The sequence below is a fragment of the Microcebus murinus genome, chromosome 4 (genome assembly GCF_040939455.1).
Source record: "Microcebus murinus isolate Inina chromosome 4, M.murinus_Inina_mat1.0, whole genome shotgun sequence".
Lineage (NCBI taxonomy): Eukaryota > Metazoa > Chordata > Mammalia > Primates > Cheirogaleidae > Microcebus > Microcebus murinus.
The window spans coordinates 43,434,522-43,495,469 of record NC_134107.1 but is presented as its reverse complement, the minus strand read 5'-3'; the positions used below and the strand labels follow the sequence as shown (position 1 = coordinate 43,495,469).

General features: G+C 44.2%; 1 protein-coding gene across 2 annotated transcripts; it reads right to left on the bottom strand.

Annotated features, from left to right (window-relative positions):
• Positions 1-5,536: 5,536 nt before the first annotated feature.
• Positions 5,537-21,770, bottom strand: E2F8 (E2F transcription factor 8). 2 transcript variants are annotated; one of them, XM_076002104.1, is made up of 14 exons: positions 21,636-21,720; positions 20,773-20,940; positions 20,320-20,443; positions 18,314-18,592; positions 17,777-17,933; positions 15,490-15,804; positions 15,050-15,211; positions 13,335-13,472; positions 11,879-12,082; positions 11,477-11,564; positions 10,696-11,230; positions 7,193-7,325; positions 6,683-7,077; positions 5,537-6,307 (listed from the first exon to the last, which is right to left on the bottom strand). In XM_076002104.1, exons 3-14 carry the CDS (start codon positions 20,332-20,334, stop codon positions 6,125-6,127), a joined length of 2,604 nt encoding a protein of 867 aa, XP_075858219.1. In that variant the 5' UTR covers positions 20,335-20,443; positions 20,773-20,940; positions 21,636-21,720; the 3' UTR covers positions 5,537-6,124. The 2 variants fall into 2 exon arrangements, with proteins under 2 accessions (XP_075858219.1, XP_012612178.1); XM_012756724.3 differs by lacking the exon at positions 20,773-20,940 and having other exon boundaries at positions 21,636-21,770.
• Between the last annotated feature and the right edge of the window lie 39,178 nt (positions 21,771-60,948).

The window sequence follows — 60,948 nt, the reverse complement described above, 5'->3', positions numbered from 1 at the left end:
CTCCTTGAGCTCACTTCTATAATGATAGAAGGAGGAAACTGGAGGTTAGGGGCCTTCCTTAGGGAGTCTGAGCTGGGCCTAGACGCCAGACTGTGGCTCGTAGGCCATGTGTTCCCTCCCTCACTGAGCTGGGTCAAGAGAGATTTTGGATGCAGAGTCCCCTGGCATGGTGACCACACCGGGTCAGACAGCTGCAATGGGTGGTGGCTGAGCTCCATGCAATGCATTTGTAAAGGGTACTTTGACCTAAGGATGTTTCAGTGCCTGGATTTGTAGCTATGAAAATACTGGCAAGTAAAACTACCCATAGCTTGCAAAGTGCCAACTTGCTGGCACGTCCTCTTCAATGGGCACTGAAAGTAGATGGCCCCTGGCTCTGTCTCTCTGGAACTTTTTTTTGCCCCATTTCCTCTCAAAAGTGCCATGTGGTATTGTACACCCAAGGTTTAATCAGGGAAGCAGAGCCAGTGTGAGTGATGAAGCAAAGGATTTCTTACTGGAATGAGCCCCTGTGCAGTGGTGGGAAGAGCTGGGGGAGCAAAGGCTTGTAAGGGTGAGTTGGAGGACTGAGGAGTCACGAAACCGCCAATGTGAGAAGCCAAGCCTGTCCGGCCACCACGGCGGGACTGTGGAGGAGGGGCTGGCGGTGGGGGAATATCTGGGCAGCTGATGCCTCTGTAGTCCACATCGAGGCTTTTGGAGAGGTGCCCGAAGCCATTGCTCGCCTGCAGGACCCACCGTCATGAAGAGGTGGAGGGCAAGAAATGGAGGACAGCAGGGCAAGCCAGAGCCCGTGGACATGCTTGTGGCCGTCACTGTGTCGCATTGTAATGGCCTTCCAAGGGCAAGGGCGGTTGTTGCATTTCTCCCCCCAACATCCTTTGGACATTCCCTTTTTGGCCAATTCAAAATCACAACCATAACGTGAGGAGGCGTTGGTGAAATGTTGTTCTGGCGTAAGCAACTTGATACAGGATAAATCACCATGAGTATAGAGCCTGAAATAGCAACAGTGGTCAAACTTTGGAAGTAGTGCCACTGAAGTGCTGTTCTCATTTGTCACGAACAATCTGGAACCAGCCTGTTTCACCACGGTCTGAAGGCGTGGGACAACGCCAGGCTGGCGGAGCTCTGGAGTGCGGTGTGGCGGGATCGGCGCGGGCCTGTGGCCAGGCACACCTGCAGCCTGGCTGTGTGATAGAGACCTGCTCCTCAAGCTTTCTGAAAGTAGCTTCCTCAGCATGGGTCCGATACCGTGGTTTCAAAGTAGGTGTGATAGTAGATGCTCAATTAAACGATTCCTTTTTCTTTCCCGAGTCCCACTCTTTCTCCTAAGACATCAAGAACCTGTTTCTGTTTCTCAGAATAGCTCTGTATAGAAATGCCCTTATCATCTAAGTATGGGATTTTGAGAATGAACATAGGTATATAACTTGTATTCAGCATTCCTGGCATTCCGTCATGGTCCTGAATTCCCAGTACCAACAAGTTCTGGTTTGTGTGGATAGTGAGAAAGACCGCTGATCGGAAGGGAAACAAGTATCTGGCATGAGTTTACAATCTTTCCCCGCAGGACAGGGATGGAGCACCCCCTAAGTAGTTAGAAATGGTTTAGAAAAGCAAGTTTGGTGACATGAGTCCCCTGGAACCCTTCAGTTTCTCTGGGTCAAAAGAGAGACGTTATTCATGAGCGTAGGGACAAGGCAAGTAAAGTAAAAGCTGATATCAAAGTTAGAGACAGAGAACCACCAAAAAATAGAACCTGAAAAGCATAATATTCTGGAGCCATTAATTTTAGTAGAATATAGACCTACACATTTAATAGCTCCTGAAGGTCATTACTGGATGACAGGTGGCCTAACTTTTGTGTGAATTTGAATTTAATGAAATAATAATGCTCATAAATTTCTGAAACATGAAGAAAAGATTAAATTACATTCAAAGTACAATACTCTATTTAGGAATTGAGGAGCAAGATTATCATTTTAGGAAGATTTTGATCCATAGTAACTGAAATAAAAATGTTTCATTCAGGATAGACTTATAAAAGATTCACACATACAGGATATTTTATTAAACAAAGTAGGATAATAGGCATTGTTTTGCACAACACAGTGCTGAGTGTATGGTAAAAATTGAATGAATTCTTTTAAAATAGAATTCAATATATACAGGGCCTTTCAAAAATGCAGTTGATTACTTGACTGTTGGAAGATGAGGATAATATATTCTCTACCTATATTTTTCTGCAAAATATTAATAATCCTGACAAGTCCTCATTTAGCTACTGATCCGCTTAAGCAAGTCATTGACTGGAGTTCACTCAAATTGGACATTGAGATGTAAAACCACTTCTTTAAAAATTAAGAGATTGATACTTTTTTTTTCAACATAAAATAATGACACCTTTCCTTTGAGCTTTTCTCTTTAAGCCCTCAAGATCTGAAAACTACCAGCGACAAATACTGTAAAGAATCTGCAGCCAGCTCACATTCTTTTATATAATTAATAGGATTGCTCAGACAGCTTATCTGCTTTAAGTTCTGAAAAATCTCTTTATCCTTTATCTGCAGGAACACTAATCACTTGAAAAGGACAAGGCTGAAGGAACTTGTTTTAAAGCCGATTTAAAAAATTTTTTGGCATCAAATCCTATTGCACTAGTTTCCTGGGTTTCTTCTGTCTCCTATTTCAACTATTTCCCTTTCTGATATTTGAAAATGACACTTAACATTCACTTGTGCAGGTGAGTTTCTTGCATTTTCTGGTGAGATACACGTTTCTGAAGGCCTTTTCTATTTATCCTTTGGCTGGATCTCACCAGACCCAGCGAATAGGGAATTGACCGGTCTGGGAACTGGGAAGCCTTGGCTCTGGGTTTCCCTCTGTGATATGGCAAGAGTCCTTTGGTTACCAGCCACAGAAACAGCTGGCTACTTTAAGCAAAAGAAATGCATTGGAAGGATAGCAAGGGCCTACAGAATCAGCAGATGGCTGAAAATCAGGTTTGAACATGGGCAGGTGCCATGGCCTTTCCAGAGGCTGGAAGCAGGAACCCGAGCAGCAGTCTTGCAGAAGGAACAGCATGGTGAGCACACTACTGCTAAGATGAAGTGGAATGTCAAGTTCCAGGGAGGATGAGAAGTCCACTCTTGCTAGACATGGGTGGGACCCCCAGTTACAGTCTGCTGGGCTCCAGCTGATATGGAAAATATAATTCCTTAAGAGGAAATATGGAGGCCTGCATGGGAAGAGAAATTGCATGCTGGATAGATAACATTGTCTACTACTGTGCTACTACCTGGCATCTCTAAAGTTGCTTCTAGCTTTAAAAATGAATGGACAGTGCTTCTCCCATTAAAGCCTTTGGGATTACCATGTCCCCGGAATGTTTCCTTCTATGCATGCTTATAAAACCAATAAACAATAGGTCAAACTGGAAGAAGACATCTGTGAATACTGGTGGGTTATGTGGCTATACTAGTTACCTACCACTGCTTAACAATATTACCACAAACTTAGTATCTTAAAACAACACACTTATTATCTCACAGTTTCTATGGGTCAGGAGTCCATGCATGGCTTAGTTGGGTCCTCTGCATAGGGTCTTATACGGCTGCAATCAAGGTAGCAGTTGGGGCTGAGGTCTCATCTGAGGCTCAACTGGGGAAAGATCTGCCCCAAGTTAGTCCAGGTTGTTGGCAGAATTAAGTTCCATGCAGCTTAGGTAGGGCTAAGGATTTCAGTTTCTTGCTGGCTGTTGGCTGCTCTGATTTCTCAAAGCCAGCAAGGGAGAAAGACTAGCAAGATAGGCACCATAATCTTGTGTCATGTGATCAAATAATCACACACCCTATCACTTTTACTGTACCCTACTAGTTACAAGCAAGTCGTAGGGGATCACACCAGGGCATGAACATCAGGAAGTGGGGATCAAAGGGCAACCTTGCAGATCCGCCGGAGTGGCAGAACTGGATGGGACAGTCCCCAGAGCTGCCTTAAAACCTAACACACCTATTTCTTCATGTGGAGAATTGATGGAGGCAAAACAAAATATTGGCTTCCAGTCCCTCTAGTTCACCAGAGGAGGGAACTGTAGGGAGCTCCACCTCCTCAGAGCTGCAGCAGCTGTCTGGGTTGGTGTCTCTCCCATAGCTCTGTGTATATAGTTAAATCTAGTAGCCTCTATAGGACTGTATATTTTGCTTATTATCTACCATTTGGCAACTTCTCTTTATGGTGTAGAAATGCTTTTTTAATTTATTCATGTGTACATACTATCTTCCTTAACTATATCATAAGCACCTTAAAGGCAGGGAGCATGCCCTCCAAGTAGGATAAAAACAAAGGCAAATGTACTTTGGAAGAGGAAGAACTATAGTTCATGTTGGTTCTCTAGTGGTGTGGAGGGGGGTCTCTAGGTCAAGGTGAAAATCTGCCCTCTCTTAGCTGTACTTGGCTGTGCAAACAAAACATGTATATTTGAAAGGGGAGTGACCTTACAAATGCTCAGATTACCTTGAAACAATGTGCTTGGTTCCTACTAGAGCAGCCAGGCATGCATCTGGAGGCAGATGGGTAATGGACAGAGGTTTGATAGACATGGGTTGAATCCTTGCATACACTAGCAGTGTGACTGTGGACTTGTTTTAACCTCTGTGAACCTCAGTGACCTCACAGTCCTAGCTAGTAGAGATAATGTATTTCAAATGTTTAAGTGCCTGGCATATAGTAAACATGGAGGAAGTAGATTTTATGATGGTCCTTTAAGACAGTGGTCCCCAACCTTTTTGGCACTGGGGACCAGTTTCATGGAAGACAATTTTTCCATGGATGGGGGGCAGGGCTGGAGTTGGGGGATGGGGAGCTCAAGCAGTGATGCATGGCCTGGTTCCTAATAGGCCATGGACCAGTACTGGGCCATGGCTTGGGGCCTGGGGCTGGCAGCTTTAAGACACTGACTGATTGAGGAAGGCTCTTGTCAGTTCTCAAGGTGCAATTCATCACATAACAAAGGGAGTCAAGGAGATGTACACTTAATACATTGTAGCTCTTTCCTTTTCTTGGAGCTTGAGGGTTTAGTGTGATAGTTCCCTGAGTGTGGAGGCAATTGGAATCCTTACTGCTCTTTTCCCATCCCTGGAGCTGGGCCATCCGGGAAGTATGGTAAGAGGATGGGTTGCAGACCCTCCTCTGAAAGAGAGCCTGGGATAGATGCTGGTCATGCCAGGGCAGAGGAGAGAGGATCCCAGCTCCTGCCTTTCATTCCTAATCTCCCGGAGTGCCATAGGAAGCACATGAGACTTGGCTGGGTGTCCTCGGCCAACCAACAGCCTCTCCAAAGCCATTTTCACTCCTGCAAAAGTGGAGCAATATCCAGGGTCAAAAGTGGGTAAGAATATAGAAACATTCTTTAAATTTCATGTATCTAAGGGAAGCCAGGATGTATTCTTTTTACTAAGAATTTGCCTCTGAGATTAGATAAATATTAATTTTATCCCAACAGTGCCCTTATGGGCCAAATGAAAATGTTAACTACATTTTAGAAAAGTTTTAATTTGAACAACTTATGATTAAAAATACACTTTATAAATAATTTTTCCATAGACTTGATTGAGGATTGTTGCGAACTTTACAAAAAGGCATCTTGCAACAACAGATTAAAGAAATTACAAAAAATATAGCTATAGGCTATTTAAAAATACAACATTATACATCACACAGCGTTTTCTTTGTGCAAAAAGTTTAAGAGAATGCTGTGTTACGTATGTCAAACATATATACTCAAAGGGAAGTAAACTTTAATACAGTTACTTTGCATAATAGTATTAGGCACAGCTGAAATAATGAATCTTCTCCCCCTAGAAGTTAATAAACCTTAGTTCAACATTTTACTTTTATTTTGTAGGATTGAAAGCTAAACTTAGCTTTATACAAATATGTGTGTGTGTGTGTGTGTGTGTGTAAACAAATATATGTACGAAAACAAGTATCCGCTTTGACATTGAGCAAATCCTCAACATATTTACAGTATTTTCAGAGAATGTGTTCTCCAAATCAGTCTGTGTGCATCTTCTCTATTAAACGACTCTTTAGAAAATCAAACCAAGCCACTATCTGGCAATTAGCGGACATCCTCTGTTGAGACTTCCAGTTTTCGCTGTGGAACAAAGAGAGTTCCTAAGGAGGTTTTATTAGCACCGTCGAAATCCATACAGGATGAGCTAGTCGGCTTGGTGGGTCCACCTGGCGTACGGAAGAAACTTTCGGTCACTAATTGTGACCCTTTGGGTGTCACAGGAACAGGCTGATTGGAAAGAGAAGAATGGAAAAAAGAAGTCAAACACACACAGACACATATGTCCTAGCAGATGACTTGGAGGATGGGACTGGATGGATGTTCTATGTTGGGAAACTCACATATCTTGAAACTGGCGAGGGAAGCTTCCATGAATTTTACATTCTCAACTATTTTGTTAAAGGGAGACAAAAATCTCACGACAACCCAATAATATAGACTCCTCTGGCACTCTTCCTGCATTGTGGAAGGAAGGTGAGCCTTCAGTTTCCTTACTCTCCCATCCTTTCGCTCTCCCAAGAAGGAAAGCAAAAGCAAGTCTCCTTAGATACAGATATTTGGGACTTAATAATACAAAGAAAAATTAGATGCGAACACTCTCACCTGTTGTGCCCCCGTCACAGCAACTGATTGTCCGTTTGGTTGGCCCTGGGCTGGGACTGGCGAGTCATAACTGGTGGCTCTTCCTTGCTGAGTGCCTGCATTTTCTGGTAGGACACTAACAGCCTCTATTCTTGGAGACACAGGAATGATTCCGGCTCCAGGGTTGGCAGACACCTGGACACCAGGGGAGATGAGTCCCAGGTGCTGAAGGGTGAAGTTTACAATGGCTGAGCTTGGGTTCTGGATGGGAACGGGGTGGCTCGCAGCGAGAGCCGGGCTGTTCCCGACAGGTACGGCCGCCACGGAAGTTGGTGAGACCATTAGCTTCAAAGGTGTTACATGAAAAGAGGGAAAATTAACAGCAGTGAGTTCAGATGATGTCACTGGAATAACACCTGGAAAGAAAAGGGTGAAGATATCTTAAAAGCACAGGCATTTGTCCGAGAAGTTTACAGGCTTAAGTGAACCTGAGACCGGCCCACGTTTGAATAGTGTTTTACGCCCACTCACCTGCGATCGGGGAGCTGTAGATCCTGTGGTTTGGGGAAAGAGCACCTGAGTTTTCTTTACTAGACAGGATGGACTCCGCCCCCAGGGATGAGCAGTGCGTGAGAGGGATTAGGTATCCTGATGGGAGCGAGGTCTAGAAAACAAGGAGGAAGGGCTTATTGTGCACACAAATACAGAAAAAAAATGGCCACGAGCCTCTTCAGGACGAACATCCCTTGGTTGTTGCTTGTTTTATCAGACCGAAGCCCCCAGCGGTACAGGCTGCAGGCAGGCCAGCCACCCGCCTCCTAGAGGACAACACCTGCCCGCCTTTCCCAGTGCTTGTCCTGAATAATATAGAACATCTGCTTCTTAAATGCCTCCTATGGTCTTGAGAAACATTTGGGAACTGGCAGTGACTCTGCTTAGGGGCACGATTCACCCACACACAACCCTCACACTGACATCCTAATTCCCGCAATCAGACTTCTTGGTATAAGGTGGTGCCAATTGTCAGAAGCAAGATGAACACCGCATATAGCACTAGTAGATTGCTCTCTGATTGTTCTTTAATTATGTAGGATGATATTTCCTAAAGAGTACTGCAAGGGACCCCCTAGGTCTGCAGGATGCAAACAGGCGTTACTTAATTCAGGGTCAAACAAGTTTGGGAAATGCAGAACTCAACAAAGGCAAATGGTGTCTTTATCAGAGAATTTCCAACTGCCTCTAATGATGGCATGCATCATAAATCCCCAAGTGGAGCACACAGCATGCAGCACTTCCAAGACTATTTGGCAACTATGTTTTTGGTAGGTTATTAAGGAGGACTAGCATTCAAAGAAAACATTTTAAGCAATGTTGATTTAGAGAAGGTGTGGGCAAACTATGTCCCATGGGCCAAATCCCACTCCCCGCCTGTTTTTGTAAATAAAATTTTATTTAAACACAGCCATGCCTGTTCACTTATGTATTATCTATAGCTGCTTCCCTGCTACAATGGCAGAGTTGAACAGGTATGGCAGAGTTGAACAGGTATGGCAGAGTTTAACGGGTGCAGCAGAGCCCATATGGTCCACAAAGCCAAAAATACTGACTATCTGGCCCTTAGAAGAAGTTTGTTGACCCTTGATTTAGAACAAAGGAATCATACAAGTATAGATTTTTTCCCTAGTACTCTTTGCTCTAATGATAACAAGCAATCTTAGAATATGCAAACTAAAGCACAATAGAGTTAATAAATTACAAGAGAACTGATTAATTCATATTAGAGACCCGCATGTCACTGAGCAAAAGCTTTCGGTAATAGTTTTGTTCCAAATAGAAAAGGCCCAGGTATGTGCCTCCCTCCATGCTTGTTAGATCACTGTATTTTACCAAACAGAAGAGGTCTACATGGGTGGCTGAACTGCCTGAAAAGTCTGCTTTAGCCTTACTAGGAGTGGGACTGGCAAAGCCAAAAACAGCTCTTAAAAAACTAGGGTAGGGGCCCTTCTTTTATCTTTCTTCAGAGCTTTTTTCTCTCCATTGTCAAAACAACAGTTTGATCTAGCTGTTAATAGGTCTTTTCCTTGGGAACCACAAAGCTAAAAGTGTACCGCAAGGTTTTATTTTGTTTCTTAGGTGCCTGGTACTGCTCAGTATCTTCACTAGTAGGTGCCTTGAAAGCTGCAGAAATAGAGAATTTTTAAGGAGTGGATTTAAGTATTTCACAAAGAGCTGCTCTTTGTCATCTTTAGTCATATTCTCCTGTAGTACAATTACTCTGATAGCTGGTTTAACTCTTTCAAGTCTTTAAGAAAGCCTGTAGTTCTCTAAGCATAATTATTTTTGAACTTTCAACAAACTACATTCATTGCAAATTTTTTTAACCTATAATGCCAATTCATTTTTTTAAAAAAACTAGAACTATTAAATTAGCGGGATGAGTGAATCTGACATATTTGAACTCAAGTGTCATTTGGGTTCTTCTACCTTATAGCAGCCCTACCACCGCCTCCTCCTGTCACATCATCATCCTAAATGTTAAATGTTAATTCCTACATGAACTAATCTCCACCTAGGAGAAAAAATTCTCAGCATTCACTACCTGATGTGTCTGTTTATTTGCAAACTGTCTTCTCTTCTAGAAGTGGAGATTCTCAGTAAATATTTGATGAATGAACTAACACATGGATCTCTCATGTTCTTTGTTTTACTCAGTCCACGCTAAAAAGAAACAGTCAAAATGAAGTTGTAGAGGTGAAAGAAAGAAGCAGGGTACGTGGAAAATCTACCCGCTGAAAACCTTAATCCTGAATAACTAAGTGACCAACAGGAGACCATTATTAAATCATACCCATTGATTGGCCCAAAGAGATTATGGACCCCCCAGAAAATTGAATCAAGCCAAAGCCTTACGATTTGCCCCCTAGCATGTATATTAGACACAGAATGATACTATGTAAGATAATAAATGTTTGAATGGTTACCATGAGCCCATCCTCAGGGAAGATTTGAGAAACTCTAAAGCTTCCTAATAACAGCTGTAACAGATAATACCCTTCAGCTTATACAGTGTCTTAAAGGGATCAAACCCCTCTATGCATAAATTCACTTAACTTCACAAAAATTATAACATGGCCATGGGGCAAGTACTCAAAAGTGACTGACACCAAACGGAGGTGCTAGGTTAGATCTGACCCAGATCACAGTGCTTTATTTACATGTGATCAGGCAAAATTGGTAGAATAAATTCCTCATAGATGAGGAAAAACAAGACATAAGAAAGTACAATAACTTGCGTTAACAGCATGGGCAAAATGGGAGATTAACTTCTGCTGCTGTGTTTAGTGGTATTTACTTGATATAGTAATGTCTTTCATATACAATTGTCCTAAGGGAGAAAAATGAGATAATGTATGCAAAAGTCTATTATGTCTGGTATGTGGGTAGGCATCTGATAAATGTTAATTCCTACATGAACTAATCTCCACCTAGGAGAAAAAATTCTCTAGAAACCAATACATCAAATATACCTACAATTTGTCAAAATCAGTTTGATTTTTCTATTTATGCAAAATGGATATTTTGGTTTAAATTTTAAGTAGAAAGTAAAAACAGGGGGAACAATTTATCTTCTAGGCAACAGATGCCAGTTACATGACAAACATTAGGTAATGACTCAGAAAGAAGTTACAGGAACCCTACGCATCCATCCATTCATTCAGGGTTACGTCTGCTTGTAAATTATTTAAGGCTTTCATGACAGGTGTTTGCATTCCAGCATGTGATGGAGAAATGGACTTAAGGACAACCACCCGTGGTGCTTTAAAAAGAGAGCAAATAATCCCTCCCTCCAAAGGTTAAAAATGTCCCTGCCGTCATCTCAGTCAGGGGATTAGCTGTCTGGGCCCGCATTTGGATTATGGGATGCTAAGAAACAGTTCCTTGTCTTCTGAAAGATTGCTCTTTGCTTTGGTACATTTCCCAAGCCACCAATTCTCCTCTAATTGACCAGGGAATTCCTAAAGCTTTGTACTTACCGCGGAAACATTTTCAAGTCCTTTTAAATCCTCTTTAAATTTCTTTTTGGAAGCACTATCTTCAAGTATGCTTGCCCTCTTGAAGCCTCTTTCTCCAGCTGGCTCCCTGTTTCGGTTCTTCGTACCCTGTCTCTCTGGGGCTGGCAGTAAGTTTCCGGGCCTGGTGGAGGCACTGGACTTGGTGGCATCGCTGGATGCCTTCTCAGTGGTGGTATCTGTGGAGTCTTTTGTTGATCCAGTAACTTTAGAAGAGTGAGTGGGGCAGACTGTTGGGCTCAGGCCTTGGGGCGGCGTCATGGTTTGGGCTTGGGCAGGCTGCAGGTAGATGGCATAGGATGGGCCTGAAGGGGCCGGAGGTAGGATCACGGGCACCGCTGATGACAACTGGCTGGGGATGAGTGGGACCACCCCCAGGGGCTGGATGAGGGATGGTGCTGTCAGCTCCAGCTCAGCATTCACCGGGGTGTCCAGAGGGGCCACTGGTTTGCAGTGCCCTGATCTTGCCAGTTGTACTTTCACTTTCTTTCTGGGTTCACTAAAGGACAAGATTTAAAACATGACACAATGGAAACACATTTTCTACGACTTGAAGCCTCAGACTGAAGCCATGCTGTTTTGAAACTAGCAGATAGTTTCTGTAATGACTGATTATTAGACATTGAGAAGACTCTCTCTCCCATTTCCAAGGCTAGTGCCTGTTCTCACAGGAAATAAGTAATCCCAGTAATGCATTGCAGAAGTAATTCACCCTGTTCGTTGCTAAAGAGCATTGCCAACCTACCTGGATTGCTCTTCTAACTGCATTTTGCAAATAGCCGCGAGCTGAGCCATTTTACTTGGGAAGGGTGCAGGATTCTGAGAACTCTCAGCTGGTGAAACAGAAAGGGAGGGGCATTGGTCAAAGCTAAAGAACACATGTTCACACAGAGGAAGCCTCGTTGGAGTCAAAGGGACAGAAAACATGTAACTCCCTTCAAAACTGCACCACAATTAAACACTAAGCCCCACAAGTGACTTTTTATCCTTTAATTCATACATAATTTTAGCTTCAAGAAGGCTTGGGTATGTGGATATTGAAACAATTCTCTAACAAGTATTGTAGGGATCAAGTAAGCTAAAAAAAAAAAAAAAAAGATAAAAAGAAATTCTTCCTAGCAAAGCCCTGACATTATTGAGAACATACCTTTGTTGGTCTTCACAGGGCTACTTGGAGCAGAATTTATCTTTCTCCGATCACTTTCTATACTCTTCACTAGCTTGATGAGAGATGGGTGTCGAGTGAAGTTTGGTTTCCCACGTGTGGAAAAGAGGTTTTTGGCACAGTTCTCTTTTGAAGACCTCCTCACCTCTAAATCGGAGGTGGCAGAAGGAGTGCCTGGGCTGGAGTCTGAAACAGAAAAGGTGTGTATTAAAATAGGGGTGGTTCAGCTTCCTTCTGGGATATGGATCAAAATGTAGTTCTGAAACGATTTTACAAATCAAAGTGGCAACAATTATAGAGCACCAATTATGTGCCAGATGCTGTTCTAAGGGTTTTACGTACAAAACCTTGTTTCTCTTATTAAATGAATTCTGGGATGCAAGACTTCATACTTTAACATTTCTGAAACTGCCCTATATCTTATAACCAGCGGTGTGCTAGACAGTAGTGACTAGTGATTTTTTTTCTTAGTGATATATAAAAAACTGTGCATCTTATAATCAGTGGTGTCTTCGAGCTGATGAAATATGGTGACCCTCCCAACAACTCCCCGAGGGAGGTCCTCCTCAGGAGACGCACCCCCATGTGAGAGATGAGAGCTCTGACACTCAGAGACATTAACCCACTGATGCGAGGTCTCTCCACTAGAAGCACGTGTGCCTGCGACAGGAACCTGGTCACTATGGCCCCAGAGCCTTCACTCCGAATTCCCGCACCAAAAGACCTCTCTCTGAGATTATACCAAAATCACAATGAAAGGTGCCATCGTTCTTCCCATTTCACAGGTGAGGAAACTGAGCCTCTGAGAAGTCACCTGCCCAAGGCCACCTAGCTAATGAGTGGCAGAGCTGGGACTGGAACCTGAGTCTCCCTCTGCCTCCATGGCCCACGTTCTTGCCATTTTCTAGTGGTTCTGGGAGGGGATCTTTGGTGGGATGTAAAATGTCAGGATCACAGTTGAGATGAGGACTAGAAAGATCTACCTTGATACCAGAATGAACTTATTTCATGTTCTCCATGTGCACAAGTTCTGTCGTGGTCATTGAGCAGCATAACAACCACCACAACAGTATCTTATGCTCTGTGGTGCTTTTGATTTCCCAGGTCTTTTCATATATAGAGTCTATTTCCTGGGCACAGGGTAGGTGGGAGGTTGTTATGAACCTTGGGTTGCAGATGGAGCCGGAAGCCAAACTTTCTATACTGGCACTCATCTTTAACTATCTTTTCAACTATGTATATACCAGGGCTGTCCGGAAAGTATCCAGCCATTGTTAATATAACAAGAACATGTTACATGGCTGGGCACTTTCTGGACAGCCCTCGTATCTCCTCTCTATGTGGGGGGTGGTGGGGTAGGATAGGGAAGGGAGAATATCTCCAAAAGTGCCTTAATCCAAAATAATGAAGCAAAGAATAAAAGAAAAAAAATACATACCACTGGCATTTGGACTGATCTCGGGGCCTGTCCATTTAAAAGCTGGTTTTCGGCCTCTTTCCTCTGTAACATGAACTTTCTTGATAAGCTCCAGGCTACTCAGAACATTAGCTATATCATATAACCTCCTAATTTTTGCTGGCAAAGAGAAAAAAAAAAAAAAGTATATATACCACTTAATGCAATAATGAAAGATCAAAAGATTTTGCTTCATAAGAAAGGACTTTGTATTCTAAGGGCTGTCTTAACCGTCAATGTCAGAGAACATGTGACTCCTTTTAAGTCATTCTAGTGCTACTGCTTTAATTAAGACAAAAAATAGTTTTAAATATTTAAAAGACTCGGTTATTGCTGGTACTGAATCTTGAAATGACAACAGCACATGGTGAAAAGGAAAAATGACTTGATGAGATCACCTTATCTGAAACTATGGGAGAGATTTTTTATAAAAAAGACACCATTCCTGGGAGTCTTCTAATGAGGATTCAGAAGAATTTTATGAGCAGATAGAAATAAAAGTGACAAATGCATTGCTTTTCTGTTTGCAATACCTTATAACAACACTTATTTAATATCATAGCATGGAAAATTCTGCACCCCATCAAAACTTGTAATCTTTTATATTGTCTTTATGTAATATGCAAAGCCTAAATTTATTAATTCTGCAGAGCTGGTATATCATAAAAAGTTTTGTTTAAAAAAGTCTGTTTTTACTTATATCTTGATAGCACAAAATTACAAATCAAGTCCCCTTCATAGCCATGCCAGAAGGTTTCCATGCTGGAACCTTGGGGTTCCAGCAAGTTACACAGCTATAGTTCCTGGAATGGCTTCCAAGGCCGTGACTAATTAGTGAACCAGAGAGCTGAAACCTGGTGACTCAGAGGCAGCAGGAACCCATCAGTATCAGGGTGTGTTTTCTGACGTTGCAGATCTCCCAAACCCATTGCCAGCATTATTGCCTTTATGCTCTGCTTCGTTCTGTCTTTATAGATACACTGTCACCCTGGGGATATGTGAATATACTTCCATGGGACTAACATAGCTTTATAGGATGTGAAGGAGTCTCTGTGCGGTAGTTCCCAAGTATTCCTAACAACCTCTGTGGTCACTTGGGGTGGCCCTTCCTCACCATACAGCTGGGCCCTACAGGTGGCCCATGTTCAGGCTAACCCCCAGCAAAGGCTCCTCCCCATCTGCTGAGCGCTTCGTCCCAACACTCCTGCAAAGTCTGGTATAGCAGTGAGGGCCAGGCTCTGTGTTAGGAACCCAGGCTGTACTCCCTTTCCAGCTGAGAGCAGGTCCTCTGGCTAAATCCATTCAAAATGGCAGAGGGACAACTTTATGGTATTTTATATTCTCATACATCAGTATCAGTGGAAAGAGTAGAGATCTAGGGTCTGGTCCCGCTTTACAATTCACTACTCACTCAGACCTGAGACAGTACAGATTCTACTAATGTAAAATGAGAACAAAAAATATTACAGTATCAAATGAAGCCAAAGTGTCAGACAAATAAGAGTAGTTATACATATCTTCCAATCCTACAAGTTAGCTAATGCAGTATTATAATGGCTTCTAAGGAGAAGTAAAGATACAAAAACGTAATTAGAGAAGATCTGTTTATGTACCCAATATATTTGGAAACCAGTTTATAACTGAGAGTGTATTGTTTAAGAATAGGTCCAACATTCCAAGGCAGTCATGACGCTTACTTTTAAACTTGCTTTTATCCAAGTCTTCCACATGGTCCTCCCCAATTAATATCTTGGCAGCAATTTCCAGGCTTACTATCTGAGGCGTTGACACCAAAAACAGCATCACAAATTTCTGGCTCATTACTCTTAAAGACTTGTCTTTGCGGCTGTTTACAGAAGCTTTGGAGAAGGATGAGGATTAGAGAATTAAAATTCATGAAGGGACAAGTGACTTCTAAAGTAACAAGGCTAAAAATACCACCACCTGATCATACCGCTGACAACTGCAGCATTTTTACATTAAAGGCAGCAGTAGCTCTAGAGCAGTGTTCTTCACGGGACCGGCCCTTTAGACACAGGAGAAGTGCCTTGCAGCCTGGGCTTTTCACATAAGGACCGTGCGCTCAGCGATTGCGCCGCCGGAGCTCCAGCCTGGGCTTTTCCACACTGTCTCTCACCTGCCCGAAATTCCACTCCAGGGAGTTCCACAAAGCACATGTCTGGGTGTCCATTCTGGCCAGCGTTGGATTTGATGATATGATCCTCTATACTGTAACTCTTAATAAAGTCAAACTCTTGTTCATACTCTTTCTTTTTGATCATCATAATCTGCTCGGCGTACTTATTCTCCTGCCCAACGCTCTTCAAAGTACCGAGGGTCTTGTTAAGATTGTGTCGCCCGTGCCAGGTGTACCTGTTTTTGGCGAGGCGGCTCACCATGTGTAAGCTCTCTAGGACGTTCACGATATCGTAAATGCGCCGACGCTCAACATCTGCAAAGAAAGTACAATCGTACGTTACAGGGGGTCAGGTTTTTGTAATGTGTTGAGAATTGAAAAACAACTTCTTCCATGGTTTATTATTCAGTAGGTTCCGGTTAATATAACTTTATTAACTATAAGTGCACATGTTCAACAAACAGTGTGAAAGTAAGACCGACATCTCCCTGTTCTCAAAGGGTATGAATAAGTTAGTATGAATTGGAAAGGAGACATTTATTGAGGCCTAATATGTGCCCCACAGCTTTAGGAAAATTTCACCCTAAACTTGTGAAGTAGGCATTATTATCTGCACTTTAATGATGAGGAAATACAGGCTCAGACCAGCTAAGTAGCACACGCCAGGAACAGAGCCAGTAAGTAGCAAAACCAAGTCTTTCATACTCTAAATCCCACACTTTCCAATCCATTTCTTATATTATCCTTCCAACATACACAAACACAAAACGCCCTGCCTATAGTAGTCATATGATAGGTACAGAGTGCTTAAATTACAGAAGAGTACAAAAACCATGATGTAGTTTTTAAAAACCGACATTAAAAAATAAAATATCCTTTTGGAGTCTAATTTTGCTTACTTTGTAGCTATCTTTAACAATGTGATATTAATGGTTCAATTTCTTTAAGTTGGGTTTTCAATACTCTGCAATGTTAGAATTTTCTTAGTTCAAAAAATTGACTTTCAATGTTGATTTACATTCAGATATTTGGTGAAATCCAGCCTTCCTGGAAAAGTGTTATATAAAACACTCTTGAAGAAGGGTGCACCCTACTGGCCTCTTGCTGTTCCTGGAAACTGTCCCTATGCCCCTGCGTGAAGGCCTTTGTAGTGGGCTGTTCCTTCTGCCTGGAACCTCTTCCCCTTGTCCTCACGGCTCTCTGCCTGGCTTCTTCAAGTCCTTGCTCAGATGTCACCTTCTCAACAAGGCCTGACATGGCCTGAGCACTTAATTTAAAATGGCCAAGCACCTCTCCAGCACGCCAAACTCCTTCATCCTATTCTAGATTTTCTTTTTCCATAATATGCATTACCTTTTAACATACATCATCATTACTTACTTACTTTGTCTTTTGCTCAGTATTGATTGCCCCACTAGAATGCAGGTTCTAGGAGAGAAGTGATTTTGCCCTTTGTGCTCACTGATGTATTTGAAGCTCCTAAAACATTGCCTAGCGCATAGGTGATTAGATATCTGCTGAATTAATAGGCACTACTTCCTACCTAGCTATGATTAAGTGTATGTGAAATGTAGATAAATCTTAATGACATATTCTTAAAATGTGACATAAAGTTAATATTTATGAATGTGTATTAAAAGGGCAAAACTTTTCTTCATGGGGTGATTGCTATATATTAAAATGTATTATCCTGGATAGCACATGTCTTCACAGTTTTAGATTAGGATATTTGCATAACATCCAAGGTACTCAAATTTGCCACAGATCTTTTTTTAGGTCTAAGTAGATTTGAGTCTATGAACAGAGGAGTAAAAGAGGATGGGAAGAACATAGTAACTTTTGTCCAATGCAAAACACTCAGAAAACCCACTCAGAATAGTGCTGAGTGGCTGGGAACACACAAATCCTGTTCCCACTCCCAGAAGCTGAGCCCAATGTCAGCTAGGAAAGTACCATGCAGCAGCCTGGGGATTCAAGGAAGGTGCCAAAAGTTCACAGTTGTAGTTGTTCGTGAAACAAGTCATAAAACAATGTTTCCTTTCTTTAAAGCTTCAGAGACAACCTATAGTCACAAACAACCTCCACTGTAATTTTTTTCCCCTCTAAGATTCAATGAAATTAGAAACTATTTGCCTTTATTCTTAAATTAAGATGGCTTTAGAGATTTACCATGTGGTCTTATCTGTGTCATTGCAAATACTGGATAGATGAGCATGGGTCTGAAGGAGTAAAGTCCATAAAGTCACTTTAGTCCTTAAGTGTTTCAGTGAGATCATGGGATACTTACTAAGTTCCTCTGCTACTTCATCAAGACAGATGTCATTATTCACAGCAGGGTTGGGATACTTAGGATAGCGTGCTAAGAACTTATGGCATAATAGTCCTAAACTTTTCTCTTTTCGACTTGGTTGGGATTTCTCATATTCATCTCCAGAAAAGTGTTCCTACAAAGGAAAAGGTAAACAATGTCTTATTCTGAAATAAAGCTTGACAGATTTATGAGGGGCATCTGTGTTTGATGACTAACAGCACCCATACACATGCTTAGCTTCAACAGCTGCAAAGCTTGGGGGCAAGAACTTGGGAGTCGGGGAGAACCAGTACAAACTGCTTGGCAAATCTGGAAGGGGAAGCCTGAAATAAAAATAACTATAAGGTTCAGAATTCCCAGTGCTAAATTTGATGGGGTCCAAACCTCCCTGGTGCTCTGAAGGAGGTTAATGACAGGCTTCGGATGGTGATGCTTTAAATTGCCCGCACTTCTGCAATAGCTACAACCCTCCAACAAATTCCCTCGTCTCCACCCAGTCCTCTGAAAACCTACATGTAAACAGTCTTTGGCCTCAGGTAATCCACTTCTGTTATCAAACAACCCCCTTTTCTGATCTCTGTTGCGGATCTCAGGGCTCACAGCACTGATGAGCATTTTTAGGTTGGCTGTTGGTGTCCACGGCTCTCCCTGGGAGACTTCCTTGGGCTTGGTGGGCGTGGTTAAAGGGCCAAAGTCAGGCTGGATCTCTGCCAACACTATATTTGCTGTAGTGCACTCTTTCAGAGGTGTTTTCATTAGTCCCCTTTTATGTGGCTCAAAAAAGAGATTTTCCTGGTTTAAAAAAAAGTAAAGAATTAAATCCATGGTAACACAGGTTTTATCAGATAGCTTTTGACTCTAGAAATTGTACAATGAATAGAATATTGCTGAGGAAAAAATTGCCTAATGAGATTGTAGACTTGATGAAGTTAATATCTATATTGCAATGATCACTTGACACTTACTGTCCATTCTAATAAATTTCCCATTTTTAATTTTGCAATGAAGCATGGTCCTACGTTTTCATCTTGTTTCAAGAATCTTTTAAAAAACTTTTAATTGAGACATAATTCTTAACTCTTATTTGAAATAATGTTAGGTACAGAGAAGAGTTGCCAAATAGTAGAGTTCCCATATACGCTTCACTCATCTTCCCGTAATAGGAGTGATAATTTTAAGTGATCTCAAACTCCTAGAAGCAACTTTTACTCAAGACACTGTCATAAGGAAAGAACTCCAGGGGCAGAAACTATCACATTATCCACCTAGCATGGCTGCATGCAATGGGTGCTCAAAAAAACACTATTGAGAGCCAAGCAGAGAAGGTTGAGGGCGAGCATATGGTCAGATTTATCCGGAAAATCCAGAGTACCCAAGAGCAGGACTTCTCACCAGAAAAGTCTGCTCTTTGAATATCCACCCCTCACTTTACAGATGGAGAAAATGGGGCCAAGAGAAGTAACATTAGCTACCCATGATCATAAAGCTAGATTCTGGTAAAAGCGAGACTGCCACTGAGACAAAAGGGTAAATTCATAGCAGTTCATAAATAAGATGAACGGAGACTTTGTTCCTTCCACTTTTGGAGACCTGGGATTCCACACATTACTCCTATCTGTATCTATTTTAAAGAAAATGCTTGGAATGGCATTAAGTAAAAGAATGAAGAGACCCACTAACTTTAGGAACATGGATTAATGAGATTATTTTACATGTCTGTGACATTTTGGTATTTATCAAGTGCTTTTCCATTTGTATTTGCATGGACTCCTATATTCCTATTTTCCAGAAGAGGACATGCAGGCTGAAAGAGGTGACACAGGACTAGAACTCAGATATTCTCCGAGAATGGTGCTCTATATATGGAAGTCAGTGTGATGGACCCAATAAGAGATCCTAGCCAGCGTGTGCACCTAAGAGGTGCTGATCCAAGAATGGGGTTTTTCTAAAGGCTGCTGTCCTTTGCCACAGACTGTTAGGAGCAATAGTAATTCTCTTGTTTGACTAACATCTGTAACTATTAGGAAATTTACATATAAGCTTATTTTTCTAACCTAACAATAGTTGAACACCCCCACTGATAATTCTATTGTATGTTTACATAATATTTACCTCATAAACAGGGTGTGTTGAGGCGCCCATAAGCCTAAAAAATGCTTACAATTTGATAGAAAAATTATCTTAAAACGAAATCCAATCTAGAATCATGTCCTGTGCCTTTCTGAATTCCTATTGTTCAACAATCCTCAGAAGTGTTGCAAAACGACAAACAAATTTCATTATTCTTAAACATACCTTTTCTCTCTGTTTATGTTTTTGAGACTCCACCAAAGCATTAAAAACCAGAAAGATTACTTTAACTCTAGGCAACCCTACCCCTCTTCAAAAATTAAATTTTCCTTCCTTCCAGGTTTTTACAGAGACTAACCAAAAAAGGATGTGACATTAATAAGATATATTGGATAATGAAAAATTATGGGGTTAAAACTGCAGTGATGAATATGGAAGTTAAAAAGTACCTTTTCGTTCTCCATTCTGTAAATTCCTCATACATTTAGAGTTTAAAAACGAAAAATCTGGAGTTCCTCCCCAAATCTCGGTGATTCAAGTAGTCTAATCAACTCTATTAAAAACTTTAATATCCTTAAAGAAAAAAAGGAAATAGGAAAAGTTAGAGAAAAATAAAAACCAAGAGATCCTCTGTTGAAAATTCCTTCACGGACACAGCAGGCCACAGAAACAAAGACTAATAACGAAAAATGACAAACTAGATTTGCATTTTATTCCCGACCTCTAGAGAGAGCCTCGCCGGGCAGAGAACTCCAACAAATGCCAGTAAGTTCTTCAGCAAACGGATCCGCTGTCATGAGACTTCAAGTAACCCACAGCCCTCCAGTGACAGCCCTCTCCCATCTTTAGAAAAGGAGGGCCATTCTCGGGGCCCCGCCAAATAGACGGTAGCAAGCACCCACCTGTCCACACATCAGGGCTCCGGACTGAGCGCACGAGCCCACGTTCCGGCCGAGCACACGCGACCCCCGTATCTGGATACAATTCAGGCATCTGCATCTAGATGCCTGAATTTCTCTCCCTACACACACGTGCACAGGCTCAGCAGTGAAGTCTTGGGAAGTTGCCTGCTATGAAATTTACAAATTCAGTCCCTAAAGCTCTAAGGTTGCTGCTGGGCATTTAAAGAGTGCCTCACGATGAAGACTTTTTTAAAAAAAGGCTTTCTTAAAGATGTAAAGCTCTAGGTGCTCGCTATTCGGGTGGTCGGTTCACCCCGCGATGTTGCGCTCCACCGTGGAAGGCTGCGTTTGTTCAAGGAGGCAACCAGGTACAGTCCCCGCGCCGCCACCCGCCCCGCGCCCTTCCCGCCCCGCCTGGCCAACCGCCCCTCCCCCAGGCCGGGACAGCCCGCCGCCCGCCCTGCAGTTCCTGGACAGCATCCTCGTGGTTTCCAGGACAACGATTCCCGGCCAATCAGAGAGCTGGCCACGGGCCCGCAATTGGTTGACGGAGCCAGGGGCGGGGCCGGACCTTCCGCCTTCGATTTAAAAATTTGGCGCGGAAAGCCGGACCGTGGCCGGCGCCGCCCCTAAGCAGCGCGGGGCTTGAGCGCGGGCAAACCCGCGCCCGGAACCACGGCATCCCCGCCCCTCCCCCTCGCTCGCCCCCGCCCCTCTGCGCGGGAGCTCGGCTCCTCCTCCTACGGCCCCCGGCGGAGCGGGAGGCGGGAAACGGCCGCCGCCGCCGCCGCCGCCACCTCCCGCCCGAACCCGCTCCCGGTGCCGCGCTGGCCCGGCGCCGCGTCCCTCTGCGTCCCGCTGACCTGTCAGTCCACCTCACGGCTGGAGCCGGCGGGGGCCGAGCCGGGCTCCCCGGCAGCCCTTCCCCGCTCAGGCCCGGGAGTCCGCGTGTCGGGCAGTCAGTCTGTCTTTCCGCCGCGCCGAGGTGGGTGCGGGAGGGCAACGCCCGGGCCGGGACTGGCGGGCCGGCGGGCGGGCACAGGGAGCGTGACCGCCCCGGAGCAGTCAAGCCCCCGATTTGAAATTAACCCGCTCCCGGCGCGAGCTGATCCCGCGGGCGGGGAGGGCCGCTCCCCTCCCCCACGCCCGCTCGTCCCGGCCCCGGACCTCGCGCGCCAATGCGAGCCTCCCGGCACCGGCCGCCGGCGAATCAGGGTGCTGGCGCCGCCCCCCGTCCCGCCCCCACAGCAGAGTTGGGGGAAAAGTTCAGCAACTTTTTTTCCTTTTTTTTTTTTTTTGCATACACCCCCTCCCCTTGCTCAAAGTTGAGGAATAAAATTTGGCACGCCCGGGGCTCGCGGGCTGGTGCGCGGGTGCCCTGTGATCCCCCAGCTTGGGGCTATCTCACCCCCTGCCCAGCCCCAGGTCCGCTCACCTGCCCTCGGGACCCCAGCCGGGACCATTCCCCCTCCCATCCTGGCATGCATTATCGTGTTGCCCACCGTCTGCCCCCTCGTTTTCAGAAATTGGTGTGAGCAGAGAGAAGCGTGGCTACCGGTGCCCAACCTCGATAGGCGCGGGGCCTTGGATCAGCGGTGAGAACTCAGGTGTAGGAGGAGGAGTGAAGTTGAAAACCCGCCAACGCTGTCCCAGGCGTCTTTCCTCTTGTGGTCTCCCACCGGCTCCTCCCTGTTGTCTTCCCTCGCTTTTCCCTCTTTTTCCGGTCTCCGATCCTCGGGCAGCTTTAGCCTAGTGTATTGCAGAGTCCCAGAGTAACAGCAGGGTTAGAAGACACTTTAATCCAACGTCCTTATTTGGCAGACAGGGAAACTGAGGCTCCGGGCGGCGGCGCTGCCTTGCCCGTGCCTGGATTGTTTGCACCGCTGTTGGCTTGCTCCGCTCTTCTCGGCTTTAAAACATTTCCCCTTTTCTGCGGACGGGTGCGGGGTTGCTGGACCGCACGTATTGCCCAACTGCGCCAAGATCTGGGCTCGCGGCTACCGACTGTTAAGTTTGGGCTCTTCCTCCTCCGTAATCTCGCGCCTTTAAACTGCAGCAAGGCCCGGGGCTACGCTCCCCCAGCCCCATCGCCTACTGGTGTACCTGTGACTCTCCCATTGCTGACTCGCAAAGCGAGACATTCTTCTTTGCTCCTGGGCCCGGTAAGGGCGGGGATGCTGTAATACTGAGGCCAGGGTCGCGGCGCTGCAGCCACCCGCCATAGGGCCGGGGGTCTCGGTGGCGAGCGATGGCTCATCTCCCGGTGGAACGCGACCCAGGGCGCGCAGAGTGGCCGCCCTGAACGGTTAGCGCCGTCGTGTCCCTGTCCTCCCCTCGTCTCCAGCTGAGCTTTAGGTATTGCTCAAGAACGTGCTTCGACCTGAAAGGTGCTGTGCAGAAGGGGTGGTCGCCTGTAGGTCCCAGATTTGAAATACAGCAGAGATCACGGGACAGTGTTCCACCGTCCATGGCACGGAGCGGCTGGCTCTTACTGAACCCAGATACACCTTTTCTGGAGCAAGGCGGGGCTCCAAGTGCATCAACAAAAGACGGGCAGTTGGTGCTTCTGCTTTAGCCACTAGCTGTTTGCCAGATTGTCGTCTCCCTCAAACTCCCAGCCACCAGTGCTTATAGGAGTGTCCCGGTTCCGCCCTGCCCAACATTCCCTAAGTGTTCACACCCAGGGAGTCCAGCGGGCCTTAAGTCCCCTTTAAAGGGACTCTTCAGAAGCAGTAGGTCTGATGCCCTTGTGTTCAGAGTTAGTGACTAATTCCCTCAAATCTGGGATCCATAGGGCCATTCATGCCGCAGGTGTCTGAGTGTCAAGTACCTGTAAGACAAATAATGCAGGGAGCAGCCACCTCGGGTGACACTTTACAGATGCCATCTCATTGCATAGTCAGCACAGGCAATAAAGCATGGGTTATTACTCAGCAGAGCATTTTAAAGTAACAAATCCAAGGGCTTCCTGTAAGAGGCAGGGCGGGGATTGGAAGCCAAGTCTGTTTAACTCCTCAGAGCTTTCCACTGACAGCCATGTTCACTGTGCTGGATGGGCGTCTTCCATTGCCTCACAGGATAGTTTTGCCCCATTTTCTAGAGAAGAACACTGAGACACAAAAGGTTTAAGTGATGGCCAAGTTAGCTGTAGAGCCAGAATTAGAGTCTAGATCTACCTGCTTTCAGTTCCTATACCCCATTCCACTGCCTCTGAAAGTTCCTACAAAAGCGTGTCAGTGTCACCTTGGGTCAGCCTTTAGCCATTTTAACCCTTCCCCCAACATAAAAAATAGAAAAGGTGAGAATGTAATTCTTGCTTAATAACAGTTGTCGTGTCTTATTGAAGCAAGTGAATTATAATCAAACTCACCGAGTATGTTGAAAAGTGGTTCTATTAAAAGTGAAGTGACACATTATAGTTTTGAAGTCTTGACAACCCTTTTGTGTAAAGGTAATGAGAAAAGAAAGCAAGCTGAAATAATTCTATCCAACACTACATAGAGTGTCAAATTGAAATTCAGCATAACTGTAAAGGAAAGATATAAGGCAATTGAAAACTTTTATAGATTATTGCACAACCAAGAAGGAAGGATCAGGGAACAAGCTTGAAATCTTTTTCATTTTGCCTTCGAAGGTGTTTTCCAGTTATTAGTTACATAATCCAAGGGAATATTTGTGTTTCTTTCTGATCTGTTTTTCACCATGTTGTGTAATCTGTGTCTCACTGAAGTTAGACCAGTTTTTCTACTCCGTGCTGCCACCCTTGTGGATTGCACAACTCAGGGGGCTGATGTGTTGTGTAACACGTTCAGCAAGAAATAAGGCATTATGAAAAAAGATATCAAAAGTAAGGGAGAAAGATAGATGTCATCTGAAGGGCCTAGATTCAAAGGTAACATTTGGGATTTCTGAGGCATGTCCCTTTCATCATTACTACAGTGTCACACACTGGGTGTGAAAAGAGCAGGCAGGACCTTCCTCGCTGACCATGGGAGGGTGAGGGGCTCAGGAAGGAGTTGTTCTAGCTAACGGGTTCCTAGACCTTTTCTGTCTCTCCCTTACCGCCCCCTCCTCCCCTTGTATCACCAGCTTTACTTCCTGACCTGGTGGGGCAATTTGGGTTTGTGCTTTTTGTGCAGCACGTGGTGGCGGTGTGGTACTGCCACCACAAAAACAGCTGTCTAGAGCTTTAAATTGCACAAATCCCCATTTGCTGGGTTGGATCACAGCTGCTCACAACCAGATCTGAGCTCTCCCTGATCCCTTTAACAAGTTGGTTACTCTGCCTGCAAATGAGGCGTGCTGGGTCAATCTGGGTCGGGTTAAAGAGGATGGATACGGACAAGGGCCCCAGGAAGTGGGAGACCCGGGAACTGGCTTGTGCTGACTGCAGAGCTAGACATGGTCAGAGCTTGTCCCGGCAGCAGCAGGGCTGTGTAAAATAACCTCAGTCTCTCCTGTGGGGAACTCCCAGTGAGCCCTATATAGATATTTGCAGCCCTGGACTCAGCTGCAGCAGCAACACTTGCTGCCATTTATTGAGCAATTACTGCTTCTAAATTTTTAAAATACTTTGGGGATAATAGAACACAAAATATTGAGGGCCCTCTTCACTGGAGTCTGAGTTCTGTCCTCATTGTATTATTGCACATATAATTTTAAAATTGGTGTAACATCATGTAATCTAGTACTTATCAGTAAGTTGGAAGAACCCACTTTTCCTGGTTCTAGGGCATTAAAGAAGTATATATAAAGATTTCTGCGAGTAGGGGCAGGAATTTATTTACTTAAAAAATGTAGGAGGCTGGGCACGGTGGCTCATGTCTGTAATCCCAGCACTCTGGGAGGTCAAGGCAGGAGGATTGCTGGAGCTCAGAAGTTTGAGACCAGCCTGAGCAAGGGTGACACTTTGTCTCTACAAAAAAATGGAAAACTTAGCCAGGTATGGTGGTGCTGCCTGTAGTCCCAGCTACTTGGGAGGCTGAGACAGGAGGATTGCTTGAGCCCAGGAGTTGCAGTGACTCTGTTGCCAAAAAAAAAAAAAGAGCAAGAATCCCATAACCTCCTTGATCAGTGATTCCTGCTTTTTGCTTAAAGCTGGTAGAGAAAGGTATCTGTGCTGATCCCCTCCAGGTAAAGTCATCTCATTCTGTTCCTGATCACAACCCTGAATAGTGCCCAGCAACACCACTCTGAGCTTCTCGAGGGTGGAGAGAGGGACTTCCTCATCTTTCAGCCTTCCTAGTGCCCAACCAATGCCTGGCCCAGACCTTGATTCATGTTGGTTAACTGAGTAAAATTCTACTCTAGAAGGTTATTCCACTAAGCCCAGAAGATACCTTGTCTTTTAGTCTCTTTATCTTCAGTACTAAGTCTAATGCTGGACACATACATGGTGCTTTGTAATGTTAGACAAATCAGGTCATTATTACCACCCCCTTTAAAATGTCAGGTTTTTTTGTTTTTGTTTAACTTTATCTAGATGCTTCTGTTTTATTTATTCACTCAATTAAAAATCGTATACTGAATACTTACCATGCTCCCAAACCCTGAATTAGGTGTTGGATGTATCAAGTGAGTGAAAGAGACAAAGTCCTTGCCCTTTTGGAATTTACAGTCAAGCAGTAGGAAACGTCTGGCACAAAGTGTTAGCTGTTGTTACTATTATCTGATTATTTTCCTCTAAGTATGAGACTTCTCAGCCACTCCTCAATCCAACAAACATGCCTTTTTCCTATGTCCTCTATAGCCCTGTAAAAATGTTTCTGTAGATATTTTTCTTCCCTGGGAACCCAACATCTGTTATCTTCTTGCAGCCCATACATATGGGTCACTGCTTGGGCCTAGGCACCAGCTATAGGACACGGGGCTGCCCTTGGGATCCCAACAACAAAGCCAACTTTTCACTTACTCTTTCCTTTCTCTTGCAGAGATGTGGACTGCATTTGGCCAAATTGTCTGCTTTTCTGAGTCTTCAAGACTGCTGCTTTGGAGTCACTGGAGGCAGCTCTGTTTATCCCAGAATGATCACTGAAGTCAGCATAAGTGGGTCCGTTAGGCCTCAGCAGGGTTTCAGCCATCCTGGAGTCAGGCACTGGGAACAGAACAGGCCAGTGATCAGCTGTGTCCATCTTGGGCATCCCCCCCATAAGGTTCTAGGCAGTCGCCAAGTGCTCTAACAACGTACATCTTCCTGAAACCTGAACAGATTTCTTCCAATTCCTTGGCGCTTGTGAATACTCCTTAAAGTGACAGTTTTCTGATCTGATTTGACCTAATGTGCCCTACAATACCTAGATATATTATGCTGGAGGTTTAACTGCTCACTGTACTGCTTTATCATACAATACAGAGACCAACATAAGTTGTTGACAAAAATTTAAGATCTTCCAAAAGAAGTAGATAGCTCTCTTCTCAGCCTTAGTTGAAAATCTTCAATAAAAGCTCACAGCGTTTATCAAGATGGAAATTGGTTGGAATAAATTAATGCACTTGTGATTGTGGATATTAATGAATTGCATTTGAATTTGCCCACAAAACAGATAGTTCTCTATGTGTTTTTAAAATAGTGCTAAACTTTGTTACAAGTTCAGTCTTTGAAAAATCTATAATTGTTTTAAAATTGATTTGAAGAATATAAAATGGCATTATATTTTTATTAATAAAGAGCAAGATGTTTGTTAACTGAAATTTTTGGATGCCAGTTACCTTGACATCTTTGTGATAATAGTGTCATATCTGTGTCATATGGGAGATGGTTGCTTTTAGAGAAACTCAAGGTTCGGAGAATAGAGGGACATCTTCTAGTCAGTCATCCTTCCTTGACATAGGCTAGGATGTGGGTAAAAGTTAGGACTCCGGAGTGAAACAGGCCTTGGTTGGTTCAAAGCCCATCTCATGATTATAGCTGTGTGGCCTTTGGCAAATTACTTAACCTCTCTGAACCTCACTTTGCCCTTTCCTCACTAAAATGGGAAATAACATATGCTTTGAAGGGTTGTCATGAGGATTAGATGAGATAATGGATGAAAAGTGCTTAGCACAATGTTTAGCACATGGCAAGTACTCAATACTAGTTATTATAATAATATATTATATATAATATAATCCAAACCAATCCAGACAAATGTGTATATGTTTTTGCTTTTCTTTTTTTTTTGAGACAGAGTCTCACTCTGTTGCCTTGGCTAGAGTGCCGTGGTATCAGCCTAGCTCACAGCAACCTCAAACTCCTGGGCTCAAGCGATCCTTCTGCCTCAGTCTCCCAAGTAGCTGGGACTACAGGCATGTGCCACCATGCCCAGCTAGTTTTTTCCTCTATATTTAGTTGGCCAATTAATTTATTTCTGTTTTTAGTAGAGACAGGGTCTTGCTCTTGCTCAGGCTGGCTGGCTTCGAACTCCTGACCTTGAACGATCCACCCGCCTCGGCCTCCCAGGGTGCTAGGATTACAGGCGTGAGCCACTGTGCCCGGCCTTATTTTTGCTTGTCTTAATCACTCTGCAGAAATTCCCAGTAGCCAGATTGTGCCTGTAAGAACCCTGGGCCAGGAAATTGTTTCTTCTAATCAGCTGAATCCGTGTCCTCCATTTTGCCCCCGCCCCTCCCCCTGCCCCATTCCCGACTGCAGGTGCAGCTGTGTCCTGCACTCAATTGTGGAGGGAACATCCAATGTCTTTGGAATTCTTAAAACTAGAGGTCTGATTTGTCTTGTTTTTTTAAGGACTTAATTTCTAGAAATACTTGAGAAAGATATTTTGAAGAGGAAAAATACTTCAAGATAGCATGCTCCTATCTTTTATTAGAATTAGTAAATGCATCATCATTTGTCTAATTTATTGAGTTTATTAGTAAATATCACTTCTCCTATGCTTTGCTGTCCTATCTCTTGCTCCCAGCACACAGACATCTCAATTCTCTAATCACCGGCCTGGGCATAGAATTGGATTCGGTTAATACTTGCCAACTGGCTTAGAATCTGAAGACTCCAGCTCTAGCCTCAACTTGGTACCTACTAGCTCTGTGACTTTGGGTAAGCTATTTACCACTCTGAGCCTCAGTTTCCTCCTCTGTGAAATGGGCTGGTAACATCTGTGGCATAAGGACTTCATAGATGGTGTGGGACCAACTGAGGCAGCATATATAAAAACATTGTTTGAAAATGTTAATTGCTATTTGATTATAAGGAAATAGTCTTATTACTATGATCAAATCTCTTGCTAGCTCATTGGTTTCCACAATAGGAGCTGCTACTCACTGTGTGATCTTAGACATTCAACTCCTCTGAGCTGCAGTTGTCTCCCTGTGACATGGGGAGAGGAGCCTTTTTACTTAAATGTCCCAACATCGTACAATTCTGCACTGGTGCTGAGCTTTTCTTGAAAACTGGGAAAAGCACAGGCTTTGAAGTCTGACAGGCTGGGGTCAAACCCCTACTTCTCAGCTTGCTCTCTTTCTGTCTCTCTGGACCCTTAACAGATTGTCTCAGAGGGTTCAGGGTGTTTCTGAAAAATAACAGTAGTTTGGCTGAAGGACAATTTTGTCTACAGTAAGATGTCAGCTATGGCAGAAAATAGATGAGGCTAGGATTCAGGTTTATGATTTCCAAACTCCAGTGGCCCATTTGGTAGAACCAGTTTGCTTTTGTGTGTTGATTTTTTGTTGACTAAATAACAGTGCTGCAAGAGCTGGGATGGTTTATTAGTCCCCTTGGGTGGGCTCTGCTGCTCTCAAGGTGTGAATGAGGCATTTCAGACAGGCCTGGCCCAGTGGTGAGCAGCTGTGTCAATAGGCCTTTGAAGTCCACACAGCAGCTGACTGGTCAGCAGCGCCTGGGAAATTGGGAAAGGCAAGTGGAAGTGAGGATTGCCGGAGAGGCAGGAGAAGAAAAATGATGGGGTCCTGGGTGGAAACGTGAGAGAAATTTAGCCAAATGCACAGGCTGATTCCAGCAGCAGGGTCTGGGGTTGTTGCTCACTGGTCTCCCTCCTTCTGGATTTCTGGCTCCAAATCAACACAGGGAGCTGGTTTAACTTTGTTCTGACCTGAGAATGTGCCATCCAGCACTTCTGTGGGGCTTTCGCATAGTGACAGTATGCTCACAGTTCTGCAAGATCCGTGAAGAGCATCTGAACCAACAAAACATGAATAAACCATGTTCAGGAGAATATGTGTGCAAAGTATTAAATTTTTATTTGTTTATTTTTGAGGAATATTCTACATCTTGGGGCACTGGTTTTCTTTTCTTTTTTTTAGAGGCACAGTCTTGCTCTGTCACCTGGGCTGGAGTGCAGTGGCGTTATCATAGCTCATGGCAGCCTCAAACTCCTGAGCTCCAGTGATCCTCGTGCCTCAGTCTCCTGAGCAACTGGGACTACAAGTGTGTACCACCATGCTAATTTTTTCATGTTTTGTAGAGATGGGGTCTCACTGTGTTGCCCAGGCTGGTCTTGAACGCCGTGCCTCAAGCGATCCTCCTGCCTCAGCCCACCCAAGCGTTGGGATTACAGGTGTGAGCCACTGTGCCTGGCTGCTTTTCTTTGATCTAGGATTTTCTGAGAGTTCCCTATGTGGCGGGCACTGTGCGGGTGCCTTGCCATCACATGATCTCGTTTAATCTTCACAACATCCCTGAGAAGTATGTTGTTTTTATCTCTATTTTTCAAAGGAGTTTTAACCTCTGGGAGATTAAAACTTGCTGAAGGTGACACATCTAGCAGGGGACCCCTAGCTGTCGGACTGTCAAGCCTGTGCTTGAACTCCCACCCTATGCCACCTCCCACCCTGGAGGTCCTGTTTGCATAACATGCTGGGTAACTGGGAATCGGAATGTCTGGTTGACCAGCACACCCCCTTTTCTGTCCTTGCTACCCAAGTTGAAAACCTTACAGTCTCCCTGTTCTTGCTCTGCACATCTCCTCGGTCACTGAGTCTTGTCAATTTGGCCCAGTGTCCCTTGCCTCCCTGCCTTTTTCATTCTTACCCTTGTCACCATACACTGGGGCCATTGCAGCAGTCTCCAGCTTCCTTTGTCACCAGTCTTTTCCTTTTCCACCCTTTCTGCTTACTGCCAGCTCCATCTTCCTTTAGCACTCCTTCATCCTAACACATTTCATTTAAAACATCCCACGGACGCACAGGAGAAAGTCAGACTCGGGGCTTGGCAGCAAACTCCAGCCTTGCCCATCACTCCCTGCAATAACTTGATGTTGCTGTGGGTTTTCTGACTTTGGCATCTTTGCTCACGAGGTATCCTCTGCCTAGAGTGTTAGACACCTTCCCACCTAACCTTTCCTCTGTTAAAAATCTCATCGTGGTCCAGCTGAAGTGGCCTGTCTTCAATGATGCTTTCCCAAGTCACCTTGCAGGAATGATCCCCCCTGAAGCATTTTGAAACACTGAAACAGTACATCTCACATGTTGCTTCATTGTAATTATTTGTGTGCCAGCATTTCCTCCCTATATCCCAATGTGACCATGGAACCTGTGTGTGTGTGTGTCCCTGACTGTGGGTGTTAGCAATAGTGCCTTACATGCAGTGCGCCCTTACTTTGTTGAATGAGTAAACTAATGAACAGGGAAAAACAAATAGTAAGAAATGAGTCATTTATTGGGTGTTTACTATGCGCCAGACCGTGTTCTTAGTGCTATTCTTTGTGCTATTCCTTTAATCTTTGCAACAACCCTGAGAGGTAGGTGCTGTTATGCCTACAACAGAGAGATAAGGACACCAGGACACAGTGAGCTAAACTAACATGTCAAAGAATTAGTGATGGACCCAGGATTCAAATCCCAGCAGTCTGCCACCTGAACCTAGGCTCCCACTGTAGCTACCTTTCCAGGACCCTTTACCTGGACCTGGAAGGTCCTGGCAGGCTAATAGGTGCACTCCCATGAGAGCTACTTCATGGGCTGACGGATTTATCATCTGTACAGGTTTGAGAGGGTCTGAGAATGGTCAGGACCCAGCATTTCTTCTCTAAGCCAGTACATGAAGCCTTGCCCACCTCAGCAATGTGCATCGGGCACACTGGTGAGCCAATATAACCAGTTGCTGGGACTGAGGTTCCCCAGATGACAGGTGCTGTGTAAAAATGAAGCATGTTTTTCATGTCCAATAAAATGTGGTAAGTTTATTATGCAGTAGAGAGACTCTGGGCCCAGGACTCCTATAATACTCCACCTTTGGCATGAGATGATTACTTGGTTAATAATCCTAATCAGCCTGGTGCACATACCCTATGTTTATCACTCCTGTCTTATAATTAACTTTTATATTTTCCTCAACTTTACAACTCAATCTGTGCACCAGAGTGACTGCAAACCTATATTTATCTAATTTAGCAAACATTTGCATGCACTGCAATTAGACTCACATGTTGTGTGATCAACGTCCTTTGCTAATTGCATAATTCCTTTTGAGTTTAATCATGAGATGGCATCCTTCATTTTTTTTTTTTTTTTTTTTTTGTCTACGTGTTTTGCTGTTGGTTGTGAGCTGCATGTGGAATTTCAGGCTGAGGCACCTGCAATCATAGAAATAAAGACATTCTAGAGACCACATCACGGGAGGAACTGTCTTCCTCCTTGACACGGGCAGAAACAGAGACCCAAGGAAGTTAAGGGACTCGCCTATCCAAATAGCTCATTATTAAGAGTTCCTGAAGATGTGAAGGGATGAATACATCTGCTAAGAATATCTCCCAAACCATTCCAGTATAGAAATTCCATGAATAATTCAAGCCAGTCTTGACAATTAGCACGAAGTTTGAGTCTGGACAAGATTAGTCTGGGCCTAAAAGAAATCAGGTTATGGGCAAGGAAGAATCTTAGAGTATTCTGAAAATATAACCCTTAGCAGTTGTTTTTCAGTTTGGGGCTGCATATTGCCAGCAGATGTTTCATCATAAGGAAGGCTGGCTAAACTCTTTTTCCTTTTCTTCTGCTTTTTAAAACAATATATTTTTGTTTCACTATAAAACCATCTTAGGACACAGTACAGGTTTCATCCAAGAATTAGGGATTAGCATAGAAAGAATCAGAATATTAGAGCTGAAAAGGAACTTAAAGATCGCCTGGTTTACTCAGCTTGTTTTAAAAGCTCAGAAGGGTGTAGCCAAAGTTACGAGGTTTGTTGATTGCAGGTGGACTCAAGCCTGTGTCTCTTTACTCAAAGTCCAGGTTTCTCCTTACTGCAGTGCTCTTCCAATCAAGAGACCAGGTGGACAAGGTTCTCCTTGCCTCCTCTCCTTCCCTCACGCAGCACTTTACACAGTGCCTTGGAGTGCCCAGTACTAAGCAGGGTGTAGGGATGCAGAACCTCAGGCCTCACCAAGTCAGCAGGGTGAGGTAGCGTATGGAATAGCAAAGTAGCATGAAAAATACTTTAATGGCCTAGGTAGATGGACCAAGGCAATAAGATTAATCTAGTGGGAATGTAGCACAAAGTCTACATTTAGTTTAAAAAATCAATTACTCAAACAAAGAGTAATTGAAGGGGTGCAGTCCATACAAATAAAGCCAATAGGCCATAAGCTCAGTGTGAAATAAGATTGTCAGGTAGCTGCTAAAACAGGGTTGCATTCCCTAAGTAGAAGCCACATCCAGATGAGTGTAGCCCCTGGAGTTTTTGAGCTAGGTCAGGTCACATCTGGGGCATGATGTTCACTTGGGGTAGCCATACCTTACCCTGGGTGCTTTAGTTTACAAAGTGTCTTCCCAGGCATTATCTTGTTGCACAGTGCTAAGGAGATGTTTCTATACTGGCAAGGGCAAGCCGACCTGCCCAAGGTCACCCAGCCAGTGAGTGGCAAAGCCCAACCTTCTCACCTCTTGCCCATATTCTTTTTGCTACATTGTGCCACTTTATGCAGAACAGAGCTGCGCCGTGCAGATAGAAAATCGAGGCAAGAGTGACGCTTGTCAAATGCCATCAACAGTGGACATGCTCAGATGGGTACTTTGCCATCAGCCAGTGCCCATCGGACAGTGATGTTTCAGAAGCCACTTTTTCTAAACGAGGGGAGGTTTGATGTGCCAGCTCACATCCGCAAGTGTGGTGGCGTTGGCCTGTTTCACAACAGACAACAAACATTGACCGTCACTTCATTTCTGAATGAGCCAAGGAAAGGATAAGTCCCCATTCTTAACTTCTCATATGCTATGGAAAGGATTTGTGAGCTGGGGCTATAATGGGGGTGGGGAGGAAAGGGAAAAGAGCCAACATTTTTGTGGTGCCTATTAAGTCCCTGGCTTAAGACATTTTACATTTATTTAAGTTTCCTGTTTTTAACACACTACCTGTCTCTATAGCCTCCCTGTTTACCCTGGTCATAATTTGACCCCTACACCCCTGGCATTAGGTTGTCATAATATTCCCTTACATCTGTATGGTCTCTGCTGGTGGTTAGTTTACCCATCCCTCCAACAAAGCCTGTGAGGTGGGTAGGGCAGGGAGTATTCCTTAATTTCACAATGAGACAAAAGAATGTCTATTTGTCTATCCATCCATCTACCCATCCATCTATCTTTCTATCCATCCATCCATCCATCCATCCATCCATCCATCCATCCATCCATCCATCCATCCATTTATCATCCCACCCAACCATCCACTCATCCATCCACTCAGCCACTCACTCATCCATCCATCCATCTAACCATCCATTCTTTCATTCGTTCAGCAACTATTTATTATTATAAGACACTCCTATGTTCTAAGAGCTGGGCAGTGAACTAGGGAAGCAAAGACGTCTGGAAAGCTCTTGGGGGAGACATGTAAACTCATGAGAAAAGGAGACATCATAGTTGAGGCTTATAAGTAGAAAGCAGATATATTCAGATAATGGGGAATGTCATGGAAGACTATGACCAGTAGGTGGCACTCAGGGGTCCCAGGAGGCTCAAGAATCCCTCCCTCCAAGTCAAGCTTTCATTTTATATTACTGTGCTTAAAATTAAATTCTGACATATCATGGAAAGTCTGTATTCAATTTGATTTTAATTCAATTTATTTGCTGTTAATTGTTCCATGCTTTTCTAAAAATGGCCAAATTAAATCTAGTGTGTCAGGGCTTCCTGGGTAAGTGAAAGTCATGCCCAGGAAATTCAGACTCCTAAATAAGTTAGCACCTCCGGTGACTGGTATTAGGTCCTGGATTCCTTTCTTAGGAGATGCTCGTGAAAAGTTAATGCTATTGGGGAAAGATCTGGAAGGATACATACTAAAATGTTGTGATACCTCCCAGTGGTGGGAATACAGATGATTTTTTATTTTTTTTTATACTTGTCTACTTTAGGCACTTTTTAATAATGAACATGCATTAATTTGTTTGCTTGGTTTTTTTTTAATTTCAGAATATTACAGGGATACAAATGTTTAGGTTACATATATTGCCTTTGCACTGCCAAGTCAGAGCTACAAGCTTGCCCATGCCCAGATATACCCATTAGGGGATCCCCATATACCCATCCATACCCATTAGGTGTCAATGTATTGTTGGCTTGTTTCTGATTTTTCATTCAAGCATAACCTACACATTTGAAACTATACAAATCTTAAGTGAACAGCTTGGTAATTTTTTATATATTTATACACATGTATGACCATCACCCAGATCAAGACATACAACATTACCCAAACCCTGGAAAGTTCCCTCCTGTCCCTTCCCAATGACCGTCCCCCCTCAGGAGCTGCTATTCTGACATCCATCATCATAGATTAGTTTTGAGTGTTTCTGAACTTTATATATGTGGACTCAGACAGGATGTTCTGTTTTGTGTCTGGACGCTTGCGCAGTACTATTTCTGTAGGTCGATGTGTATAAATATATAAAAACTTACCAAGCTGTTCTGTTGTTGTGTGTAGCAGAGACAGTTCTTTCTCCTTGGTGCATAGTGTTCCACTGTGTATATATTATGAATAGGTATTTTTATAATGAGAAAAAAATTTACTAAAAATGATTAAATATAGATATAGAAATTGCTTCTTTGCTGGCTAAGGCGACATTTGGACAGCAAGATAATCCTCAGGGGACACGGATTTAGACAGCCACACTGGAAGTGGCTTGGGCTCTTTGAGGAAGGAGTGAAAAGAGCTGTGAGGGGTCAGGTGTTCAGACTCAGGGAGCTCTCAGCTAACTGCCCCACGGGGGAACGGACTAGCACCGGCTCTCCCACTGGCTGTGTGCTTTTGGGGCAAGTTACTGAAGTTCTTTGTTCTCATTGAGCCTCGGTTTTCTCATCTGTAAAATCTGTAGGATTGTCAGATAGATTTCAGGGGAGAGGAAAAAACGAAGAGAAGTTAAATTTGAACTCCAGATAAACAATGAGTAATTTCTTAGTATAAATATTCCTCAAGTATCGCATGGGACATACTTATCCTAAAGAATCATTCATTGTTTGCAACTCAAACGTAGCTGCATTTTAGCTGGCAATGCAAAAAGCAGGTGTAGTAATAATCGCTGCGTACACAATTGCTTGTGAGAAAGCGTTCGAATGTGAGAAAAGTACGTACAGCTGAAAGAAAACAGAGCGGGCCAGAAAGGCCAGGAGGAGGACCGTGGCGTTTGGAGCTGAGTCCTATGAGCAAGATGGGAAACTTCCCTTCCTCGTCCATCGCCAAGATCCCAGTGCCCGGCTCCACGCCTGACTCCGAGGAAGAGACACTTAAACATTGTGTGTTGAATAATGACATGGATGCAATTTCCAGCTCACACTCTTCCCTGCTTTTGACCTCAGGTGAGCTATTTCACCATTCTGCGTTGCTTTTTTCTTACTGCATTCATTCAACAAATCCTTCAGGGGGCCTAACTCTGTGCCGGGTACTAGGGAGGGACGGATGAACTGAGGGTTCTGCCCTCCTACAGTTTGCATTATAAAAAGGGAAGAGAGAACTAAACAGATAAATAAGATTTCTGATAGTGATAAGTGCTGTCATGGAAATGAATAGGTAAGAGAGAGGGTCAGCAGTGCTATTTGGATGGGATGGTTAGGGAGGGTCACTCTAAGGAAGTGACCGCAGGGCTGACAAGGTGTCAACCCTTTGAGGAGCCCAGGAAAGGGACAGAGATAAAGCAGATTTTCTCACCTATAAATTGGGGGTGAGAAAACACACCTCCCATGATGGTAAGGGGTCAAATGAAGGAAAGTTGATTTGTGACCTTTTCAAGTTCCCTGCAAGTAAAAGGGATCACCAACTTTTCTCCTGGAGCCTCAACCCCAGGCGACCTGGAAACTTAGGATGACAGTATTTTACCCTTTGGGTGTGGTGCAGAGCTACTCACAGTACAGTACTGTGGATTGAATTGCTTCTACCTGTTTGTGGGGACACAAGTACACACTTGTGTGTCAACAGAAGTTGACAGTGTTTGGAAACTTTGATAGTCTGTAACATCCAAGCACATATTACATTTTTCCATTTCATTTTTCTCTTATCAGTCTGTGATAGACTATGAAGAAGAAGAAGAAGGAAAAAACCCAACTGGTTCTTCACCATAGAAAGTTTGAGGAGAATTGGTATAGTGACTTTAGAGTCAGAAAAAGCTGGGCTTTGTTATAGTTCAATCTCTTACTAGCCGGTTGACCTTAATTAAGTTGCATAATCTTCCAGTGCCTTCACCTACAAAATTGGCATGAGTTAACCCAACACAGTGACTGGTGCAAAAATGTTATTTCCCACTATCATTATACTAGTACCTAACATTCATTCATTCAACAAATATTTACTGAATGCCTACTATGTCCTAGGCCACCTTCTAAGAATAGCACTACAGCAAGAAAGATAAAGCCCTCCTCCCCCTAGCTTATGTGGGTGAGAGATAATAAATGAACAAGCAAAACAAATGATATATCAGATGGAGATAATTGCTATGGAGATAAAATAGGGAAAGGAGAAGGGGGAGAGATGGGTAGGGTGATCAGAAAAGTCTACACTGAGCACAGCAGGAAGAGGTGAGGGAGGGAAGAAATCAAATGTCTAGAGAGTGTTCTAGGCTGGTCAGACAGCAGGTGCAAAGGCCCTGAGGGGGGATCATACTCTGCCTGGTGTGTTCAAGGGACCCACAAGGAGGCCAGTGTGACAGAAACAAGCCAGAGAGGGGCAGGAGAAGGGGCCTCATTCTCCTAGCCATCCCCAGAACCATGGATTCAGCAGACACTTGCAAAGGCCTTGGTCCTTGTTGGGAGCTTTCTCCGAGGAGGTCGGGGCCTTGAGTCTGTGAGGGGCATGGGAGCCTGTGCCTGGTTTTGTGATGCTTCCCATCCCCAAATCCAAGTGTGGGGCCTCTAACTCTCCATGCTGTGGTGCTCAGCCTGGAATGCACAGTGGTTCTTACCACTCAAGCCTCCACTCCAGGACACAGCTGATCTTCTTCGGCTGAAATAGGGTCAGTTCCAAAGGTGCTTGTGAAACCAAATCTAAGATTTGTGTCACCTGTGCCTTTCACCACACATGCACTTGTTAGGTTCTTTATATATATATAGTTGAACCTCATTTTTCACAGATTCTGAATATGTGAATTCATCTAAGTGCTAAAATGTATTTGTAACCCCTAAATCAATACTCCCTGTGCTTTCACAGTCATTCTTGGACAAACACAGAGTAGAAGCATTTGAGTCACCTGCCATGCACATTCCCAGCTGAGGTCAAGCAAGGCCATGTGCCTTTTTGATTCAGTTGTATTATAAACAAGCGTACTTTTCGTGGTCTACTTACTGCCATGCTTTTTGCATTTTTGTGCTTTATGCTGGTGACTTTGCTATTTAAAATGACCCCCAGCCATAGTGTTGCTGTGCTGTCTGGTGTTTCTAAGTGCAAGAAGGCTATGGTGTGCCTTATGGAGAATGTGTTTGAGATTCATTCACGTGTAAGTAATGGTGTTGTTGGCTATATGTTCTATGTTAGCCAACAAAATATAGTATATTACATACAGTGTCTTTAAACACAAACACATATAAAACAAGGCTATGTATTGATTGGTTGATGAAAATGATGTGACCAGAGGCTTGCAGGAACCTAACCCTGTATTTCCCCTGGGAGCAATGTTTTAGAATTCACTAATTCAGTTTTAGTGGTGATTTTATAGGACATAACTACTGTGAATAACAATAATTGACTATATATGGCCGCACTGGTTGCCAATTTACACTGTTATGGTAGGGTCAAGGAATACAAGTTTTACTTGACGTCTGCCATCATTAGATATCATTTAAAAAAAAAATCTTTTCTAATTTGATAGGTGAAAAGGGTATCTAATTCTAATGTGTGTTTTTTGACTGGCAGCAAGGTTGAATGTGTCTCTTTGTTTAGTAATGTTAATGTTTAATAATGTTAATGTCCGGGCCCATTTGTGATTGTCCATCGCATTTCAAGACAAATTTCCTTGAGTCCTTTGTGAGAGGATGAAAGGATGGAAGTACTTCCAGGTCATCCTGAGAGCAGGAAGCCAGGACCAGGGCTGCACATGGCAAGTTATTTGGTCATAGGACTTTCTTCAGGTCAAGAGAAGCTACAATTGATTGAGTTCCTGGCGTGCACAAGTGCTGTGCCGGGCTTCCATGTCCAAGGAGGTTACCACATGCCCTGGGGTGACAGCCAGCTCTGTCTGACACCAGTGGTTGGAGCAGAGCTTGAGAGTCAGATGCCTCAGGAAAGAAATATCACCAACTTACTGGGCACCTTTCTTAACCTGTGCCTCAGTTTCCCAAGCTATAATGATGGAGATGGTAATAATACCTTATCTCATAGATTTGGCATGTGGATAAAATGAGTTAGCTCTTGAAAATTGCTTAGAACAAAGCCCAGTACACTGTAATGGCTCCATACATGTTGGCTGTCATTATTAAGTACTAAGAACCATAGGGGCGTAGAGAATGCATAATTCTCATCCCTGAGAAACTCACTGAGGACACAAGATTTGCACCCAGGAAATAATCACAGCTCTTTCCATATTGGCAGGTATAATTGTAGCAGAAAGAACAGAATGAAGAGTCAGGAATTGTCCTGTGATCCCTTCACCTCTTGGAACCTCATTGTCTTCACCTGTTAAGCATATTGGCCAATACCCAACCCTTACAATACATTCTCACATCTCTTATTTAGTCTTTGCAACATTCATGCAACATCGGTCTTAATGTTCCCATTTTACTGATGAGGAAATCGCAGCTTAGAGGCTCAGGTGACTTGGCTGAGAGCCCACGTCTAGCGAAAGGAAGAACTCTGGGCCCCAGTCTGCTGCTCTTCCTACCACAGCGCTGGTGCCTTGGTGTAAGGTGGGGGGTTTGGTTTGGAGGCCCCTCTAGCCCCTGCCGACTGGAAGCCTGTGACCATTTAAGAGGAAGAGTGGTGCGTTAGGGGACCTAATTTGCTTAGTAGGTGGTGCCTCTTCATGGTTGGTTACATCTGCAAATTCATCTTGATGCTGTAGCTTGGTGCAGTGCTTATTCTGAATGTCACTTCTTTTGGTTTCTATGAAATGAGTGACTTCCAGCCACTGTCTCTGCATTGACTGGTTTTCTGGCTGGAGGCTCTTTTGCCTACCAGTGTGAGCAGAATCCACATGTGTTTTCCTCTTCCCTCCTCTCTGCTCCTTCTCTGTAATGTGTTTCCTGAAGCCACGGTAAAGGAGTCTTCCTCAGGAGTTCTGCACTTGGGACCATTAGGCAAGTCCGATCTTTCTGTTCGTGGCCACCTGGGTACTGTCGAATGTGCTGCCTCCACTAGCCTTACCCGCTTGCTGGGAGAATTGAGTTCCCTCGTCCCCCCTCCCTCTCCCCTCCCCCCATCTCTTTCCCCCTGGATCCTGAGCAGTGGAGCTCACGGTGGCTAACACATTCTCATGAGATAATCCCTACCCTTTGGCTAGGTCAAACATCACTTTGCTGTTTGACACTTGAAGACAAAATGCCCTGATTACCTTTTTGGCTCAGTAATAACTGTGGTATTAAGGTTTAGACTGCTTGCATTTCCTCAAAGTCAAGGCTATTCGGTTGTCACAAGGCTTCCCGTCCTAAGCCCGTAGAATCTGAAATGAACTTTCTTTGCTCATTTGCTACATTCCGAGTGGCAGCTCTGTGAGAATGGCCTTCCCAGCTTGTAGCTGTCACCTGAGCCCATCCCAGGGCCTTGGCTTGTCAGGGGAGGAAGGATTATGTGCAGGATCAGCAGTCCTGTTCTGGCTGTGTTTTTCTCACTCTCTGGTTTGGCAGGGAAGAAATGCTAATGGGCTCTGTGTGTGTGTGTATGTGTATGTATGTGCAAAATAAATACTTCCACTAGTAAATAAATAAGAATCAGAGTGCAGTGTCATTTAGCTGATGAACTTTTACTCATCTTTTGAGGTCCAGACCAGGCCACCACCTCTCTGAATCCTTCCCCGGCATATACCACTGCTTGGACTCTTTGTCTTTGTCCTGCTCCTTGTGTGCTCCTTGACTGTAACTCTTAACTTCCCACATTGCAATATATTTCTCTGCAGGCTCTACACCCAGCTGTGAGATTCTTGAGATCAGAGACTAAGTCTTAATTATCTTCTTTTCCCATCATTAGGGAGAAGGCCTATCTCAGGAGTTTAATGAATGTTGGTTGAATGAATGAATGAATGAATAAAGCTGGGGGTGGATACCCCTGTGTTATCTGGGCAAGTTATTCTGCTAGCTTATTCTTTTTTGCAGTTTTAGCCGATCTGAATGTCATCCATCAAATGGATTCTGACTTGCAAACATACTGAAAAAGCACATTATGATAAATGTCACTTGCTCAGCCAAACCCCATTACAAAAGACCAGATGTGACAGACTCTAACCCCAAATTAGGGCAAACAACCCTCCTACTTGGAACCTAAACTGAACCAAGTACCTGTCTGTCATCTATCGGAATTTCCAACTGAACTAAAGTTGTTTCCCCGTCTCCCTGTCCCCCCCCACTACCCCCGCCAGCCAGGCCTCCTGGCCAAATTTCACTTGGTAAACTAGTTACAATGGGAATCACATGTATATCTCATTCTAGAACAAAATTAAAAACAACGTGAAAATATTTGTAATCCTGCTTAAGCTAACACTTCATTTTATTGGCATCCTCCCCTCTTAGGAGTCTGGTTGTCTTAGGGGTCAAATGATGCATCATTTGACAAATTACCACAGCCACAAGAGGGGGCAGGGCCATCCTCTCATTTTAAGGGAGCACACCTAAAACCAGCCACCTTCGCCCCTGATAGCAGGTTTGGCATCACCGGATGAGGGTGGTTAATTCCTTGTTGTCCCAAACTCCCGCATCCGTGGGGGGCTTTGTTGCTCCCAGGGCATGATCAGAGCCACTGTCTCGTTCAGTCCTGACAACAGCTTTTGAGCTGGGCAGGCCCAAGATACCACCCCCATTTTAGAGATGAGGAAAGGGAGGCTAAGAGAGGGGTCATACTCACACTTGCCCCAGTGGTCAAGACAGGACTCGAGCTTTATTTTTTGGGCTCCAGGTCAATTTCTCTTGCCTGGGTGCCTCAATCACAGCCTCTGAGCAGCGACCAGCTGGGCACTGTGGCACCCAGCCTGCCGTTCACTGACACGTGCAGAATTTGGTTCCTCAAACAATGACATCTTCCCCAAGTGAGTTTGTGCTGCAGGTTAAAGAAAACTGTGTAGTGGGGGCCATTGCTGTCAATTCCACACTTGTCTTCCCATCCACTGTCACCGCAGGAAAAGCCTTAGTTTTAGAATAAAGAGCCTGGTGTGGGGGCAGGAGGAGCATGGTGGAGCCAGGCTCCAGCGCGGTGGTGTGATTCCCACCTGCCATCCTCAGCACACCTTGCTGGGAGAGCCCAGGAGCTGCGCTGGCAACCAAGCCTGCCCCACTCGCTGCCGTGCAGTTGCTGCTGGTGGTGCCCAAAGGGCCCCTGTGGCATGGGGCATGGAGACTTACCCACCAGTTAGGCAGGGGTTGGACACGCCTCCAGTGGGCTGTCTCTCAAGTAAACAGAGAGCAAAAGGAGCCTCGGGCTGTGCTGTTGCCAGTCCCTGAGTGGGTGCTTCACTCCCCGGGGAGAGGCAGGTGAGTCATCAACACCCCAGGCTGGTGGCAGCCAAATTCCCTGGAAGCCCTCCCTGTGTGTGGCTGATCGGCACTCCCATGGGCGGGAGAGAAGGGCCCAAGAGGCAGAAAGGCTGTCTGCCCCCAAGCTGCTTCCTGGGAGGCCTGCAGGTGCCTGGAGTGACAGCAGGCTATTAGTGCCTCCCTCCAAGTGTCCCCAGTGGTCTGAGAGATGATCTTAGGAGTCATACGGAGGAATATTGGGTCTTACATGTAACAATCATTCATGCATTTAATACAAGTTTTCAATTGATTGTCATAATATAAAAATTTTTTAAAAAGAAATTCACGTAAAAAAAAAGTGAATTATTTTAAAGAAAAATGTTCTTTAAAATAAAAGAACAGCACACTGTAATAGTTCAGAGAACGGACTCTGGGCCAGGCACGGTGGCTCATGCCTGGAATCCTAGCATTCTGGCAGGCCAGGGTAAGACTAAACACTCTGGTTGTCGCCTTAGTCTGTTTTGTATTGCTGGAAAATAATACCCGAGGCTGGGTAGTTTATAAAGGAAAGAGGTTTATTTGGCTCACGGTTCTTCAGGCTGTGCAATAACACAGCGCTGGGATCTGCTCGGCTTTGGGAGGTCCTCAGGTGGAAGGTGAAGGGGGCCAGCGTGTGTACAGGGCATATTGTAACAGAGGGAGTGGCCTGGAAAAAATGGCAAAAATATTTTCTGTCTCTTTAAACCACCCCCCCGCCACACACTCCTTTTTGAGCACCAAAACCTGCATCTCTGCCTCAGGCCAGTGGTCAGGAGGGGTGGGTAAGTCTGTTGTTGTTTATGCAACAAGAGATAGCCAGCCCAGATCTGGTAAAGAGAGGTCGTGGGTGGAGATCATGAGATTGTCTTCAGTGGAGATGGGAAGATCAGAATCAGCTACTGTAGTTGAGCAGTAATTGCCTCAAGCTGAGAACCCATCCTTTAAAAGCTCTGTATTTCTGTGAATGTTGGGGAAATTTGGATTTGGGGATGAGAAGGTCTACCATTTTTCATCCTTTGCCAGCAAAGTAATAAAACTTCTCTTTCCTCTTCCCCAAACCATTTGTTCCCATTCTTCTGATTCGGCCTCGTGGACAAGTGTGGAGTTTTTGGTAACAATATGGTGAGAAAGGAAGCGAGAGAGAGAGAGAGAGAGAGAGAGAGAGAGAGAGAGAGAGAGAGAGAGAGAGAGAGGGAGGGAGGGGAGGGAGGCATCAGGCTGTTTGTAACAACCTGCTCTCTCAGAAACTAATAGAGTCACAGCTCAGTCCTTACCTTGAGGTGACACCAAAACATTCATGAGAGATCCACCCCCATGACTCAGACACCTCCCATTAGGCCCCACCTCCAAATTTCCACATGACACACGATAGCAGTCACATAGAGGAAATCTCCATATTTATAGGGGAACATTCCTTCAACTAAATAGATGGTTGCTTATTAAAATACATCAGTTGCTTTATCAGTGCTAAGAATAGTGCTTGTCGCACAATAGATGCTAAATCAATATTGTTGAATTGCTGGATTAATATGCAGGTTAATCAGTTCCCCCATTTAACTAACAAGGAATAGCCCAGAAAACACCAGATTTGGACACCTGGCCCAGTATGGTTTCACTGTTGAGGTCAAATGGCTCTCTGGTCCTAAGACTTTGAAGCTTCACAGACTCGTCATTTTTTAAACTAACAATGCCAAAAAAATATTGGGGGGCAGGGGAGGAGGTCAAAAGTTGCGAGCTTTTAATTTTTCAAAGTAAGGAAATGGAGAAGATATTACCAATGCTTGTTATTTCACAAAAGGACATTTTAAACACTCCGATTGTATGAAAGATGATCCCAGAATTTTAAAAAGTTGGGTGCATTTTTTTTGGCTCTGTGGAAAAGCCACTCCGTTGTTCTCATTTTTCTCTTTGCACTGAAGATAGGTGAAAACTTCACACTGATCTACACGGAAGAGACAGGTCAGGGCTCAGACCGGCACTTGGGAACCTCTGGACTAACAAACCACTTGCTCAGCTTCTTATCTCTCTTTAGGTCTTCTCCCTTTCTCACCTCTAATTCAGACACACAGGGCCACATTTCAAGCTCCAAAGAGAAGCAGGCCATGTACCAGAGTTAGCTCTCAGGTGGAGAAGAAAGGCAATCTCTCTCATCGCAAGCATTGCATCCCCAACCCTGAAAAGAAAAGGAGGGGGGTGGAGAGAAGGAGAATCTTCCCCCCTTCCTTCCCACCAACCCTCTTTATTATATCTATTCAAAATGAAAAAAAAAAAAAAATAGTTCTAAACTCAGCATCAGTTTATGACTCCTATTAATCACACGTAATAACCCTCCCAATTGTTAAATTATAGAGACATGCGTTCCCTCCGCCAAATAGAATAATTATTTACTGAAATGAATTAACATATAGAAAAGCCTCAGTTCTTCTCAGAGGCTGAAACCTAGCATAATGAGTTTATCAGCCTTAAAAGAAGCCCAGACAGGCTTTTATGGGGGTGAAATAAATACACTGATTACAGCTCAGCTTATCCACGCTGGCGTCGTGCCATTTCTATTCCTTTAATAAACACAGCTCAAGTTGTTATCTGTTTTCAGTTTCACTTATCAGAGCTCCCCTTTGCAATTAACAGCCATGGTGGGGGTGGAGGTGGGAGCTAGGAGGACATGTTCTTACCAGCCTCCTCCTCCGGGTCCCCAAAGTTGCTCATTTGGGGCCCTCTGTATTTTAATAGGCCTGCCAATCAGCGGGCCATGGCCACGGTGCACAGATCTGATCTGCATTGGCAATATACTTGTCACCGGGAAATGCATCTCTAGGACATCAGCCTGCGCAGGAAGGGGAGCCAGTCAAGGGGAAACAATTATGCAGATTTAAAATTTAAGCTCCCCTTAGGATCCCCTGCACGACCTGGTATGAGGATAATGGTCTGCTTTCTATCCCTTTCTTTTGGGGTCAACAAGCTCTCTCGCCACATATCTTCCAGGGGGGGTGCCTAAGTTATTTAAGCATCTTTGAAATGGCCCCATGGACACATGGTTAGGAAACAGGATTTATAGGTAATTATACCTGAAAACTCTTACTTTTCATGGCACTCACCAAGCCACTCAGTCTATTAAATTTGTTTTATCTAGTGATTTAGGGACTGTGCTGCATGTTCACCTAGGGACATTCAGATCATTCATTCATTCAATAAGAGTTTAGTAATGTATATTTCCAAATTGCTAAGAGAGTAGAATTTAAATGTTCACACTCCTCCCCAGATAAGTATGTGAGGCGATGGACATGTTAATTAGCTTGATTTAATCATTCCATAATACATACATATATCAAAATACCACATTGTACCCCATAAATATATGCAATTATTATTTTTCCATTAAAATATATTTTTTATGAGACAGAGTCTCACTCTGTCACCCTGTGTAGAGTGCAGTGGTGTCATCATAGCTCACAGCAACCTCAAACCCATGGACTCAAGTGATCCTCCTGCCTCAGCATCGTAAGTGACTGGGACCACAGGTGCACATCATGGCTAATTTTCTATTTTTTGTAGAGATGGATCTTGCTCAGCTGGTCTTGAACTCCTGATCTCAAGCTATCCTTCTGCCTGGGTCTCCCAGAGTGTTAGGATTATAGGCATGAGCCACGGCACCCGGCCTAAAAATAAAATCTTAAAAAAACCTAAGTGTGTATTCTAGGTCACAATATTGGGAGCTCATGGAGCTTCTAGTTTGTTTATTTTGTTTATTCGTTAAAAAATATGTATTAAACATCTGCTATGTGCCGGGTACTGGGATAGGAGGTGAACAGACGGGTGAGGGTCCTGCTGTCGTGGGGCTTGCCTTGGGGTATGAGTGGGTGAAGGAGCACAGCAGGTGGCTTCTGACATGGCTCTTAATGACAGCCACGACTCCTGGTAGTCACAGCCCTGCTCGTGGTTACGGGCTGGAGCTAATGACTCACTTCTAAGAAATAGAATACAGCAAAAGTGATGGAACGTCACTTCTGATTAGGCGACGGGAGACTGTGACTTCCATCTCCCCAGCACGCTCTGTCTCCTGCCCACTCACTTGCTCTGATGAAGCAAGCTGCTGTGTCGTGAGATGCTCCACAGAGAGACCTGTGCGGCGAGGAGCCAGGGCAGCCTCTGACTGACAGCTCATGAGAAACTGAGGCCTCAGTCCAGTGACCGCAGGGGTGAGTTGGGAAGCAGATCCTTCTAGATGAGGGGACAGTAAGTAGCCCTAGCAAAACCTGGAATGCAGCCTGTAAGACTCAAACCCAAAAGACCTAGCTAGCTGCTCCTGGATTCTTGCCCCATAGAAACTGTGAGACGGTAAATGTTGTCAAATTGCTAAGTTTTGGGACAATTTCTGGCCTACTCAGTCTGGCTGCTAAAACAGAATACTAACAACTAGGTGGCTGAACAACACACATTTATTTCTCATGGTTCCTGAGGCTGGAAAGCCCAAGATCAGGGTGCTGGCAGATCAGTGTCGGTGTGAGTCCCTCTTCCAGCCTTACTGTACGACAGAGAGCCCTAGTCCCTTTCTCTACTTATGAGGACACTAATCCCATCATGGGGGCACTACCCTATGACCTCATCTAAATCTAATCACCTCCCAAAGGTCCACTCCTGACACCATCCTATTGGTTAGGGCTTCAACATATGAATTTTTGGGGAACACAAACAGCCCATAACAATTTTGTGGTAATAATAATATGGAGGCAAATGGCAAGATTATAAGCTAATAGGTAAGGAAAATATCAGCTGGTGATAGGGCAGTGCTGTGCATTAATGAAGGGTGACAGACTGCAGAGTGGCTGGTGAGAATTGGTGTCTCAGGGTGAGAGAGATGCTGAGGGCCTTTGGTCTGATACCCAGATGAAGCTTCAGTGTGCTCCGCATGTCCCTTCCAAGGGGCATCCGCCCTTGGGTTGAACATCCTCAGTGATGGGGAATTCACGTCTTCCCTGTTACTCTGTCCCTTCTTTGGGTGTGAAGAATACTTGCTGCTTGGCTGCAGTTTGCATCGCTGTGGTTTTGTCCTGGTTCTCCCCTCTGGGCTTTTGAGCTCCTCTACCTGAGTCAGTCAAACAGTCCTTCCCAGCCGGCCCCTCACTCCCAGACCTGGCTCTCCTTTCTTTCCCAGACTCCCGGCTTCACCTTCATGGACACTGCGTCTGGCTTGTGTGACCGGACTGCCCTTCACACTCCCCTTCCTCTACTCAGTGGGGTTCTCCCCGGTCTCTGCTTGCTCCTGTGGTCTTGGCGTCCCTGTAGCTTTAGTTAGGAATTCTGCCCCCCAGGTTGGTTGGCTGTCCCCAGTGCCTTATGCCAGACCCCTCCCTCGTGTGGCAAGTCCCACTGATAGCGGAAAGTGGCTACCACCTGCCAGTCGAGCAGTTTCTTCTCCTGCTATACGTGCCCGCCTCCTTGGCACTTCACCCCTTCCCCAGAGACGTTCTTCCTCCCCCCTCCTCTGCCAGCCTCAATTATCACCCCTGTAAGGACTCCCGGGAAGATGGCTCCTGTCTAGCCAGCTGCCTGCTAGATGTCCCGTGAGATCCTTCAGTCCGTCGATCTTGGCACACCTTCCTGCCTGCCTGCCTTTCTTCCTCTGGCAAAATACCCACTGATGCCCCTTCCAGCCATCATCCCCTCCCCTCTGCTCCCCTACTTATGGCCCAGAGTCTCCTGTGTCTTCTGGTATCCCAGGCCCCAAACTCAGAGACATCCTGGGCCCTTTTTCTTTCTCTTTTTTCCACTTTCCACACCAAATCTGTCCTTAAGTCTGCCAAGCTTTCCTTTTCTTCCCAGGGCTCTTTCATCTGCTTCTTCCTTCTGTTACCTCTGAAGCCCAGGTCCCCCTCAGCTCATCCCTGGACTATAATACTTCCCGTCCCCCAAAGAACTTTCTAGAGGGGACAGTGCTGGGCATTGGGAATGCAGTGATTGGCAAAGCAGACCCGGCACCTGTCCTCGTGGAACACACACTTAGCTTGTTCGTTCATTCATTCATTCGAATATTTATTAAGCACCTGCCATGTTTCTTTGTCTAGCTGATTGGGATTCCTAATAGTTGGAGATGATTTTCTTTCTGAGTTGTACCAAGGAAGACAGTTTCCAACAAACGGCTAGTTGCTTCGATAACCAGCAGCAGTAAGTGAGAAGGACAGTTTGGAAAGTCAGTCCACCCCACAAAACCATGATTCTGAGAGTTTCTGGGCTGGTGGTCTTGTCTGCAGGTCTGACTGGCTACTAGAAACTCCAGAGTGACATCTCAGGAAAGGCCAGGACTCGGGAAGCCACCCCCCAGAGCCTGCCTGTACATTCTAGGGACACTGTGATTCCCCCATCCTAGCCTGTCTTCTTCCCACCACTGGTAGCTGACCCACTGTAAGTACCTGCATCATCCCAGGTGGCCTGGCCATTGGGGCTAGGGGTCCTGGCTGCTGAGGAGGGAGCTGGCACAAGCAAGCAGCACCAGAGGCACTGTGGCCAGACAGCTGGCTGCAGGACTCAGGGAAGGACTCCAGGCCAGAGCAGAGGGGAGGCCATGGGGAGTGATCCAGTACAGCCACAGGCTGTAGGGTGGGTGTGTGTTTGCTGAGTAGGCCGAGTCATGTAGCTATCATGGTATTGGGGTTATGCTGATTTTAGGGCTCCTAGAGCTTTTACCACTAGCTTGCTGGTGTCCTGGGACTAATGAATTAATTTCTCCAAGTGGCGTCTATTTCCTCATCTTAAATGGGGCCAGTAATACCAGCCCCAGAGGACTGCTGGAGTCTACATGAGATAATGGGAGGATTGCCTGGCAGTGGTGGTCAATAAATGTAGCTCCCTATTATTAGTACAGTTAGGCTGGTATCAGGGCGGGGGTTGGGCAGAAAGAACCAGAAGACAGGAAGGAGCCAGAGTCCTCAGAGTGAGTTTAAGTTCAGGCTGGGGAAACCAAGATCCTTCCACCTGCCCAGAGCAGGTGCCAGAATGGAAGTGGGGCAAAACTCAAGTCAGAAGGGGGTTGGAGGTCAGAGGCATGGGGACAGTCTCTAGGCAGTTGCCAGGATTTTTCTGGATTCTTAGTAGCTTCCTTAATTTGCTGTTTCTTGGGGGAATCAGATAAAGAGGGGACTGAAACCAGGCCACTGGGGCATCGAAATTTCTCTTCCCCTGGCTTGGGCCAGAACCATTTCCAGAGCAAGGCAGAAGCTCCAGATGACTGTTAAGAAGCCCCGGATCAGGGACTGGGGACTGCAGGGCCAGGGAGCCAGGCAGGCCCATCCGGTCCAGGTCCACAGGCTGGGAGGGGACGCCTCCAGAGAGATCGCTCTCTGAGCCCACCTGGAAGTCTTGCTCCTCCTCTCCTCCTGTCCAGACTGTTCAAGGCCACATTTTGAGGATGCTTACTTAACAACTCTACTCCTTATGGACAGCCCTTCTGCCCAGACTGCCCATAGTAGTTTCTCTCTGTTTCTGTAATACCAGGCTAGCTGCTTTATACATGTGTAGCATTTATTTCTCAAAGCAGCCATGTGAGGTATATTTTATTCCCATTTTACAGAGAAGAAAAGTGAGGTTCTCATAGATTAAGTAAATTGCCAGAATCCTACAACTGGAAAATGGCAGGACTGGGATTGAAAAACAGGTCTTCCTGGCTCTAAAATCCTAAGCTTTGTTCAAGAGACCAAGATGTTCCAGTTACTATGGCTGAGTAACAAATGACTCCAAAATTTAGTGGCAGGAGACCACCATTTATTCGGCTCATAGATTCCATGGGTCATAAAGTCAGACAAAGCACAGCAGGGACCACATGTTTCTGTTCCACAATGTCTGGAGCTACAGCTGGAAGACACGAAGGCTGAAGACCACATTCATCTGAAAGCTCGTTCACTCCCATGTCTGGTGGCTGGGCTGGCTTGAGGCTGGGGACCTCCACTCCTCTCCACATAGGCCTGTCCAGGAGGTCTCTCCACATGGAGTAGTTTGGGCTTCCTCAGGGTATGATGATACCACCTTTCCAAGCCCATGAGTGAGGGGCCCCCAAAAGACAGTCCCAGGTAGAATCACGTTACCCCTGAGGACTTAGAAGACCACCAGCATCAGTCCTGCTGTGTTGTACTTTCAAGGCGGTCATGAAGGTTCATCTAGACCTACGGGAGGGTAAATGAACTCCATTTTTTGATAGAAGAGTAGCAAGGTTTTGAAAGATGTATCAGCAGAACTATTAATGTTCCTGGCTACTTTTGGAAAATACAACCTGCCACATGAAGTAGCTGGAAGGAACACATCCACGTCTGAAGGGCATTCCATGATGGGTTCACGAGGGCTGACCTTGTCCCAATCTTCTTTATAACTCTTGCAGACCCAGAATGTTGGGACACACGTAATACGTGTTTGTTGAATTAAACAAACAAATACAGAATACCCATGTTGAGCTATTTTTGAGTTTTTATTGTTATTTTTTCAATTTCCCATTTACAGCTTTCTCTTTTACCGTTAAGGTGAGCGTTCCATCTCATGTAGAGGTGGTTTTGCTTCAAGGTTCGTTTCTTCCATCAGAGATGCAACAGGAGGCCATTTCATTGTGGACGTCTACTTCATGTCTTACAGGAGTCTCTGGGGGAAAGCTCTTGAAGATCCGAAAGGCGTGTCTTCAAACTTCCACCAGAGCCTTCAATTCTTAGGGCAGTATCACCCTTCTGCCGAAAGCATGGTGGCTTTATTTTCTTGGGCTTTCCATGGACTGTGCATGGAGGTGACAGCTTATCCTGAAACTGGTCTGGAGGCTGGATGTGGGATAGGTTTAGGCTCCAATCACGTAGGGAGATTATGGGTAAGACCCAGATAGTGATCTTTTGCCCATATATGTGCTTTTTGTCCGTCTTTCCTTCCTCTCTCCCTTTCTTTCTCGAAAATGCACTTCTGGTTTTGTTTGTTGCTCTGTATTCCCCCAACTGACCTCAATTCTGTGAAAAATCACAAGCCTGTCTCCATGTCATCGTTCAGTGTGCTGCTGACGAGAGCTGCTGCGATGGGCAGCCTGGCTGGATAGGAAGAGTCAGGCACTGGTTCGAGACCCACACCTCACCTCCCTTCCCTTTCCTCCTCTAGGAAGTGTGGAGATAGCACCGCCTTCCTCCCCACGGAGGGCTGTGGTGAGATTGAGGGAGACGCTGGCTAGGAGAGGGTTCTGTATCCTCTAATGGGCTGTATAAACCTCTGTGGTTACTCCTTTGAGTCAGAGCTCTTACCTGCCCAGTGAAGGGGAGGAGGGAGAGAAGTAGCCAGAGAGCCTCACCTTGCTGTGGTGTCCTAATGGACCCCTGAATCTTTCAGAATTAGGGCAATTAAGCAGGTGGATGTGTTGAGAGCGCGTTGAACTCTTAGCTGACGCAGACTCTAGCACTGGCCCAGACGCCAGCATAGGAAGAGAAGGTGGTTGCTTATAGGATGTTTGGGAGAGTTTTGTAGACTCCTTCCTGACCAAGGAGGTCTTCTTCACTGACTGGTAGCATTCTGAAGGCAGAGGCTGTAAACTCAAATATTTCAAAGGCCAAGTAGTTACCATACACTGGTGAAATAGGCCTGGTGGAGACTGTGGAAACTCGAGTGCCTGCCCCTTTTCGAAGTGTACAGACCCTTCTCAGCAACAGCCATGTGACTATAAGGCAAATAATGCAAGGCAGTGTTTTGTTTTGGTTTATTTTCCCCAAGAGAAGGTAGAAATCAAGATTTTCTTTTCAATGCAAACTTTCTTGATATTTCTATGTTGGCAACAAAGTCACATTTTTAGAAACCAGTGCAAGGGCCAAACAGAATACGTTTGCGGCTGAATTCAGCCCGTGGGTCGAGTTTGCAGTCTCTGAGCCAGGGCTGGGAAGATTGCGTGAGCTGGCACAGTGCAGCCCTGTGACTATCCAGTCATTGCACTGGAGCTGCAATCGTGGCTGTAAGTGATCGACATCATATCTGTCTGTCTGTCCCTCCCACGAGGGAATGGGTGTTTTTGTTGTGGGGACAGGAAGGCGGATGGGTGATCCCTGAGCAGAGCACAGGGTGCTGGCTGCAGGGAGAAGGGGCTGCGGCCCGCAATGCTGCCCAGCAGGTATGGCTCAAACCAACCCACGCCCACCCGCTGGCCACCCCAGTTAGCTTGAGCGTGGAAGTATTTCTTTGACAGGGGCTGCTACCCATCAACCAGAGAGGCGTATCGTAGCACTGGTGGCTTGCATGGAAATCATCAGGGTGGGGCTGGGACCCAGATAACCACGCGTCCTCTGTGTTCACAGAGCCTCTGTGGCTGGCTGTGAGTCATTACAGGGTCACATCCAGGGAGGAATGAGGTCAAGCAGTTAGGAAATCTATGGTTCTCGTTAGAAAAAGTAACGTGAAATTTCAGGATTTTTACATCACAAATTATGCTCATTATAAAGAAATTTAAAAATACAGATGGACAAAAGAAGAAAACATACTCAAAAACAAAACAAACCTCCTAAAAAAATCCTTCGGTTATACTTCCAGAAAGTTTTCTCTTCAAAATTTAACAAAATGATAACAAATAACAAAATAAATATGGTTTCTACTTTACAAACTGGTAGTGGCTTCCTGTGCCTTCCGGCATTTAACTATGAAGAACATATTTTCATCAATAAACATTCCCCTTTGACAGTGTTTTGAAGAGTGATTATTCATCATATGGGTGTACCATGATTTAGTTTACCAATCCCTATTTTAGGGCATTTAGCTTGTTTTCTTTTTTCTGTTGGAATCAACAGCATGATGAACATTCCTACAACTAAATCACTTTATACATCTTATTATTTCCTCAGTGCGTATTCCTAAAAACCATGTATCTAGTTGAAGGATATATATATAAAATACTCTAAAAATATTTTAAAACATTTGAATAATAAAAATAAAATATTAAATTGAAATTTTAAAAAATTTTAACTTTAAAAAATATAAAAATGTTTTAAAATATATGAACATTTTAAATTATAAATATTTTTGAAGATATAAAACATACATATTAAAGAACAACTTTTTAAAAAGTTTAAGGACTATCTCCCAAAAGTTTGTAATTTATATAATAGTGGTTGGCTGGGTGTGGTGGTTCACGCCTGTATGGCCGAGGTGGGAGGATCGCTTGAGCTCAGGAGGTCGGCACCAGCCTGAGCTAGAGTGAGATCCTGTCTCTACTAAAAGGAAAAATAAAATAACCCAGCCGGGTGTTGCAGGGTGTGCCTGTAGTCCCAGCTACCCGGAGGCTGAGGAAGAAGGATTGCTTAGAGCCCAGGAGTTGGAGCTTGCAGTGAGCTACAATGACATCACTGTGCTGTACCTAGGGCCACAGAGTGAGACTCTTGTCTCAACAACAACGGCAACCAAAAAAACAAAAACAAACAACCCGATGCAACTGAGCACCCCACTCACAAACCCTTATCCCTTCATATTTTTTAAAAAAATAGCAGCAGTGCTTGGGCATGCTAATAAATCATCAACACTTAGTGTTTTCAATGTGGCAAACACTGCGAAGGTTTTATAAACATCATCTTTTCCCACTGATCCTATGGGAGAGTGTTATTATTGTCCCATTTTATAGCTGAGAAAACTGAGGACCAGATGGACAAAGTTACTTGCTCAAGCCCAGCTCAAACTGACTCCGGAGACCCCTCTCTCTTTACGCTACCCTGCTTCTCACTCGCACATTCATCAAAACCATATCTTAAGAAGTGCCTGATTTTTTTCTTTTTTCTGACTACCAGGCTAAGTGCTCCTGCTCCCTTTTGGCTGCTGTTTCCACAGGTTGAAGAGACTTTGAACGACTAAGGACAGTTTTTGATTAATTAGATTTTTGTTGCCAAGGAATTAATTTGGTCCCCACACCCACTTCTTGCTCAAAAAGCACACAATGAAATGATTTTAGCAGCAGGGATAATTACAGAAAATGTGGTATTAACTCGAATGGAGCACAAATATTTTAGATTTTTTTTATTGTTCTTTAGGACTGTGAGGGTGGACAGAAAAGAGTGAAATAAGCTCTTGCAGACGTTAGGAGAGAGGAGACGTCAAGGTGAGAACCCACTGCCGCTTTCTGTGCTTGCCCGTCCGTCAGTCTCAAAGATGGACAATCTCGAGACTTGAGCCTGGATTATAGTGGGGGTAGGAGGGGCTGCAGCCCATCGGGGTCACTGAGTGGCCTCGTGAAGGTAAGGAAGGTCCAGCAAAGACACAGGTGCAGTCAAGGCCCTCCTCTTTCTGGCACCTTCCTTGCCTGGCAGCCACAGCTTCATTGTACTTGAGCGCCTCTTAGTTAGCTTCCTGAGAAAGGATTCAAGAAGACAAACGGTCCTCATTTTTGCCAGTCTCAACATCCCATTATTCTGCTCCCATCACACTTGGTCATTTGTGTAAAGAATTCTGAGTTAAGAACTAGAGTCTTGAAAGCATGTCTTCAGGCCTTTCTTCACCACAGTGCTGCTCAAAGTGTGCTCTGTGGCTCAGTGTCAATCTGCAAGCCATTTGTCATCCATCCGTCATGAGATTAAGTACAGAAACTGAGAGCAAGCATTTTGAAACTTTTATAATTTGAGTCATTGTATGTCTATTGAAGCTGATAATAAAATTTTGTGGGCTTTTAATTTGTACATCTCTTTTGAGTTTATTTTTTCCCTAGGAATTCTTTTATACTCTATTTCACTTTTTATTTTCTACTCTATTTTGTAGCAGCCAGTAACAGAGAACAAAACAAAGTCCTTCATCACATACAGAAAGTTTGAGAAGCACTGTTCTAGAATATGGTGGTGGTCTCAGGAAGTCCTTTGCCAGTTTGATCTTGGTACTTTGTAAGTAGCCTGTTTTTCTTCTCTGAAGCTTTGAGGGTTTCTTTTTACCCCTAGAGTTCAGAATTTCACTGTCAGAAGCCCTGGTGAGAACTGTTTGTCATTGATTTTGCTGGGCCCACAGTGGGTCTTTCAACCTGGACATTTGTCCATTTATTCATTTAGTCATATAATATTAATTTCTTTGTTCTCTTTTTCTGGAATTTTTGTTGGTTGAACATGAGTTTTCCTGCTTTATCTGTTAAGTCTTTTATTTTGTCTTCAAATTTTCAGTTCCTTTTTGTTTTACTTTTTATAAGATTTTTTTCCACTTTATCTTCCAACTCTTTCATTTTTGGAGGCTATCATATTTTTAACTTCAAAAGCTCTTTTTCCTTTATTACTTCTTTAACATAAATTCTATTTTTATTTTTTGATATGCACTATCATTTTTTTTTTAGGAAACTGATTAGATTATTAATTTTTTTTTTTTTTTGCCAAGTCTTTGCTTCCTGCATTATATTTGTTTCCTTTATCTTCCTTCCTATTGATTGAGCTTCACCTCTTTTCGCATTGATGACTCTTGCCAGATACCTTGGTTGTCCATTCACATCTAATCAGAAGGCATTAAAGAGCCAGTGTATAGTTCTGTGTGTGGGTGTGGGAGTTTGGCAATTGGCAGGCTTTGCTCCTGGGTGATGGGGAGGGAGCCTGGAATTGAGGGGAACCCAAATTTCTGTATGTGAAAGTCTTTATATTTGGGATTGTTCAGTTTCTCCAGAGGAGGATTTCCTGATCTCCTCCCTGGGGCGGGATGGTGGTGGGTGGGCTGGGTGTACACATGTGGCTGCTGGTGTTCTGTGCGTCTGGTGGGAAAGACAGACCGGGAGATCCGATGTTCAGGTACAGATGGTCTGCAGCTCTGCACTGCCCTGCCCTCCTCCAGGGCAGTTTTGATCAAGACTTGAATTCCTCCAAGCTTCTGCGGGGTGAACTGGCAATCTTTGTGCCTTAGTCTCCTCTGCACGTTTCTTAATTTGTGACTTTCTTTGCCCTGTTCTAATACACGTCCCTTTTCTAGCAACTCTCCCTCTTCTAAAAGTGTATTGAAATCTCTCATCCACTCATGTCTATTGAAGCTGATAATAAAATTTTGTGGGCTTTTAATTTGTACATCTCTTTTGAGTTTATTTTTCCCATTCTCTTTGCCTAAGAGGGAGGGGAGATACATATCTGTGGTCAGTTGTCTATTTTTAACCAGAGGTCTACATCTAGTAAGTACTTTTGGAGTTAATGTGTGAAAGATCAAATATTTATTCACATTCAATTTCATTAGCTTCAGCACATTTTGGACCCACTGTGTGATGCATATAGACGTGGCTTCCACATCTTCATCCACCTTATCAGATGTTGAACAAGATGAGAGTGAGGGATGAGAGTGAGGAGAGAGCCCTATGGAGTATTACTGAAGACCCCCACCAATGCAGACAGACACTGTGACTGTTGTGGCCCTGGCACTAGGACTTAGTTGTATAATAAACTTGTTGAATGTAACTGCCCTGTCACAAAAATAAATGAGATTTGTTCCTAATGCACCCATGCTGCTTGTAGTGCTCACCATTTCCCTGTTGCTCATGAAATGCTATTATTTAATTATATCCTTATAGGAATTTTTTTTGGAGAGATTAACATTCAAATCATGGGCTATTCTTTATCTTTTCTGAAAAGAAGAACATTGCCTATTTGGGCTAGTCTCCTGGCCTCACAGTTCCCATGCTGGTGTTGAAGGTGCCCTCCCTACCCTGGCTTATGGTTGGTGGGGGCCTGACCCATTCATCTCATTTAAAATAGCTTAAGCCTGTCTTACTAGTTCCCTTTATCTGTGTTTCAGTGTTTTCTTAAACATGTATGTTCTATGCATTTTAGTTTAAAGATTTTTGCCCTTGACAGAATGTAGAAGCTAAAGGAGTTAAATAGTTTTTGCTTTATTTTTTTGTGAACATGGGGCCAAAGCACTTAGCCAGTTGCTTCCATGTTCTTCGTGGCATCTAGACACTGATTTGAAGATAGGCAGATGCGAACAAGACACTTGATCAGTTGCCTAAAATCTTACCACTGCATTGATTTATTTTACTTAAATCTGTCTTCCATTGGCTCCAGTGAAAGCAGGTGTGTTTATTTGATAGGGGAACTTAATCTACCTTAAGCCTGTTTAGAACACCTCTGGGGTAGTCACATTTGGCGGATACAGGGAGAGCTGAGGAATGTCCTGGGCCTGGGTGTGTCCAGGTGAGGTTACAATGACAGCTAGGACTGCTGGACAAGGGGAGGCCCTATGGTTCAGAAGGTCCTGCCTGCAGCAACCTTTGACCACCTCTTACCATAGCCTTAGCTTGAACCATATTCTCCTTGTTTATTATGTCATTATATTCCAGCCAGACTTTGGTCTTTCTGTTCCTTAAACACACCTAGCCTTTTTCTGCCTCAAGGCTCTTTGCATTTGAGTTCCTGATACCTGTTAGCCTATTGTTTGCCCAGATCTTTACATTTGTAGTTTCTCCTGTTCACTCTCCTGTGAGCTCAAAAGTACTTTTCTCAGTCTTCCCTGACTACCCTATCTAAAGTGGGGATGCCCTTCCTCCACCAAGTAACCCATTGCCTTCATTTATCATCTGTCACTTATCATTACAGAAATTTTCTCATTTGTTTACCTGTTTACCTAGCATGTCCTCCTCTCCCAAATGTAAACTGTAGGGACTTTATTTGCTTTTCTACCTCTGATTCTCAATGCTTGATCCAGAGACTGGCTTAAGGAATGCAATACATTTATTGAGTAAACCAATAAGAACAACTTTGCCGACTTTATAGTTTTCCTTAAGGGTAATCCTTGAATATTGCAAACATAGCCTGAGGATTCTTAGCTTATGCTTTAGAGCAGGAGTCAGCAAACTAGGGCCCATGGGTCAAAGCTGGCCCCCCATCTGTTTTTATAAATAAAGTTTTATTGGAACATGGCCATACTCATTCCTTTTTATGTAGTGTCTATGGCTGCTTTCACCCGACAACAGCAGAGGTGAGTAGTTGTGACAAAGACCATATAGCTTGCAAAGCTGAAAATACATACTATCTGGCCTTTTATAGAAACTGTTTGCCGACTATTGCTGTAGAAGGAAGATTCCCTGGATTGTGACAGATCTGTTTTTCACATGAGTTGATGTCACAATGCAACATGCTTCATGGCTTCCTCTGACAGAGGCCGCCTTCATGTCAAAGTCTTGAAATATGGGACTAAATCTTTCTGTTCATCAAAATGTTGGCCTTGGCAATTTGCTTAATTCAGGTGGAAAACGACTTTGACCTGAAATATCCGGAGAACAGAGATCAATGTGTTTCCTCTAATTGTTAATTATCAGGATGACACATGGGGTGAGCCATTCTGCCTGTCTGTCTTTTTATCTAGAGGAAGGGTTTAGCAAGGTGACTTGGTGGCATGAAAGATAGACTTAAAGTGTAAGATTTTATTATTTTTATTGTTTCCCTTTGCTTAGATCTCTATAAGAATCATGATGTTTCCAAGGCAACATATGGCTTGGGGAAATTGGAGCAAATACTCCCGATGCAAAGGGATAACATCACAGCTACCACAACAATGCTATCCAACGTGCAAATGTCGGCAGGAGTTTCAAAGTGGAATAATCATGCTCACATTAAAACAATGTGTGCATCCTTCTTCTAGTGAAGTACAGAGGGGAACATGCTTAAAACAATGGACAGGACATGGCTCCTGGGCTTACCCAGGTACGGGAATGATTGTCAGGGACTGTTTTATTGCCTTGCCAGGATGAAGTAGATGCTTTTGAATCTCTTTTCTATTGTGTATATCTATTGGGAACACAAGTTTCCTCTTCTTTTCCACCCCAAATATTAGAAAGCTGTTCAAATTGCCAGATAATTTTCTCTGAAACGATACTCATTTCTTTAAAAAAAAAACAAGCTCTAAAATATTATTACAAAGAATGTGTTTATGGTAGAAAATCCAGAACATAGTTATTTAAAAACAAGACAGTAAAAAAATCAACCCGCTTCTCTTAGATAACCATTGTTAATATTTTATTTTAAACCCTCCCAGACTTTCCTCTATGGACTAAAATTTATATATACATATATATATATATATATATATATATATATATAAACAATACTACAATACTATTCTGTAATCTTCTGTCTTTTTCACTCAGTGTAGTATGTTATGAAAATGTTTACTCTCTACTGGAGTCAGAATAGTGTGGTGGTTAACATCATGCACTCTGAAGCCTGATTGCCTTGTTTCAAATTTTGACACTATCAGTTACTAGTTATATGACCTTGGGCAAGTTATATAACCTCTCTGATGCCTCAGTTTCCTCATCTGCAAAATGAGGATAATGATGGGATCTGCTACATCAGGTCGTTGTAAGGATGAGGTATGTTAATTAAGTATGCCCAGCACATGGGAAGCGCTTGTTAAATGTTAGCTATTATCCTTCCATTTTAATCCATGTGTTTCTACATCATAACTTGATTGGCTACGTTTTATACTATTGTATTGGCATTTGAAGACCCTTTTCTTCTTTTCCTTTGGTACGTGTTGGCTATATGAGAGTGATTCAATGCTGTGTATGCTTTAATGCTGTGTGCTGACATACCGTGGAACTGCATCTGACCAGAGAGCACTGGGGAATCTGTTGGCCCTCTCACTGGAGGAGGGCCTGATAATGCTAGTGGGAAGGGAGAGAGGAGAAGATGGAGACTTGTTAGCTCTGGTGCTCAGCAGGTAAGAGGTGATGCTGTGACTATGCACCAGCTTTAATGGAGTCTGGTCTTGGATCTACTACTTTCTGAGCATCACAGCAACTTACCTAACCTTTCTAAGCCTCAATTTTTGCATCTGTAAAATTAAAATTCTTTTGGTTTCTACCTTCTCAGGTTCTTGTGGGACCTGAATGAGATCATTGATGTGAAGAGTTTAGCACTTGTCTGGCCCCTGGCAAAGTCTCAGTGAATATTAGATATTAGTACTAGAGATTCAGAGCTACCATTAAGACATGATGCACTCATACATGTGTTTACAGTCACATATTATCTATGGAACAGTCATTGGATACATTGTAAACTTCTACCTCTTCTTCCTTCCCTGTTTCCATTGGAAACCTCAGAAATTTGAAACAAGGCAATCAGGCTTCAGAGTGCATAATTTAACCACCATACTATTCTGAGTCCAGTAGAAAGTAAAAATTTTCATAACATACCA

Bases quoted from the DNA above. Each gene is read 5' to 3' on its own strand.
- E2F8 (XM_012756724.3), bottom strand. The intron at 17,934-18,313 runs GTAGGTTTTCAG...TTTCCTTTGTAG, and splicing joins AGGCCAAAGACTGTTTACAT to GAACACTTTTCTGGAGATGA. The intron at 15,212-15,489 runs GTGAGAGACAGT...CCTTCTCCAAAG, and splicing joins TGGAGTGGAATTTCGGGCAG to CTTCTGTAAACAGCCGCAAA.